Here is a 60,948-nt window from a genome sequence, read left to right as displayed (position 1 = left end):
ATAATACAGCTACATGACATAGACAGGGGGCGGGAAAAAAAACTGAAGAAAAACCCCCTGCGGGATAGAGATTAAAACACAGAATGCGCACAGGCTACAAAAAACCTCCCTGCAAACGAGCCCGAATAGAGCAGAAGAGGAGGCGGCACATAAAAACAGTGGATGTGACAAACTCAACGCGGATCCGTGTGATACGTACAAATGGATGCAGCGGCGCAGCCGCCGTACGTGAGCGCACGCGGGATAAGTCGGCGGTGTAAAAACGGCGCGCGCACTAAATCAGGCAATAACGACGGCAAACCGTGTGGAAAATGGACGCACAGAGAGTGCAGCAAGACATCGCGGCACGTCCCTTTCCCTCCTCCCCTTGTGTCCGCATGACAAAATCCCGCAGTAAATATTTTGAGGATAATTGAACTGATTGTTATTTTTCAAGTTTCTTGTGTCTTGGATGTGAACGCAAGCGGCGTGTCGTGTCTGCGCGCCGCTCCGAGCGACTCCCGGGCCAAATTGGCGGGATACGTTTCACAATGTGGCGAGTCATAAGGCGCTAATACGCAACGCGACCGACAAATATAAAGATTCGTGAGTGATTTGGCGCGTTAATTTGGTTTGTTTTACTGCCCCCCCCCCAAAAAAAAAGTGAATCACGGAATCAGTCTTTTCTCACTAAAGTCTATAAAGGAGGGGCGAAGAACGTGCTAAATATTAATACAGACCGCAAAAGGAGGGAGCGGAGGAGTGAAGAGGGGGTGGGGGGGGTGTTTTCTGTATTCTTGCGGCCACTTTGTTGTACATTGAACGTACAGATTATTGAGGACTTCTGTGAGAAAAATAAAGATAAGTTCCGGGTCAGTGCTTCACTATTGATCTTATTCACTCCATCCCTCGTCGGGCCGGTTATTCAGCAGCACCCCGCTGTGGGTGCGCACTACATTTCAGCCATGTAAAGCCCACAAAAAAGTCGGTGTAGGAAAAGCCTCTGTGTGCATCTCGAAAACGTTTCTAAATCTAATCACAAACGAACCGTAATTAGACAAGTAATTACCGGCGTAATTAACAGCCTCTTTCTGCGCGCCGCGCTTTGATACGGCCGGCCAGGCTCTGCGCTTTTATGGCGCACAGGCAGCGGCAACTGCAGCGGATAAAGTCTTTATTATTATTGCTGGAAACCCATCTGGTAATAGCCTTGGCCGAGACCTCCTCCCCCCTAATCAAGGTTTTAATTAAAGACGGTTGAGGGCCATGGAGAACATGAAGGCCAGTAATTAAGACTAACATTGGACCCTAACAGATGCAACCCTCCTCCTGCGTCGGTGGGGGGAAAAAAAGAAAAGAAAAGGAGCTGCATGGAACAAGACGCGCACGCCCGTCCGTACACAGATGTAACATTCAGGAGGCCTTAGGAAAAGGCTTCCATTCTGATAATGCCATGGTTTGCGTCGTCTGGCACTAGGACACAAACATTTAGCTGCACTTTAAGTAATTTCAGATGAGACGTACGTTTGCGTTTGGTCGTATTTATCATAATTTGTCTTGTTTTCTGGTCTCTTTTTTTTGGCAGATTAGTTTAAGGAAAGTGCCTGAACACTCTCTTTAAACTACAAGCATCAACCCAACTGATTTACATTTCTCACAATATTCTCGACTTTTACTTTTCAACATAACTCCTGAATGTCAGAATGTGTTGGGATTTGAAACCATCAAAGCAGATTGCCATCAACAACTTTCACTCTATTTTAATTGACAGAGTAATGGACACCACTGGGCAGAGCCTGTGCTTTTAAATGGGTACTTTCTTTCATCCCTGGGTCTTTACCATCGTTTATGTTTACATTTCATGTCATCTATTTTGTAACATGCGTCGCTGCCTTCTTTGCTACATCAACTATGTAAAAGATCTCAATCTCAAAGGGTCATTTTCTAGTTAACAAAGAGGGTGGTGGTGGTGGTGGAGGGGGTTGAAAATTCTATGAGATACAGAAAAGAAATATCCTGGTGATGTCATCACACATATTCAATATTTAAAATCAATGAAAAAGCAAAAAAAAAAAAAAACAACACACATGTTTGGGGTTCGGCTTAAATCTCAAAATGCTGCACAGTTTTAAACTAAAAAAAGTTATTTATTAGATGTATTTGTGAATCTATTTCATTGTCTTGCATATTAGCACTGATTCAATGGCCTAAATAAGCTGCTTTAGCCACTCGATGTATGCAAGTTGCACGGCGAAAGTTAAGACTAGTCCCTCCTCAGATGGCCAAGCAGATGGGCAGACGTTTGGCCAAAATCCCCCGCAAAGTTCCCCTGCCCAGCCACCACTGGAACGGGCCGAGGCTGAAGTTGAACTTTGGCCCCTCAACCTGGTCCCGTCCCCCTGAACGAATGACAGAGCGCCGAGCGGGTCCAGATTTAGAGCGGGGAGTGAATCTGATGAAACACTGCAGCCGGGCGCCCGCTCATTAGAAACACCAGGAGAAACTGGTCTTTAAGCGTGTGTGATGAAGACGCATGTGCTTGCTGAGTGGGGTCGTGCTTTCAATTAAGCAGTCATTACGGGCTGAACATTAAGAGCAGTGGAATGACTCTCAAATCGCAACTCACTCAATGAAACACAGACTTTGTGCCTTGTATTAGAAAAAAAAAAAAAAAAAAAAAAAGCAACAACATATTCTCATCAGACTGGAGATAAATGGCCTGGGCGCTGCAGCAGCTCTCAGCACAGCATCGCTACCTGTGGAGCTTTTCTGCCCCCTAGCGTCGAACTTCAGACTCACAAACCTCTTAGCGGGGATTCTGGATTTTTTTTTATGCTTGTATTAACTTTTACTACACTTTAAAATAAATAAATAAATAAATAAATAAAGGGGTGGGGGTAAAACTTGCTTGCATTAAGAAATGCACTTTCTTGAACATGTACAGCTGCTTGAACTGCCACTTTAAGAGCCCTGCAGAATCTAAAGCGCAAAATAATGACGTGGATTTCAAGATGTTTACGTTTGTCGTTTGTGGAGGTGTAGTAGACACTATATGATCAATGCAGTCCTTTTCCAGTTTTTAATGGATTTCTATCTATTATTATCTCTCAATTGATTTTAGCATTAGAAATGTGTGGAGAGAAAGAGGTGTGACAACAAAGGTGGCTAATTTGGTGCAATATCAGGTTTTACTCCATGATACATTGGTCTGTTAAATAAAAACATTTTCCTAATGGCTGCAGACACATATCGATGTTCTTTTGTCACTGTCACACATTGTGCAGTGATGCAGCTAATGCATGCATGTAGTTCTCTGGCATGTCAATAGCAATGACCTCTGAAATCACTGTGTTTATGTTGGCAGACCTAGTCCATCCATCTAATTATCAAGGATCTTAGACCCCATCTGGCTTTGGTATCTAATAAAATAAAAAAAGATATTTGCATGTATAAAATTTAGATACTCAATGTTTTGGGGATGAAGAAAAATACCTATTTTTCTATTATGAGATTGATGTTTAATTTTTTTTTTAACCAGGTTATTAATGTAATCTTTTGTTTTTGCATTTATCAAACTTGTCATGATCCATGGAAATACAACATTTTAAAGCACAATTTGACTGCACGCACTGCTAAAGTTAATCAGATACATACTAAAGAGAAAAGCATTGTTTAGCAAAGTCTATCAAGCTACAAAGCTGCTGGCAGAATCCCTGACATATTAGAAAACGTATAGAGCGACCTCGGCTCCTGCAGCCAGACTCTGACTACCATTACATTAGCGGTTACAGGAGAGCGGCTCGCTAAAACTTTCTGCCCGGGGTCCACAAGTGGGATGCACGCAATTATCTCTAATATTCCGGTAATGTTAAAAGAATGAGATTTAATTTTCCATTTGGGTGCATGGACAGAAATGTCGAACGTATTGGATTGAGACCGTTGTTTTAATCATTATGGGAGCACGGTGACGGCTGATGAAGAAGAATTATGGTTTTGCTGGCCATGCATAATTCAGACAAATAATGAGAGGGGCCTGGGACTCAGCGTCTTTTTTTTTTTTTTAAAGTTTCATCCTTTGGAATATGTGTTACTATGCACTGAACGTCGTAATGGAAGTCTAAAATGAATAATCAGATAGAAATTAAACTGGAGCAGGAGAAACAGCTCTTGAATAAACAGCTGTGGCATTGAGACACTGCTGCAGGATTTTGTCTCAGGATGGGAGAGCGGGTCCCTCTGAGGATTCCCCGCTCTCCTTCTGTCTCCGTCTCCCTCTCTTTCTCTCGGTGTATGCAAGGAGGGAGGCTGGCATTTACTTGACAATTTTTGCCTTTAAGTGCAGGCTTTAAGTGCAGTGTTTTTATCTACACCTAAGATAGCCACGGACCAGGACAATTTAACAGGCAATTTAACTGACCGTGTGTTAGTGAAGCTGTCTGAGTTCCACTCTCTGCCAGAGTGCCATGGCATGATGGATGTAGGCAGTCTGGGCTAGGAGAAATCACACACAGCACGCACGCACGCACGCACGCGCACACACACACACACACACACACACACACACACACACACACACACACACACACACACACACACACACACACACACACACACACACACGCACACACACACACACACGCACGCACGCGCACGCACGCACGCACGGTCCTACTGAACACGCAGACACACCGTCCTGCCATATTTTCCCCAATACAAACACATATGGGCCAATCCACAGCCAACCCCCTTCCATTAAGTCAACATCTTGTGCTGGCGGTTGGAACAGTGCGGGGCTGGAGTCAGGTCGTCCAAATCCGTCAGTAAGAGGAGGCAGAGGCGTTTGTCATCCTCCTCTCTGGGCACCATCCTCCTGGAAGCGGGAGTGGGGGGACAGAGGGTGGTGGGGCTGCGGAGCATCTGGCTGCGGTCGCTCCAGCTGCAGGGAGAGACGGGGACGGGAGCCGCGCGGCAGCCCAGGGGAGGCACACTGTCGTGCAGCCAAAGCAGCGCCGCCACCGCCGCCACCGCCGCCACCGCCGCCACCGCCGCCGGATCTGCGGGATGGAGGTTCAGGGAGAGCGAGTCAGGGGAAGAATCCGCAGCCACTGGCGAGCAGCGGGAAGCAGCGCTGACAATGAGCTTCTGGGTCTCTGTCGCAGGGTTTGGGGTACTTGGACCTGCTTCTTTCGTGATGCAAGCATCTAAAAACAAAGGGTCTAATGACCGTGGAGACAAACATGTCTGTGACTCACAACTTTGAAGGGTTAGTTCACCCCGAAGTGAACCCAGTTGACACTCGAGGTAGCTGCAGTTAAAAAAAATAAAATAAAAAAAACATCCTGATGCCGGTGCCAAAAATGGCCATGTGCATTAGTCTTAAAAAAAAAAATCAAAAATCAAAAGACAAGATAGAAAACATAAGCATGTTGTAATACTGCGACTGTGTGATGTCATCTTAAGAGTCTGGGAGGCATTGCTGTTCAATTGGACTTGAAACACTGGCGCTAATACCATGTTTTCAGCCAACATATCCACTGTAGCTGCAGTCATGTGAGGATGCAACACAGAGAGTTCCTCCTGTTTTTAAGCAGTTCTCAGACTCTTTTGCGTTCCTATACTAATTGATGTCCAGGAGCAAGTTAACATGGGCAGCTGTGGTTTCTGAGTCAAAGTGGGCGACAGGATCTTCCAGCCAGTCGGACGATACCACAGTAAGAGAGATGTTAAGTTTCTCCTTGTTAACCAATTAGCGAGAATTGTTTCAGGCCACGCAACCGCATAAAATAGGTGAAAACACAATTTTGAGGAAAGCATCCCTTTGAGATATTTCTGGGTGAATTAGTGCCTTTCAGCTGCCCGAACAACAAAGGCTTCGTTTTTGCACTTGTGGGGCGGTTTTCTGGGAAAAAAAAATAAAAAAAAATAGAGAGCCACAGTGCGGAGAAGGTGTTCAGAAAGTATCGTAATCACAACTGACTGGGACGATGCACCCGAGGGAAATGTCTCCCAAACCATGACCCATAAATCACAGGCCAGAGTCACGCAGCCAAGGCCTGGAGACAGTCTTTAGCATCGTCAGCACACAAACGCTGCCTAGCCAGTGGCACGCATTTAGCACCAGACTCCGCTGGCCTCCGAGCGCACTCTGTCACAGATCTATGGATGATTCAAAGCCTGGGGACGCCGTTTAGTATTAGCACTTAATGTCCCACTGTGTTTCAGGGTTTATTCTGCGGCGACGGGAGTTACGCTGATTGAAGGGAGGAGATTAATTCTGATGCTTTGAGGGAAGCAGTTAGGAGCAGCGTTGTTCTCTTATTGTGAAATATGACCTTTATGCGGGGGGGGGGGGGGGGTCTTGAGGGGGGAGCAGTGGAGCCCCCTGCGCCCCCCTCTTCCTCAATCTGTGATATCCTCTGGGATTAATTAACCTCATTCTCTCATTAGGCCTCTGGGATTTGCATCTCTTAGCTTGGGAGTCGCTGGAGAGCACGCATCGCACTATTGCCTTCAATCTCTAGCAGGTATACGTGCGATTCCCGCTCAAGACGTGCCACCTTCTCAATAACACAGTGACGGAGCTTTCGGCGCAACGCTGAATCCTCCAAAGTGCATCCGACATCTCCAACACTTGGCTTTACGTGCCTTAAAACGCAGTATGGAAAAACGCACGGGAGCGTTTGGAAAAAGAAAAGAAGGAAAAACGAAGTCACACAAACTGCGACGGCGCAAAATGGTCAAGGTTGGGGCGGAGGGGCGAACGAAATTAGCGGCGCACATCACAGGCATTTGTCTGATGTCGCTAATGATGTTCCAAGGGTCCTGCCGCGCGCCATTGTTGCCATCGCCTATAGATACGAGTCTGCGCGATGCGATAAATGTCACCGTCCCAAAAGAGAGAGGAGAAATTTGCCTTTCTTTGCCCGTCCCCCTCATCCCCCCGAAAAAGCTGGACCATTAATGTCAATCATGTGGACGGACGGCTGCAGAGGGCCAGAGGGTGCCAGCTCACACAACAAACACTGGTCCCCACAGTCTCATGATGACGCTCCCCAGACGGTCTGCTACAGTGGCTCGGCTAATCCTCTTTTCATGGTCTTCATTACGACCTGTCAGGACATAAATTGACGGTAAATTGCCATGTTTATTAACACAACACTAAAAGAGCGTCCTGAACCGCCCTGCCCTCTGAATGCAAATGTTAACGTTTAAGGGTGACCAATGGGATCAATTAAGACGCGGCATTAAATTGCGGCTGGGCCGAAACAAATGCCCCCATCTAACGGCCACACACACACACACACACAGACACACAGATAGAAATATGTGCTCACACACACACACACACACACACACACACACACACACACACACACACACACACGGGGCCTTACATTCACAATTCCACCTTAATATGGCTCCTCAAACATTATGTCCTCTGTTGATGACCTCTTTTGAAGACCTATTCAGACAGACACTTGCTCGCCACATATTTGCAGCCTGAGTAACGACAGGAAAGGCCATGCATTACAGAGCGCCGCATCCCGAGTTTGTAGTCCGAGACTCGCCGCGGCCTTTGCCATATAACACAGTAATTACTAGATCAAATCTGTTCAAATTGAGGCGGCACTGTTCTGTGATCCCTCCTATACTAATCAGCATGCTGAGGTATGGTTGCGGGACTATAAATTGCTGACTTAATTAAAACCAGGACCTCTCTGTCATCTAATTACATGGAGAAAGGTTATTGCTTCAATGCAATTTTCCAAATTTGATTCCCTCACAGTTATTAAAGGCCCCGGCGTCGTTTATTGTTTCCGATTTTTCAATATGGAAATGGCCTCGGTGACAGACGTAATGACTCGGGGAAAACGCTTCATCTCGATAGTGGCCTGGCACGGCCATTTGTCTAAGATAAGTGGAGCGGACAGGGCCGCCAAAATGTCATGGGAGGCATCCCATGATTGCCTCCACTTTACAGTTGTCATTAAACAGAGCAAAGGTTTCTTTTCTCCTGTGTGGCAGCAATGAAAAGTTTATTAATCTGCGCAGAATAGTAGGGGCGTTGAGTTATTATAACTATGAAAATTCACAAGGGAGAGGGAGATTGTGTGGGGTAATTGTGTGACGAGATATATTCCAAAGTATTGTTAATTAAAAATCACTATTCTATTTCGGCTGCTCTTCTCACCTCAAAATCTGACAAAAACATGGTTGTGCAAAAGGTGACAACAATGAAGGGAACAAAAGCAGGAAGTGGAATCCAGCCAGCTGGTTTTACCAGGAGCAGCAGTAAACAAGACAGGAAGGAACAAACCTGTCCATGCTGCCAAAGATCAAATTGAACAAACTATAAGATTTGGTAATATTTCTTTAAAAGGTTGTTGATTTATTATATTTACAATGAAAGAAGTATATTTCATCTACTTTGGCAATTTTCCCAAATTAATTAGATGCTTTATTCATTTGCAACTTAAAAAAGAAAAAAAAGAAAGAAAGAGAAAATTCATATTTAGAAGTATGGTTAAGCCTTGTCACTATTTAAATTTATACTTTTATGTTTATCTTAACGTGTCATGCCAAACTGAACTATGTTTGTTGCGCTCAAAGGGGACAAAAAAAAAAATATTGGTCAACCAACAAAAACAGTTGTTGTGCGACTCTGAATGTGGAGCAGAAAGAGGCCACAGCAGAACTGTACATCCTGGACGCTAATGCTTCGTGTCTCCCACCATAGGGTTTTCTTAATTACATTAGCCAAATGCCTTCTGCAGTGTGTGTAATCTCATGGTTAACTGAACAGCCCTGTAGCTGCCCCCCTCTCCTCCCCCTTCTATTCCCCAGTGAGATACTCATGCAGATAGCCACTCCGCTTCTTCCATGTTATTTGGATGGATTTCTTTTTTTCTTTTCTTTTAGGCTTTCTAAACTTGGTGAGATTAACTCCTAATTTTCTGAACAACATATAAAATATAAGAAACTAAATTCAAAATAAAAAAAACATGAAACAATATTTAGTCACTAAATATAATAAGACACTGTTTTATTATAAGTATGGCTTAAGTTTAAGAATCTATAAAAAACCTGGAACGTTGAGATATACAAATATGCATATATACATACATATATAGATATGTACAAACGTATGTACGTAAAATACATATGTATGCATATCTACACATACATATACATATATTTGCATATATGTATGTATATATTCTTATATACATACATACAAACATACATATATATATACATATATAAGATTAAGTGTTATTTGTGTTAAATATAAATGAGGATTTATTAAACTGCCTTTTACAATAGAGGTTTATAGTCGGTTATATTAAGAGGATTTCAGAAATGAGTTCCACTGGAGGAAAAAAAAACATTTTTATGTCTCCATATCTGCACAACACACTGATTCAAATTGACCAGGCAGGACTAATTTAAATAAATTAACTATTCATTAATTGAATAAAGAGGCTAGTTAGCCCCAGGGCCCCTTTATAATCATAAGCTGGGGTGTACTATTTATGCAAAACAGCAAAGTGCCATGTGTTGGCTTATTATGTTACTGATGAATGGCAAAGTACATGTTTCTCCTGCCCACAAAGGAGAATTAGGCATGGCAGTGTCAGCAAGTTGTTTCCAGGGTACAGAGTCTGCTCATCCACATTACGGCATGTTGAGATGCGCCTGAGTAATATGACTCTTCTAGTCTTCTTCATGGAGGAATTATCACAGAGGCACTACCCGAGCAAACTCTTTTCTGTCCATCTCAGAACCGTATGCTACAAGGCCACAGTTAACGAGCCAAGGCCACCTCCACCACAACACACTCGTTCTCTATCAAAACCCTCAGACGCACAGAAGCACAGCAGAGAACTTTGCCCCCTACACAGTGCGATCCCAACACTACTGCTCTATTTATTAAGTACAATTAGAAAACATTTTACAGCTCTGGAAATGTTTAAATATGGGGACACCACGAGACTAAACACTACCAGAGGAGTTAACAGTCTGCAGAGCCTGAGAGCAAAAAGTGAAGGCTGCAACATCAGCTGATCAGTTGGACAATTCAGCTATTGACATTCGTCATAATGTTACTGTGTAACATTTCTAAATGCCAAATAACACTGCAAACTGCATGCACTAGGCTGCGTGGGTCTGGCTAATATTCCCAACTGAATGGGAAAGTTTATGTGCACTGTTATGAATGCTGTTTGACTCAATTTATTCATTGATTCTAGTGTTTTTGTTGCTCTGACTTACCTGTAACTGACGTATCTCTGAGTCTTCCACGTTGTTATGAAAATCCTTGACCTCCTCCGGAAACACCTCCTAAAAATGAGACACAAGAATCAGAATCAGAATCAAAATTATTGTCATTCTACTGATAGGACAAAAATTGGAGTGCTAATCCTTTTGGTGCATTAAAAAGCCTCACAATGTGCAAAATAGTAGCATTGTTAAAGATTGAAAAGACACAGTTGAACAAAAGGGGGGAGGCGGCTATTGAAAATAGTAAGTATGTGTGTATGTTACACCCCCCCCCCCAAAAAAAACCCTACACGGTGCAAAGAAAGAAACACAGTATTTTCACATTCACATAATGAAGGTGTATTAAGAAACAACACTGGAAAACGTTTAGCCTATTGCGCAGCTCTATATAATGCTTTATTATTCCAAATCGAATTGGTTACATTGTCAACATAGTCACGGAATGCGAAGGCCTTTGTCGTTGATGATCGTAGCAGTGGGTTTACGTGGCCCAACAATTAAAATAGTGGTGAAGCTGTTTGAACTGTGACCTGGCAAAGGTCATTATCTCCCTTCAACTCCTGATGTAAGTCAGTCAAATATGATTGAGGTGGTTGTTTATCGTGAGTTGTGGTCAGTACAAAACACTGAACAGACGTTTGAAACTTGCTACAACCAGCCACATATACATACCTGTAACCTTGCTTTTTTGTTTTTTTACACACGGGCCGTGTGACACGGCTACTGTGTTGAGCCATAGCCTGTTGGCGTGAGAGTGAGAAAATAAGACGGCAACAGGACATCAAACAGCTGCGACAACAAGCCTCTCCTTGACAAATCCGGCTATTTAAACTCTTCAAACCGTGGACGAGTTTAGCGCGTCAGCTTGCAACGTGGCGCCCCTGCCGCTCTCATGTTACAGATATCTCAGGGGGCCAATCACAAGAGGGTTTGAATGCGGAAGAGGCGGGTCTTCAACTGAGCGGGCGCTGTGATTGGCTGTGCGTTGGGCGGCAGAAAATCCCGGTTTGGTTGCATCCCACTGTCGGAAAAGGAAGAAGTGGGCAGGCGAAAAACTGTGACTTCAGGCACTTGGGTCAGTGACTTGAGATTTTTGTTCTGTCAGCGGGTCAGTGTGAGAAGATTCGGCAGGTGATTAATCCGGTTCGGGACCGTTGAAGCGATAGAAACAAGACAGAAGCGGTGGAAGTGTCTTCAGTGCTGCTTTGCTCTCTTTTGTGGGCCCATTTAGTGAGGCAAGAGACTACACGGTACGGTCACCCAGAGAGGAAAAGTGATGGACGTGTCGGGCTTGGTGTGCGCCGTGCTCTTGTGCACCGTCATGGTGCAGAGCAAGCCGACGATAAAGAAAGACAGAGTCCTCTACCAGGACCCCGAGATAACCAGACAAGCCTACGACGACGACAATAAAAGCTTCCAGTACGACCATGAGGCCTTCCTGGGCAAAGAGGAGGCCAAAACATTCGACCAGCTCACCCCGGAGGAGAGCAAAGAGCGCCTCAGGTAAGGAAGGGCATCGCCCGCGGCACGGACGATTGACCGAGGATGCCGATAGTGTCATGCGTGTGTCGGGGTACGGGTGTGGCGATGCCGCCGGTCGTCTCAACCAGTCTGAACGCAGCAAATCCCGCACATCCACTCGCGTTGCGTTGCGTTGCGTTGCGTTGCTTTTACTTAGCGTGCTGCGTTCACGGCCATTAAAGTTTAAACGACGCAAACACGAGTGCCTGAGAAGAAGGATGTGCACGCTAGCAGATGTACGCCAGGGGGATTAAGATGTGCATTATCATTGGCACCGCTCGCACAGCACAGCACTGCACGATGATAGCCCTCGTCACAGGAGGGCTTCATTTTAAATCGTCATTAAGTGAGCCTGCGTTGTTGCTGATACGCCTTTTCCAAAAGATGACGTCTCCGTGTGTAGTCACTCTGAGGCGCACCTTCACCGCTCAAAGTGACATGTTGGCACCGAGCATTACACGTTGGCTTGAAGTGGGAGGGACCCCCGTAACATCACAACGTGGCAGAAGGGCTCTAAGAATACACCGCAGCCACGCTTGAATTTTTTTTTTCTTCTCTCCCTCACTCTTCCTCGTACATGAATGGCTTCTGCCTGCCCCTCCTCCTGCCGCGCCACCCCCTTTAATAGTAAAGAGTGATGCGACTGAGTTCTTTCACGTTCTTTCTCAGGTGTGTGTGTCTCGGTAGACGTCCTTGTCCTCCAAAGGGACCTTGAAAATTATGTCAAGAGAAGTTTTGACTTTTGTTGACGACTTTTGACAATATTCGTCTCCAGTCTGTCGATCGCTGAAACTCCTTCCTTTGCTTGTTATAGGGTTGTTTAATTTCTCAAGATTTTTTTTTTTTAATCTATAGTCTTGAAGGTTAAGTTAAGGCTGGACTGGTTATTGGTATGTGGAAGATGTTTCCCCTCTCATCCGAAAGGCTTCTTCAGTTCTTACGGACGAGTGGCATCCTCAAGAGTCCAATAACCAGCATTAACTTAATCTTCAAGACTACAATGGACAACTGAGAACCTTCGCAGACTTCTTGATTCATAGCAACCAAACATTGTTTTAGGCAAATGTATACATCGTATACCAAACAACACGATTAAACACATTAATATCAACTTTTGAGGCCCATTGTTTCACCTCAATCAAAGATTGCCATGTTGACACCTTGAAGTCTTGGGGTTAGAGGTCAAGGTTTTTCATTTCAGCATCTGCCAGTGCTTCCAATGCTAAGGCCTACCAGAGCTTTAGCATTTCAAGTGGACCTTTATAACACTGATCCCTGTTTTGTGTCTTTCCTCACAGTAAAATAGTGGACCGGATAGACAGCGATGCCGATGGCCTCATTAGCACAGCGGAGCTGAAAGCCTGGATCAAACGTGTCCAGAAACGCTACACTTACGAGAACGTTGCAAAGGTTTGGGCCGATTATGACCTGGACAAAGACAACAAGATTACGTGGGAGGAGTACAAGCAAGCTACGTATGGATACTACCTCTGTACGTTGTTGTTTTCTCCCAGGTGTTCCCACGAGCATTTGATTACAGTGTCACCTCTGAGTAGAATGGCTTAATGTCTGTTAAATTCCTTCTCGCCAGCCAACCCAGAGGAGTTTGAGGAAGCCACGGACCAGTTCAACTTTAAGAAGATGCTTCCTCGGGATGAGAGGCGATTCAAAAGGGCTGATCTGAATAGAGACCTGGCAGCAGACCGAGAGGAGTTCACCTCCTTCCTCCACCCGGAGGAGTTTGAACACATGAAGGACATTGTGGTTGAGGTAAGCGAAGACATTTAGGACCTCGTAGTTGGACCCATTTGTTGCCTCTGCAATACTTTTCCGAAGCTACAGCATTAAGATTTGAGTTGAGGGTGTGTTTTAAAGAAATACCATTACATTACATGAGATGGTCTGAGCTTCTATTGCGTGGCTCTGCCCTGATGAGTTACTTAGGTAATGTGCCACATTTGGATAAGCCCATAATTAAATTTTAACTGGGCCAGGAAATGATTGAGTTTCTATATTTTTTGGAACAGGTCCAGTGGGATTGGACCAACAGTTCCATTTAGGACTCAATCTTTAAATATAAATTTGGCTTTATGGAACAGTTGCGTGGCAAATGTTCGCAGCGATGCACTATGCCTCTCTGTTCATAAAAGTTGTACCACCCATTTGACAGAATTAATTATTCATCCCTCATTTTTATGATGTCAACGAATGTTACCAAAGAACTGTTCAGCCGGGGGCGTTTTCACTGATTGTGACGAGTCTGAAACAAGCTAATGAGAGACCTGTTTCTTTGTGTGTGTGTGTTTCTCCACAGCTATGAAATAATTGTTTAATTATTTTGTCGCGAGGAAACATAGCAGAAATGGGCCTTTTGCAAGGACTGCAGATTAGCTGGGAAAATTTGGAATTCAGGAATGAATTTTCAGTTTTCTTTTGGTGATAACTACCTTCTTAGTACAAAATCCAAATGTGGACTCCTCCAGAACTAGAATCAGATTAACATGGTGTTATATGAATTAGTTAACTGCGCATTCTTTAGTTGTTTGTTTGTTTTTCTTTAAAGATGTGCTAATATGCAATTCTGGACAGCCCTTTGTGATGTCACAATGCTAAGTGATACTTCTTTCTCGTCAGTGACAACACACCCAGCTGCGTGTGCTACTAACCATACTTGCAGCAGCAAAGTATCTGAATTTTTAGCTGGAGGCTTTAAACAGAGTGTTAAAGGTGCTAGTTTCTGATTCTGGGGAAGTTTTAGAAAATAAACCACTTAATTCCCTGATCAAAAATAAAGATCTGAAAATAGGGACAGTGAAGGACCTCAAACATATCAATGACAAGCTCTTGCATGTTGTATAAATGCTACTTGGAGTCTTGTTGCTATATCTTCTTAAAGCTGACTGACCGCAGTAGTTCCATTTCTATGAATCATTCAGAGGTGATGAGCTGTGTGCATGTCTTCTGCCCTGCTGCATTACAATTGCCCTACATGTATGGGTGCGTGTGTGCGCGATGAACTAATGACAGGCGCACACGGCAGGACTTTAAGTAACCATTTAGTCGCATTCACACGCTGTCGAGTCCATGCTGTCGGAGGGAAAGCCGTCCGCTGCCAAGGTGGAAGCGACTGTTTGGACACGTTGATCGCCAGGGTGCGCAAGGAGTTTGAGTGAGGAGGCTTTGACTCGTCGGCATCAGACCCTGACATCGAAGCGTCAGCGTGCCAGCCCAGCTGGGAAGTGACACTCGTCCTGCCTGGGGCGACACGCTCCTGCTTTACTGCGCGGAGTGAAAGAGTCCCCTGTAGTCGACACCTTGTTCCCTCCTTCCACTGACATCGTTAACTCTTTCTGGATGCAGGAAACCCTGGAGGACATTGACAAGAACGGTGACGGGCACGTGGATGCTGATGAGTATATTGGTGAGTTGAGGTGATTTTTAGGAATAAGTGCACCAATTAAAGAGATGCGGCACAAGTAAACACACAAGAGGTTGAGGGGACATGAACTCAATCGAATTTAAGACAAACACGTGAGACATAATCGCTTTTTCATAAAGTTGAAATAACTTAAAAGTACCACTTCAATGTTTTTTTTTTTGTTTTTTTCTAGGACTGTCAAACAATTGATTTTTTTTAATCGTTATTAATTGGAGAATCTTCATAGTTAACTGCAATTAATCGCTGTTTGAATTGCATGTGTAAAAGTATTTCTTACCAGAAATCGGCCAGAGTGGCCAACTACGGGTTCCTAAAAGGGACAAATGCATACAAAGCACTTCACACACTAGCACTTCACCAGCGGCACTTAGCGGCGCTTCTGCTTCAGGTGTGAATTCGGCCTTACGTTTGAAATGCAATTACGGATTGTATGTAATTAATCACGATTAATGTGTTAACACTGACAGCTCTAGTTTTTTCACTGGGAATGTCATACTTATATAAATGTCAACGTTGTAAACTTGTAAGTTCTGCATCCACAAGGATATTTTGTGTTAAACTTGTTTTTCTCTGGAGAAATAGGCCATGTTTTATTCCAGTTTAGTCAAGGATCCTCAGTTCATCCATCAGGAAATTATTTTCCTCAAAAATTCATTTCAACACCCCTTCTCCAATCCACAATTTTTTATCCAGCTGACATGTTTGCACACGAGGACGGCGGTCCAGAGCCAGACTGGATCAAGACCGAGAGGGAGCAGTTTGCCGACTTCAGAGACCTGAACAAAGACGGAAAGATGGACTTGGATGAAATCCGCCACTGGATCATGCCGCAAGACTATGACCACGCCCAGGCCGAGGCCAGACACCTGGTGTATGAGTCGGACCAGGACAAGGTACGTCCATCCGGAACCGTCTTCTCTTTGACACCTCCGCCTTTGTGCGTTTTACATCCAAAGCAGTATTTTTTTTATTGATTGATTCTAAACATCCCTTTTCCCCTCTGTAGGATCAATTGTTGACCAGACAGGAGATCCTGGACAACTGGAACATGTTTGTGGGAAGCCAGGCCACCAACTACGGAGAAGACCTCACCAGGAACCACGATGAGCTCTGAGCTCCTCACGCAACAGCGACGCGCGTGTGTGTGTGTTTCTGAGTGAGAGGAGGGTCGTGAAACAGCTCCCACCCTCCCGCACCGCTGCGTCAACCGCTCCGGCCTCTGGACGGATGTCAGCGCTTTTGAACTGTGAAGCACCGCTGAAGACGGGAGAAGGAACGAGGATCTGTCCTGCCACTCTCAGAGAGCGACCATCTCAATTTTGTTTGTTTGTTTGTTTGTTTGTTTTTTCCTCCCACGGTTTCTGTTTCTGACATTCAGGAGCAGAGCCGGACGCGGCGAAACACCTGCTTTGCCATCAACAGTGCCTTTCCAGCCAGCGAGGACGATCTTCAGTAGGGAACCTGTCAACGAGAGACAAGCTTTACCTGACACCGCTCAGATATCGCCACAGCTTTTGGAGGCGTCAATGTGAAACACAGTGAGGAACACTATATAGGTTTTATTTATTTATCAGATGTCTGCTGAACTTCAAGAGGATTGCAGCGTTAAATAAAAGATTTTCAAAAACAGGGCACGAAATGTGTTTCTGTGTTTACGCATTACCCTGCCAAGTTTTTTTCATGTGTCTTTTTTTTATTATTTTTTTGGTCCAGTGCTTTATTTCCCTGAAGTTTCATGCCATGTTTTTTGCACGTCTTTGGATTAGAGTGTAGCCTGTGAATTTCTTTTTTTTTTTTTTTCACGCTTAGTTTACAATGTATTTATTTTCCATCCCTAAGACTTACAGTTTCTTTCTTCAGGGTTTGTTTGTTGATTTGCTGATTGATGCTTGTCTGGTCTTTGGCTGTTACGGAGAAATAGAGGCAGGTGATGAAATATGATGAGATCTCAGATGACCCTTTGCTTCCAAATGCATTAGTCCAAGTTCTTTATTAATATCTTCACTTGGCTTGCATTGCATGGTTCTTTTTTCTCTTTTTTTTGTTCTTGGTGACAGTCTAGTTCAGATGCATGAAACTATGCAACTGTTGAAATCCTATGAAATTTTAAATTAATTTCTTTTTAAGTTGAGCCCATTTTTCTGTTTTTCTTTGGTTATGCTCTGTTTTCTTAAACCTCATTTGCATTAACTTTCAAATGTACAAGTGCATCAATATATGTAATCAAATAAAATAATAATGTTTAAGAAGTTGTAAAGTAATTTCATTGACTTGAACAGAGTGTTTTCAGCCTCCTGCAAAAAAAGCTATATTTTAGCTTCCTGCTTAAATGGATGCTCTGATGGCTCATCAACACACTCGAGGTGACCTCACGAGGCAGAATGTGTACCGTTTGTAGGGACAAAATATGAATTGTCAGTGGTCTTTCTGACTTCACAATACACTGATTTCCACAACTGTGGTTTAGCACAATTTTCTTAAATGAGATGAGAAGCAAAACAATCCCCTCTGGTAGATTACAGGCTGTATTTTTTTTTTTTGCTTCTTTTACCTTTTTTTTCCGACGCTGTGTCTCAGGTATCCTGGCCTGTGTCAGGAACTTGGGTCTACATTAGATACTGTCTCATCAGACGACAGGAACAGGCTAGCGCCATTAACACTTCTCATGACTAATGACGGCCCGCGTACGCGGGCAGTGGAGATGGAGCCGAGCTGACTTGCCGTCGCTGCTGGCTGTAGCAGCAAAACTCTCGGATGTAACTGAGAAAGCGCCTCCGCCACCCAGCCTGTCCTCTCTGCCTGCTCATGTGGAACATATGGATATATGTGTGCCAGTTAGCGAGACAAGTCAAGCGGGACCAATGCGATAAAGCTCATTAGGAACAAGGGACAGGGCGATGTATGTGTGGACTGTGCAGCACTGTAATGACGGAGGACCTTCATCAGATCCCACAAAGAGGCCAAAATGTCTGGAGAGCTGTTGGGTGTCCGGAGGGGTCACTTCTATATTCATGACTTTTCATCTCCCAGGTTTTGGATGAGGTGCGGCATCGCGTCAACTGAGATGGTTTTCTAAAAGATTCTGGGAAATGGGTCACCAATTTCTGGCACAGGTCCCCTCGCTCTGTGCCATCCAAGAATACAAATTTCCTTTCAGATGAATTCCTCCTCGGCCAGGCCAACAAGCTGCAGGTCTGAGGGGGGATTCGGGTCAGAGGTGTCGCCCGTAGTCACTTTTTAACTTTGTTGATCGTCCCCGCTGTTTGTGTTTGCATCCACTGGCCGATCGCACGGCCACTGTCACGCTGAGATCTGCATGCCTGCCGAGACTTGCGTGCGCATGGCGGGAGTGCGCGCCGCCGCAGCAACACGGGAGACACCGGAGACGTCGTTGAGTGCGACATCATTTAGTTCTTTGTCAGTTACTAAACATTTACAACACTGTCACGCAATATTTCGTCGCTTGCGTCTCATTCAACTCAGAGGCACTTCGCGGTGACCTGAGCGATGACATATCTGAGGGCGACTTGAGTTTTCAATTAGGCAAAGATGACTTTGATGTTTCAAATATGATCTGTCATAAAGCAAAGCATATGCTGTCACATTGCTGTGAGTGCATTTGTTCAATTTGAAATGTCCTTGCTGAGTGTTTATGGTGCAATTGAATGCTCAAGTTGGTCTGGAGTAGGCATCAAACTTTCTGTGTCCCGTCAGAGATGCACAGATACCAGCCAGACTGAGCTTTTCACCATAATGTCTCACAAAATGACAGTAAAGGGTGCATGCATTTCTCAGCAACAGTGACTTTGACCTGTTATTTCTCTTACTGTTCACTTTATCACAGGGGCAATTCTAGTATCAGAGCTTTAGGGGTACTGAGCACCCAATGAGCCTCACCCCAACCACCACCTACGGAACAGTCTACTCACCATTTTTTCTTACAAAAGAAGCAAAACAAACAAACAACTATATTATTATCTTATTTTGAATGTGCACTCTGACACCTGGCATTCTGACAATGTAAACGTGAAAAACTTTCGTTGAGCTACTCCCTGGATCCACAGTTGATAGCTGCGCACTTCTACCTGCCTGTGCGCAGGTTGAACTCGCCGATTGGCTGCTTCAGTGCAGGTGCGAGGTGTGAGGACGAGAGGAGGATTGGACCATTTGCGAGGGGCGGGTGTTTTCGTTTTAATTATATGAATATATTATATTTGAACTACAGTTCAAGTTGACTCTTTCTTGGACATTATTTGAGCTTGTCAAAGACGAATTGGACAACAATAACTTTTCAACAAAACTTTTAGGGATGCTAAGTTTGATTTTGGGCTTGTTTCGGCAGGGTCCAAATCGCTGTTACACCCATGCACACCTTTTTACTGCCGAATTATTATTTGTCATTTTTCTGATAATTTTATTATTGGTCAACCCTAATCAGCCAAATTGATGTAATTGCTAATTATTATGCAGACTTTATTTTTCGATTTGTGATTTGATATTTTTTATATGGGTCATTCCTAATGTTATGTCTGTGTTGCACTGCTACACTTCCGTTTTTTCCCAAATGCGTTCTTTACATATTCAAATGAACACGACCAGGTGTCGTGCTAGTGTGTTGTCCAGACAAGAACTGTGCCAAAAGTGATGGTTATCCTAAGTTGCGTTTATTGTTAAAGTTTATGAATACAAGGGAACGTTTGCTATGTTGGAGACAGAATTGAGTCGAGTTTGACCGTACAAAGATTACAAAGACCGGACTCGCTGTGGTGTGCAGCAATCGAGGTAACTTGTTAGCAAGATCACTGGCACTCAATTACGTTTTGTTTCACATTTATTTTGATATTCTTTATACGTATTTTATTCTGCAAATATGTATTTTACATTATGTGATTTTGTACATGTTTACAGTTCAATGAAGAACCTTGTTATCTGTATTTTAAGGGGGGCAAACATCCTGGTTGGTATTTTCTGCACGTCTTCCGGGACAGAGAAAATTTGATACATAACACAGACCGACTTCATTATTTTATTATCTGCCTGTGGTGCTTGCGTGCTCCCGAGAGGTGCATGCAAATCTTGGCTTGACCCCGCCCAGTTGGCTCGTCGGGGTCAGTCTTGCATCAAGCATTCGACTAACTGGGAGGCTGAAAAAAACAACAAACACTAATGTACTTCCTGCAAATAGCATATGAGGGTTGTCATGTGTCATGGCGCATCTGCGTGTGTGCACCGACCAGCGCGTGGTGGAGGTGGACGAGTGTAAAAGTGGCTCGCGCAGAGATGCAAAACGACCAAATTTGCGTTTGCCCGAACGCGGACTGTATCTGTGCTTCCTCCTGCCTCGCGGTCATGTTTAGCGGCCGGGCTCCCCTGTTTGTGATAGGTTCCTAATCATTCACACTGGGGGGAGTGTGCGCGCGGTAATGGCTTCAGACAGGCCTCATATGAGTGTCTGCGTGGATCAAGCGCTCTCCGCTGATCGTAATGAGCCCTCTGGGTGAGAGCCGGGTGGAGACAGTGGGAGGGGTGGGGGAGGAAGAGGAGGAGGGCCGGAAAAGCTAAAGCGGCGGCCGAAGAGCAGCGGAACGTCTCACGCTAAAGCAAGTCTCGCCCCCTGACAAACCTCTTTCTGTGTGGCGCCCCGCTCTGCACAGCTCACTTTGCTTCCCAATTAAACCGCACGCTTTTAGCTGCGTCTCACCTCCCCTTCTCGTCGGTCTGACTCGCATCATCGGGATTTGCCCTATTTTATTTTTTTTTCTTTCTTCCCTCGTCAGACTTCCTCATCTGCGTCTTTTATCTCCGGCGTTTGTTCCTGCGACCTCGGGGATCCGTAGCCCAGGGTGTTCTTCATAATGATCTTCTTGGGGACATCTGACCCATCCTGCACCAAGCCTTTCATAACAGCCTCTCTGGCCATTATATAATAATAGCATGCACGCTAGCAGCCACCCCCCCTCCCCCTTCACCCCACCTCTGCACAATTTCTGTTCATTATTAAAGTGTGTCTACAACACATCTAATAAATGTTTTGCTTTGGCTTTACGTGACAACTGGACGACAGGCCTTTTCCTTCTATTCATCTTTAAAAATATAGCGGGATTGAAAACAACGGCTGCTCGGCCCTATTTCTTCATATCATGCGACATTAATAAAAATGTTGTCATTTGAATTCTTTTTTTTTTTTAAAACAGAGTACAATGGTTGCCATCCACCTATCAATTTGTCTTTGTCTTAAGCTGCACTCTGAGGCAGCCTTGGGGTGAAGGTGGGATGAATTGTTTGTCAATGCTGCCAGGTCAGCAAATAGACAAACCTTCATCACACCCGTCGACAATTTACACTTGCCACTTAGCGTAACGTGTGTGTTTTTTTGGACTTTGAGAAGGAACTGGAGTACGTGGAGAGAACCCTTGCATGCAGACACCAGGGACATGAGAACTCCACACAGAAAGGCCCCAGTGACAGTGTTAAACCACTGCACCACCTTGTCGCCCCTACGCTAGTCAAATTTTGATGCCCAAAACTTTCCTATTCAGGGCACTTTAGGCTCCTTAACTACGCATGGTGCAGCCCACTGAGTCGCTGCTGCAGATCAACAGCACGTTTACATCGTTCCAATGCAGAAAGAAACGCTTTTAAAAGATTGCAAGTTTTATCATCCAGCGCTTTGATATCTTAATCTTATCTTAATAAATATCAAGGAATCATTTGTGACTTTTGGCTCTGTGGTGGATGAGACGCAATGTTTCTCTCAGTGAGTGTGTGCACTTGTGACCTGGTTCTCACCTGCTTTTCTAACACCCCTCTCCACTCCCCCCCGCTGATCCACAGACTGCCCGCTCTCTGTGTTCACACACAGGTTGTGTGATCCTGTGTGCGTGTGTCATGTGAATGTAGGCTAGCGCAGCGCCCCGCACGCCTCTACTTCTGGACAATGAGGCTTGAAGGAATCCATCAATCTTTAATGTTGTCTCAGGGAGAGTGCTTCACCCGCCTGGCCGCCCGCCTGCCTGCGTGGCGCTCTACTCCCTCTAGTGGCGCCGGTGCTCTATGGTGGAACCCACTGCTCTTATGCTCATGTATCATTATGAGTTTTTATGTGCTCATCAGCACGGTGTAGATAGGGACTCGTCCATTAATGACTGTGCAATTAGAGAGGAGGCTTTGAAGAGCGATACGTTTCAATTTAGGAACCATAAACCAAGTGAGTTGCTAACTAATTGCAAGTGCCTCAGGAGTAATGGGGGCCCTTTGAACTGAGGTCAGAATGACTCAAACTCAGTTTCAGGCGGCTTTTATGTTGCGGCTTTGGTCGCCCACTCACTCTCGCAGACCGTCGCATATCTTACATGAAATGTGAAACTTTTCAAATTTTAATTAAAACACGGGCAGAGTGGAGTTGATTTGGAGTTCACGGCACCGAGGGTGGAGAGACCGCTATCCCAGCGAGACTGATATCTTTGGACAAAACGGCTCTCTCGCTCCATTTGTCAACATGTTTCCTTCTCTCTGCCTCCTTTTCCGCCCGCGTCCCGGCATCTGGATACCTCTGGGATGGAGCCGGGGAGAGCGGCGAGAGGAGGCCTTGTTTCATCCCTCCCGTCTCTCCCACCGTTCCCCAGGGGGCCGTTGGGTTGGTTTGTGATCTCGCGTCTCACATGATAGAGACACGTCTAATCCTGTTAGGCATTAATATCTTACAGTGGACCTGAGGAGACAGCAGGAGGGAGAACAGAGGAGGAGATGAAAGACGGGATGTTTGAGGGACGAGGGGAATAGTTAAAAAGCAGAACCCTACTTACTGGCCCATATATTGGTTATGAGTATGCATGCGTATGTGTGGGAGGAGGTTTGTGGGGGGTTCGTGCGTGTGTGTGTGTGTGTGCGCACACCCCCATGGGATCTGTCCGGCTGCTGCCTGCAGATCAGACAGACTCCTCTCAAGGTGTTTTCCCCTCGCTGTCTTTCTCTGTCGGCTCCATCTCTGCTCCCTGAGTGAGAAAGTTCACCCTCTAGGCCCCATCTGAGCTCCAGGCCCCCCAAGGCCTCTGCATTCCCAAAGCTCCTACGCGCCGGAGCCCCCTCAGGCTCCCTGCTTTACCACAGGGAATACAGCCCCCAAGAACCCCCAGGCCCCTCAGACTGTGGAGCAGCAACAGCAGCAGCTCCACGCAAAAAAAAAAAAAAAAAAAAAAAAAACGGGAGCTAGCCCGAGGGGGAGGGGGGGGGCGGCGCTGTTGTCTGGGAATACAACTCGCAGCATGCTTCACTTCACACGGAACGGTCCCTGACAGCGCCTCCTGTCGGCGCAGCATTGTGTTAGCACACGGGGCCCCTCGCGCAACCCCTGATAAGTTTCCTCTCAGGGGCCTTGACCTTGTTAACAATCCCTCGGGGCTCATCGAGGCCTCCGTGTGCTACATGTGCATTGACCTTTCCTGCCCCCGGAGCTTGAATGAAGTCTTTCTGTCCCGCAGCAGGAGCTCTGCAGCGGCGTCGGACGCACCTGTGTCTATAAGGGGATGCAGATATCGGGGAAAAACAAAACTAAAAAACAAAACCGTTCTTACTTCTTAAAAAAATAAGTAGCAATCAGCTGGAGGAAATGAAGGTAAAGATGTAAAACATCAAACTAATGCGCCGCGCACGTCTATAAATATGGACGCAGCCTACGAAAGCTAGCAGGCCTGCTGCCCTACAGATGTCTCGGGCTGTGCGCTACCAGGTGTACGTCACCTGAGATTACGCGCGCTGACACCATTCTAAGGCTTCCAGCCAGCAGTGCAGCTGAGGGGGGCATCTGGTGCATGCGTGTTCAAGCGCGAGTGTGTGAGTGCTTGTGTGTGCGTGCAGGCAGGCAGGCAGGCAGGCAGCTTTTGCACTTCTTCTTTCCCCGACAGGAACCTTCGAATCAATCAAGGAGTCAAGTGGACCTCCGTGAGGCCGAGCTCGGCTGAGGACGGCCTCCTCGAGCTCCGTCTGCGCACGCAGGCCTGCGCGCTCGGGAGTGAACCGGCGTGAACTAAAAATCAGCTTCCCCCCCCCCGTGATCTGCCTTCTCCTCCGGGGCCCCCCTGCAGAGGGAGAACAAAGCGGGGGAACCTCGTCTTCATCAACCTGGGCCGGATTAAAAAGCATATAGAGGAAGACCGGACATCAGAGAGAGAGAGAGAGAGAGAGAGAGAGAGAGAGAGAGAGAGAGAGAGACGACCTCGCAACCATTAAACGGACTGGAAAACAACCTGGATCCCCACGTCAGGTCCCGTGACCCTGAATCGGCAGCGAGGAGGCATTTTAATCTTAAACCCGCTGCCGCAGACGTGGGATGCAGACGAGCAGATGCACGTACCTACTCTGCTGTAAGCTTCTTGGGCGAGTGTGAGGCAACAGCTTCAGCGGCTGCCACCCTGCGGGCCTCCACGTGCCGATGTGCGACCGGCAGTTCAATTCGCCGTGTCTGTATGTGCGTGTTAAACAACGCTCGCATATATTTTTCTCTCCCCCCCCCTCCCCCTCCCCCCAGGTATGTTGACATCATTAGCCCAGGGAGCGATGCAGCAGCCTTCTCCCCTCGCATCCGCTCATGTGTTTTTTTAACATACCTGCCGCAGCTGAATCATCAGCCCTTATAGAGTCGCACACAAGCTGCGACACGACTCCGTCCACAGCATGTATAATGGATGGCGCACTTCCTGTTTCTCACTTTCATTGATTTTTCAACCTTTTTGTAACACACTTATTGGGTCCACTTGTGTACCACATGAGGCCCTACACTTAAGTGGATGTATGAGACATAGACCGAGACAAGACAGGGGGGTGTGATCCAGAGCCCAGCATCCACGTGCCGGACAGGAAAAGCCAACACTGCCATCATGTGGAAGGAGAATGTAAGAGCCTTGTCCAACTTGCGAGGCGGCGATTTAAAGGGGGATTACAGAGAGCGCTCGCTTTTGAGCGCGTGCCATAAAGGGAGCGTTCACTCAAAATCTGATGCTTGTGACGATCTAAGGGAAATGATTGTAGGAAGAAAGGAAAACTATTGTGTCCATCGTGTCTCCAAGCCACTTGCCTAGTGTACGGAAGATGCAGCAGTCTGATTTGTCTACAGTGGGGGAAATACGAAAAAAAAAAAAAAAAAAAAAAACGTGTTGACGTGTTGCTGCAGATTGTGAGTGCCCAATGAATATAGTTCTTGTCTTGGAGGATAGAATTTGGCTAAAAACATGGTGTTTACCGAGTCCATTTAATGGCAAAGGGGGATGGCGTGTCATTGAGACACGCAAGTAGCATGGAGACAGAAAACCAGCCAACGTTTTGATACTGAATTAAAGGAAAAGGAAGGTTCAATTTTCGATAAGGCCAGTTTCACAATCTTCTTGACACTCTGTGGGCGACATCGCTGTAACAAAATTAGTGCACCGTTTTTTTGTTTTGTTTTTTGTTTTGTTTTTTTAATGAAATACAAGGAACCAGCCTTTTTTACGTTTGTTGGACTTCTTGACCATAAAAGGCTTTCACTAGCAGGAACCCTTCCACTCCATGAAAAAGACAAATGGTCACATGGATTAGCAAATTAGGAAACCGGAGCCTCAGTGCACATCGGTGTGTGGAGTGGGAGGGTTAAATTTCACTTTTGAGCAAACTATCCCTTTAAAAGGATGGGGAGGGGTGGGGGGGGTGGGGGGGCACAGCTGACACTGAGGTATGTGTCTTCTCTAATGAGATTTACCGAGCGCCAGATGTTCCCAGTTATGAAGATGTGTGTCGGAGATTGAGGAGGGGGAGACCTGCACCCTGTCAGATTCCTCACCCTCACCCTCACCCCCAGCCCCGGCCTGCACCCTCACCGACACAGACTCATAGGTGGCCTCCGAACCCGACAACACCAGCAACTCCTTCACTTTCACTCTCACACACTCGGACAGCGCACGGTGTGATCCAATATTTTATAAACTTAACACAAAACGTACAAAATGCAAAGAGAAAGAGTGATGATGAAAAGAAAAAAAAAAAAAGCTCCACATATATACAAAGCAGTTTGTTAAAATACATTAAGACATTCTGTGTGTTCAACCAAATGGACCAACAAAAAGCCGCAACAAAAGTCCATTTCCTAAAATCCAGTCTTGACATTGTCCCAGCATTCTTTTCTTTGTTTTTTTTTAAACAACAATGACCCCTCGAAAAAAAGCCAGTGCAAGTGTGATGTATATCTAAAACGTGTACCAACATTTTCCTGATCTCGCTTATAAAATCCTTATTTTGGCTCAGAATTACGCCTCTTTCATTTCTAACGACACACATCCAGGACAAGTTGCGTCTCAGAGCTCTTGAACAGCATCAGAGTTTCTGGAAAAATCACCTGCGTTCACCGCTGACCCAGGCCCTACCATCTCCCCCAACTTCCTCCTCCACCTCTACCTCCTCCACCCTCTTCCTGGCATTGCTCAGATGACGGGCTGCAGCTTGGTCTGGTTCCTCATGTGCATGCTGTGGTGGCGCATCAGCTCGTCAGAGCGGGCAAACTTCTTCTGACAGTTGGACCAGCGGCAGGTGAAGGGTTTCTCACCTGACGAGAAGCGGGTCGCGCAAGGAAGAAGCACAGGAAATCGCTGCTTTAGAGCAGAGTCACCTCAAGGAGTAAAAGCCTAGTTGTTGTTGATCATAAACTCAACTGAGGCTTTTCCAAAATTCTAAAAGAGACATACAAATATGGATGAATGATGAGGAGGTAGAAAAATAAAGGTATACGCACTTGTTTTACCTGTATGAATCCGCGTGTGGGTCTTCAGATGGTCTGACCGTGAAAACTTCCTCTGGCACGTCTCACACTGAAAGGGCTTCACTCCTACGCAGTGACACACACACACACACACACACACACACACACACAGTTGTCTTGGTGACAGAGACAGATGTGGGTTACGTGTTTATGCATGTGTGTATCTAAGATAACATGATCCAAATGTTCATCATGCTTGCATGTTTTTACTGAGGAGAGATTAATTAAATATGACTTGTTTCTGTTTTGTTGCATGTTAGAACTTCTCATCCTAATTCCCACTTTCGTCTGGAGGCTTGTTTGTTATATTTAGCTGTCGTTGAAGCGATTGTCATGAGATTCATTTGATGACAGAAGACAGTAGAGATGAAATTTGTGGGGACAACACACAGTTTTTCCCAAATGAAGACAGAACCTTGCTGCAGTCTAGTGGGACAGTTCACACCTGTGTGTCTGCGCTGGTGCCTCTTCAACTGGTCCGAGCGAGAGAATCCCCGGCCACAGTCCGGGAAGTTGCACAGGTAGGGCTTCTCTCCTACAAAGTGAATGAGATTTTAAAAATCTGGAGGAGTTTGATTCTGTTTGCTGGTCAAAAGTTGGTGTAAGTGTCAGGATGTAGCTCAGAGACACAAATGGCCGACGATAGAATCAAAAAAGATGGAATGATGGAAGATGGAGAAGAAGAGAGTGTGGCACGGAGCGTGTGTCCTCTCACCTGTGTGCTTACGGCCGTGCATCTGCAGATGGGACAGCTTAAAGTACCTCTTGCTGCAGCCGGGATGAGCACATACAAACGGACGCTTCTCGCTGGCCTCTGACGTCTTAGCAGGTGGCGGAGCGATGCCAGGAACCCGGCGCACATCCTTGCAGGAGAAGCGCAAGAGGACACGCGGGTTTAGTGTTTAGATGTAGAATACAGATGTATTTATTTCAAGGACTTTATTGTCTCCGACCGACCTGGATTCCTCTGAAGACACTGTGTATCTGGTACTGAGCACTGACCAGCATTGGTGGAGGCGGGACCGGAGGGTCACTGTCATAGCTGTTGGCATGTCCGCTACTGGGCAAAGAGAGAAAATTTCAAATAAGATAAATTACTTTTTGATTTGGTTAGATGGGAAAACTATTTCCACAAAGTTCCGTATTTCAAAATGGTCTGATTTCAAGTATCTAATGGTTTAAATGCTGCAGGTGTGGTTAACATTTTCTGATGTCTTACTTGATTGCACATCTTTCTTCTCCCAGCTGTGATATCAGGCTAAAATCATTTAACCTTAAGCAGAGTCATGTTGTTAGTAAATGAAAACATAGCAATTGATCATTTTTACCTTCTTTGTATGAAAACATACATAAAGTTGTTTTTTTAATCCATATATTTTTATATATTTCAAGCAAATAGATTCCTTTATTTGTTCCGCAATGAGCCTTCAGTTAATAGAATTTTCTCTCTTGAAAGTGAAAGTGATGCTCGGACGCCACTTTGTGGAAAAACTCAGAGAGACGCTCGGGAAGTGAGCGCTGACGGCGCACAAACACACCCGCGCATACGGAACATATGAATGTGCTGCTCTCCGCTTCCTGATTTCGCTCGACGGCGAGCCATCTGGCAAAATCCTCCTCCGCTGCATCATCACACAAAGGTCAAGGCCCGAGAAGACAGCACATTCTCAGGGCGGAGATTTAAAAAGAAGAAGCAGGAGAAGGAAAAGAAGAAGCTCACCCCTTGACAGAAGATGCCAGCGTGTTCATTTGGTTCCACGTTACACAATCCAGCTGGGACGTCATTTGGTACAGGTTGTCACTGGGTCAAACACACAGCAGGGCCGTTAGCACGTGTCAGTCCGTTCCATTTGTGCAACAAAAGTGCTAAAAAGCATTTCCGCGAGTTCATGGCAGGCGAGAGGACGAAGCGCCGAACGCTGCGCTTTGTCCAGGCTCTTATTATGAAATTCTTAAACATACACAAGGTTCACTCTAACGTGGAGCCTTCCTGTCACCCCCACCCCCCACAACCCCCCTCAGATAAAGACGATGTTTCATTCACAGGCTCTGGCAGGGCCTCACTAACACATCCTGTCCACCCACCGCACTCCTTACTGGCTTCATTAAAAAACACGGGCTCTGGGCCAGGCTTTACCTTGGCAGATCACATTGTACACACACACACACACACACACACACACACACACACACACACACACACACACACACACATACACTCTGCGGGGGTGAGCCCCTCCGTGCCTAGCACACCACGGACCGGAGCGTGACATCATCCTGTCCTCAGTATCATTAAAGACGGGAACCGGTTTCAGGGGAATTCTGGGCAACATTCCTTCAGAAGTCCTTGAGGAGAAGGATGGCGATGGCTCCGTAATCAGCCCTCAGCAATGTAAAACAGTGGAAACACTCACTGGTATCTGAAACACATCCCCAACGTGCACGGGTGCGTGTGTGCGTGCGTGTTTGAGGGTTCGCAGCCCATGCCATGAGCTGCAACAAAGGCAGGAGTCTTGTCTCCGCTTATCAGCTGCTGTTCCTGTATTTGGGCTGCACGTTCCTTTTTTCCAACAACATTTCAGGGCAACATTCTAAGAATTTGATCCTAGTCCACCCTTTGGGATATTTAGCATCTGTGTATGTGTGTGTGTGTTGAGGGGAGTTGGGGGGTGTTATGGTACAAGCTGGGAAAGTCAGGGCTTGAAATGAACAGATTCCCAGCCTGAGCTTTAGAGCCCCTGCATTATGAGTTTCACTCTCACCGCACCACGACTCTCTCCTCGTTTGTCATCGCGGCGGACCTGAGACACACCGGCAGAGGATCGCTGGCTGTTTGTGTTGGCCTGCCGAGCACCCAGCGGGCAGCGCCTAACCTCAGGACAAATTAGGATCCCGAGCCCAGACGGTGCAGAGGCGAGCTTGCGGGCTCGCAGCGAAGGATCAGCGAGAGTTCACACTCCTTAAATATCATCAGCGGGCGACGGGTGTGAGCTGCGTGTGCTGTCAGCGAAGAGAGGCTGACGAGGCAGGGACGAGAGTGTGCAAGGAGGGCCGGCCCTACCTGTTGTAGTTCCTCAGCAGCAGAGACTGGCTGCTCGGACACGATTCGGAGGGATTGTGGCAACCAAACATGGGTGGAGGAGGTGGTGGAGGAGGAGGAGCTGGATACTGCTGGTCAACTAAACACAGAACAATAGTAAGAAAAGTTGACGTAAAGGCCGTAGAGCAGAAAAAGAGGAAAAAGTCTTCACTGGCAGAACATGACTGTGTTTCAGCGTCGAGCCTTCTTCACTCCCTAAAATGGCTCTGGAGTTGCAAAGTTTGATTTGTCCAGTTAACAAGCAGCCAGTAAAACAAATAAAGGGACATTTGAATAACACAGCCAGGAAATAATGCACAGAGTTTTTTTTGTGAGAAAATATCATAATTTAACAGGGCTGATCTCACTGTTACGAGACTGAAAAAAATGTCAAACAATCTTTGTTAAATCGAAAATTATTAGTAGGCATGCAATAGTACTAACAAAACCTTATATGAAAATTTATTTTGTTTGTCCTTCCAAGACCTCTAACACCAAAACCACTTTCAGCTTTCTTATTAAACTGTGTTTGTCCGCAGACAGTTTTTTTTTATTGTTTTTATTCCTCTTTTCCCATCAGTCTCTCATACCGCTGCTTCCTCCAGTTGTCATGTCTTTACACAATTCATTAACCAAACGACGTGTTTGTGTAGGCCGGGCTTCTTGCTTGTGTCGGAGGACAGATAATGTCATGTCTGTCGTGATAGGAAAAACGATGTCTAACTGTGCTGCGACACGACGGCGGACTGACCCAGACTGCGAGGCAATTAGAAGGAAAGAGAAAGACGAACTCGGGGAGGTGGACATCTACCTAGGTTGTTTGTCGGCGACAGCGCGTCCTCGTGTTTGAAGGGCAGGCTGGAGAACTGAGGGGTGTGGTGAGACGCCGTGTGACCATAACTGGGGTTGTTCTCGAAACCAACGGCTCCATAACCTGGAGGGAGAAAAGGAAATGAAAGATCAAACGGCTGTCTGTCACTTTGCGTCGTTAACGTTCCTGTTGTCGGAGGACAATTTTGCATCCGTAAGCTGCTGTTTTCTTTAAAAGTCGTTTTCCCTCCTTATTTATCTTTGACCTCGTGTCTGCGGTTGCAGAAGTTCTGAAAACTTTGTCTGCAAAACCGATCACAACACAGTAAAGTCAAGTGAAAAATCACAGGCCGTGCGCGCTGGCTCTGCTTGCAGCATTTGCTCTACGCGCTGACTGAGGCCCAAGAGGGATAAAGGGGAAAAAAAAGTTTTTCTTTGGAAAAAAATTGCTTCATCAATCCTTCAACTTAAATCCCGGTGGCACATCAAACCCATTTGTTCTGTTGCTCATTTCTTCATTGCAAACTCTAGACAGCTCACAGTCACGTATGCCAAAGAAAACATATAAAAAAATTTCACCTCTGAGTAACAAACCCCCAAACACCACAGCTCTGTTTAAAAGAAAATAAAATAGAAACACTTCTCTGGAAGGTCGAGTCAGAGTGAACAAGTCCAAACCAAAACAGCCCCTGTGTTCTGTTTAGAACTGATTTACCAAAATCAAAGAGAAAAAAACAATCCAGTATAAATCCTCAAATTTACAAAGAAAAAAACTGCACGTCATCATTGTTTGTTTTAGTGATTGTTTTCAGGAGAAAACTTCCATAAAGTGTTCCTGCCTCCGTGTTTTTTCCATAAACTTCCCTGCTGTTTGACTGCTCAAGACAGCAATTGTGGCCTACAGACTCATTTTTTAAGACAATATTACACTGGCGTTAGGGACTTTTCAAAAATCTAACCTGTCACGGACATCTGTATTGTGTTTGAGAGCTACTGGTCGGCAGGCCACAATGAGAAGGCGCTAAAGCCAGAAATCCCTCCAGCCTTTGAACAGAATTGAGTCCAGCCATTTAAGTATCTCAGAGACACAACAATGTTGTCAGTCTGACACTGGTGCTGTGAATTTGTGATTTTTTTTCTTGGTATTATTGGTCCTTTATTTATTTTTTTGTGGTATTTCAGGTCATGATATGAAGGGAAACAAATAAAATTTTTAAACAAAAAAAGTCACCATCCTATTAAAAAATATGGAAATGCAAAGATCATTCTTGTAATGAATTATTGTGTTTTCTTTATGTCAAAGAATGAAATCAGATTTTGTTATTTTGATTATAAAATGAAAACCTGTATGACAAAACAGACAACAAAATATTTTTCACAGATTTTCTTCCCAGATTATTGTTGCACAAACACATTTTTTCATATCAAAATTCTATAAATTATTGAAAATCATCAGAAGTTTGTGTTGTGACACTGTAAAAAAGACAAAAAGGGACAAAATGAAACGTGTAGAAAACAACAGCTTCGACGTGCTTTTGTTTGGAAAGGCAACAAGGAAATAAAGATGGTTGTACCCAAGTGGACCAACAACTTTCAATTCAACCGCTGACAATCAAACAGCCGCTTCTCCTCCTTGTGCGTCGGTGCCAGATCTCTGCCGGAGCTTTACCAGAGAGCTGTCAAGCCCTGTTCCTGACATGGGACACACTGACCCAAAACAACACGTAACATCCCCCGGCGGCGCTGTCAACAGTCCCTAAACGTGCAATCGCATCGCAGAGCAGAAGGTGATGAAAGCCACTAGCCTGCTCTCTCAAATTGGAATATTTGAATAGCGGAAGTAAGCAGCGTGAGTACGTGTGCGGTCCCGCGGTCCCGAGGTCCCGAGGTCGCTTACTGTGGTTCCTGGGTGCAGGAGGACTGTCCATACAGCCGGGCAGGTACGTTGCGCCGGGATACATCCTGGGCTGACCCGCCGCAGACTCTCCCAGAGCTCCAACCCGACACGGGCCCGGGCCTGTGAACTGGCCTGAGAAGTGCAACGTGAAGGCTCCCAGTCCGCAGTGGGGGTCCTCGGTCGGGTCGGTGCCACCCCAGCCTGGTTCCTGCTTGATGAGGGAGTGGTGGGAAGGCAGGGAGCTGTAGGGAGAGCCAGGATGGAACTGGGTCCACTGGCCTCCCCCGAGAGACATGCCGCAGCCACCGGCGGCCCCTGGGATGGACGGCAGGGGAGGTGCCGGAGCCAAGAGGGTCAGGTCTCGGACGTCCGAGCCCATCGAGACAGCGGCGCACGGCTCGGTCAACATTGGTGAAGGCAGGTTGACACACTGAGAAGAACAGGAGAAGGTATTCCAGGAGGAGATTTTCAAAAGTCACGACCAGAGGTCTGATTAGGCCCAACGATTACAAACATCAGAGGTGGCGAAACGGTGAAGGAGCCATCTTTTCCAATGATGTCTGAAGTGGGCTGGGAGTCTCTGAGGGCAAAAGTTCCTTCCCCCTGCGTCTCTACAACTTCTGACTTTCCCTCCTCTCCTGATGGCTCAAATAGTTTGCAACTCGTCGGGCAGGGGGAGGAGCAAGGAGAGGATGACTCCCCTGCTGCTTTGGCCTGGCCTGCACAAGCTCGGAGTGGATTCTGACTAATGCCACGCTTGCATATGGAGATGTCACTCCCCATTCCTTGGTTCAGTCTCGCCTATTTTGAGTCAGTAAAATGAAATTAAAAAAAGAAGAACAAAGAGAAGGAAGAAGATAAGAAATGTCTCCGCAATACTTTACTTAATTCAGTGTGCCACTATTTTCTAAGAAGAAGAAGCCTTTCCCAGGTTAGTGGCACCACCCACAGCCAGGTGTCTGTGTCACTCCCCGACGCCACCTCATGGTCACCTTGTGCCTGTCGCTTTTCAAGCGATGAGGAATCAGCAACAAAGCATCGATTTGAAATGGACGTCAAGCCAAACATTTCATGGGAGGCTGTAAACACAGAGCTTTACATGTTGAAGATCCATTGAGTATAATTGAATCACTTCATTATGACCCCCAATGACTCCAGCAGGAAAAAAGGAGATCAAAAACAAGGCAATAAATGGAAACTTTAGAATAACCTCACTACATCACAGCGTCACTGACTGGAGGACAGAGTCTTGCATTCTGGTTAAGTGTGATGCAAAGTTCAACATGACAGGTGGTGAGTAAACAAGGGCGCAGCACACCGCAGTGGCATTTCGAAGTCCTGACAGATTCAAAACTGCAGAGAGAGAAAGAGAGATAACAAGAGCCTTGATGCACTGTAAGAATGATGAAATCAGCGAGTAAATAGCTGAAGCTGCTCTTCTGCTCTCTGCTGTCATTGCACAATGTCACTGACACATCTTCCAGTGACCTCTTGATTCCACTCAGCTCCAAGTGCAGGACGATGCATCGCTGCAGACGCTCTTTTTTCGGCGCATTTTAAAATGTGGACGTCTCGTCTCGTTGCATTTGAATGCTGGAGAGTTGAGAAGTATTTGTCAAAGCAAACTGTCAGTTCAATCTATTTGCCACTAAGTCTAAGATGTCTAGTTACCTAATTTTTGATTAATTAATTTATTTATTTTACAAAAGAGGGACATGTGTGACAATATTGTTATGCATAATGTTTTAATGATGTCCGGGACTGTAGCCATAACCTTGCAAAAATACCTGTAAACGCAAGATGTGTTCCAAATTGGACATTTAGTAATAAATACAATATGTTCACTCTGAGAAGTTTGAAAAAAAAAATTCTATAAAATAAATTATTTTTACTGTCAACAAATGTCATCTGTTAATTGGATTGTTATTTTAGCCCCTGGGATCGAGTCAGATGCATTTTTCTCCTGCAGGCCCTTGTAATAGTTTTACACCTTTTTTGTTAGCCTGAGCTAAAATAAATAACTTTTCCTCTTCGAGTTGTGACATCATCTTTAGTGTCTTTGTCATCTGTTTATGATTCAAGAAGATGAAGAAGAAGAAGTTAAAATAATCAGTCATCACTTCCAATAAGCGCAAAACAGCAGCGAGCTATCTGGGGAAACAATGTCAAGATTAATGCAGCGCACAATTACCACACACGATGTATCAAAGTGGACTGCCTTCCCAGAACTGCGCCATTTGGTGCAGTATTTGTCTGTCAAAGTCAAATCTTTACCCTGAGAAATTCTGCAACAAGGGAAAGGCAACAACAACAATACATTATTATTATTATTATTATTATTATTATTATTATTATTATTATTATTATTATTATTATATTTTATCATTATTATAATTATTATTACAAATCCCTCCACTGTTGTCCGCCCACTACAAACACACACAGGGAAGAATAATATTCTACGTGTACAAAAGGTTGGAGCACAGTTTAAAGCAGGATCCCCTGCCAGAGGAATCGGGGGAGAGGGAACATGCCTCTGAGGCGAGGCAGCCCCTGGCTGCTCCTGCCCCAGTGGACTCTTTAACAGGGATTCATCAGAGGTGACGGAGCCGGGAGAAAACAAGCCTTTCAGCCCCCTATGATGGATGAGAGTGCCGAATACAGCCGTTCTTTCAGATCGGAAATCGGGTAAAACCCTGGGTTTAAAACAACATGGCTGCGCACAGGAAGGGAAATGGTCAGCACTGCTGACCCGCGTCCACAAATACAGCAGTTTGAGTCGAGAAAGAGTCCGTATCAGCCTCAGAGGAGTTTGAGGGGCTGCTCACAAAGTTCATCTCCGGAGGGGGGGGGGGGGGATGAGTTGATCTAAGTGTCTTTTTGTAGAAGACGGAATGAGATATATTTTGTTGAAAAAAACGTATTAGCGTAAGATGTAACCACACAAACTGAAGAGCAACAGGTGTCGCGTGGATGTGCTGACAGTGGCAGCAAAAAGTCCTTCACTTTCAGACACTGATAAGGAGCACAGCAGCAGTGTGCGCTGCCTTTCCATCGGCCCACTGTTTCTACTGGTCAAAACAAAAAAACAATGTCCTCCGGACTCCCCCTGCTACTTTCTTGCCAAACAGTTCAGAGATGTTTGTGACATTGTGTGACCGCTGAAACCCCCGATTTGCGATGTGAAGGAAAAGCCAAGGAGAGCAGGGACGTTCTTTCACGGTCCTGTGATTTGGCAAACCTTCCATTTTTCTTCAATTGTCCCTTTTGAGAATCTCTGAGCTCATTTTATTTCAAAGCGCTTCATATCGGTGCAGAGATAACAAGGAGAGGATGGAGTGCTGTGGGAGAGCTGGCATTTCCATGGTTCATGATTCAGACAGAACACCAGTCCAGTGAACCTTCACAAAACCCTCCACCTTGCTCTCTCTCTCTCTCTCTCTCTCTCTCTCTCTCGCTCTCTCTCGCTCTCTCTCTCTCTCTATCTTATCTCTCTCTCACCCTGCTTCAACACATCAAAAACAAGAAAAAAAAACAGCCTAAATGAAGAAATCATGTTGACATAGTAAACATTTACTGCATGTAAGATGTTAGAAGAAACAATTTCCAATCTTAAAAATCGTTTTTTTGTTTTTACCACAAATAATGCTCAACAAAATGGGAATTTGTCTGTCCTGTTTACTTTCTGCAGCAAATCTTTGTAGGTTTAGAAAAAAAGTTAACAAAAAAAAAAGTTGGTTTTTTGACTTTTTTTTATTACTAAAATACTATGTGTATACACATGGTCACTCCGCTGTGTACAATCCAAAAAAAACAAGAAGTAGACTTATGCAATGGATGATTAATCTTGCTGGATAAACATTAAAAAGTAATACTAAACTAAGTAAACCAAGTTAACAAAAGCAATACTTTACATCATTCTTAAAAGGTTGGGGATATTCGACTTCAGGGTGAAATTTATAGGAAAAAAAGTCAGTGTATCAGTAACTTGTCATGTGAGCTTTTAGTTTGGCATTGTCTTGTTCTCATGACGGTAATATGTGAACAGTATAATTAAGAGTACAGTTTGAATTCAAGCCTGTCAATAAACCAGAGCACTTAGTGGTCGATTCGTGGATTGCACACTTTTTCTGGCAATCACCTTGTCAGAGAACAACGTGTTACGCAATAAGACGTGAAACTTTGAACAGCTGGACATGTGTATGCAAAGGTTCACAGGAGGTCAAAATAAGTTCACCTGTAAAATTGAGAGTGCATTGTAGGGACATTCTCGTGCCTAAGCTGAACATCGCTCACCTTTGAGGTGAGGAAGGAAAGGAAGATTCAGAAGTCTCCAACATACAGGGTGTCCCAAAAAAATTTGACATCATTTCGCAGGCCAATAATTTTGGCAATTCTTGTTGAAATAACCTCAAATTTTCACAGAATGCATGGAAACAGATCGATATTTTATATTTAATGTGTTTTTTTTGCTCTGTTTTCAGGTTGAGCCACGCCGTTCACTCCCAAACAGAAGTCATTTTGCGTCTCGGAATGTGCTCGCACACAGTCACCCAGTTGTGACACAGCATACCCAGTTGAGGTGTGCCGTGTCAGAGGCGGCGCACATGTTAAACACTTGTGAAATTGATCCCGTAATAAACTTCTGATGTTCAATTCCTAAACTGTTTAATTTCATTGAGCTAGACGAGTAGTTTTCAAGATAGCTTTTAAAATGATGTCAAATGTTTTGGGACACACCTTATATTTTTGACGGCAACTATTTGTCAGACAGTGTTTTGATAAGAAAAATATATATATATATGTTATCCGTTCATTAAAGCCAGAGTAAATGTTTTCCTTAAAAAAACAAAAACCCTGCACAGATTATCTACAAAAATGTTAATAAAGGACATCATGTTCACCACTGAATTATGTCACACAAAAATGTACTTTTCAACGTGAAAAAAGTGAAAAGCAAGTCGACGAACTGCTTCATTGGTTGGTGTGGAGCCTTAACAGGTAGAAACAGAAAACAACTGAAGTTGCAACTTTGGCAATTAGCATCGTCCTCAGAGTCGTCTCAGCTGCCTATGACTCATCCAAGCAAGTGTGTGTGTGTGTGTGTGTGTGTGTGTGTGTGTGTGTGTGTGTGTGTGTGTGTGTGTGTGTCAGCATCAAGGCCAGACTTTATCAGCTCCTGACGGTAAACCACGCTCAGTTCAGTTCCATGCCGTCACACCCAAACCAGCTGCTACCGAGCTGCGAGCAGTCATCAGAAAACATCTCAAATATCCCCAACAGTCACTGCGTGTTGTCATACCCTCAGGCCGCATTTTCTTAGGCCGGACCCTTTTTTTTTTAACTGAATAACTGAGAAGGATGTGCACACTGATGGGAAAAAAAGTGAGAAAAGGAAAAAAAATCCCCATGACACCATGACACTTTACTTCATTTGAGGGAAATGAACTTTCTCAATCGTGGGGGGGTGGGGTGGCGGAGGGCAACAAACCATTTTGGCTTTGTTTTGAAATTCAGTCGGCTGTTTGCATAACAAAAATGAGCTTGACAGTCTTGCACTTCAGCCTGATTTTTCAGTTTTCAGATTAAACACGGGGAGGAAAAATGCCTCAGACGAGACACGGAGTAGCTGTTTTTAAGGAGGGAAATCGCATTTCTCTGGTGTCAGAGCGATTGTTTTCATCAGGGCAACTTTTAATGGCTCTCTGTTCTCTGTCTTCAGCGACGTATTTATCAGCCCCGCCCCCGCAGGCGTCCGAAACGGATCTGTGTGTGTGCGGAGGCTCGCACCGGCTCAGAGCTCCCCTAATGAGTATGTCTGAGGTCTGGCATGTGAAGTAAAAAAAAAGCCAAATATTGTGCAACGGCAAAATTCGGTTCCTTTTTGTGGCCGAGCCACTTCAACGTCTATCGCTCCTCCGGCCTGTGAGACCGTTTAATATAAACACACAGCGATGACAAGGGAGCACTCCATCATTAACGGAGGCCCACAGGGGCGACAGCAGCGACTTCATCTCTCCAGGCAGAAGCGTCAGGCTTCTTTGGAAGACTGTACCCCCCCCCCACCCTCCTCTTCTGCTGCCATTAGTTTGAAACAGAGCGCAGGCATTCCACACAGCGGGGATTAACACTGTCAGATAGCTCAGGACCATAAATGTAAGCTGGCTTTTGATTGATTGCTGCGCTCTTTGTTGTGATATGAAGGTGGTCATGAGGTGATATGGCGAGATAGAGTGGCATTTCACATTCTGGCCCTCGCTCTCTCTCTCTCTCTCACTCTTTGTGAGTTCCACAGTGCAAGTTTGTTTGTTTTTGCGCCGATGGAGATAAATTTAATTTGAGAGTAAAGGTTCAGACTTGTTGTGGGTGGGTTAGTAAACAGCTTGGTCCCATTTTTGTTCAGTCTGTTCTGTCTTTTGTGTCCCGTCCTGTTATTTTTTGACATTCTTGTCGGTTAGATCCTGTTTGTTTGTTTTGCTAGGTTCTGTTCAGTTTGTCTCATCAAGTCTGTTTATTTATTTATGTTTATATCTAAGATTCCATTAATCCATAACTCATGCCTAGGTACGTCATTCACTTCCTGATTTATTTGTCTGTCACGGGTTAAAGTCTATCAAGTTTCATGTCATGTTTGTGTTTAGTGTCTCATGCCGCCCAGTCTTCACTTGCTCTTTTATTTTGTATTTACCTTCATCCTCATTTCTTATTCCTCCCACCTGCGTCCCGTTGTCAACTCAACCCCTAATTGGCCTCACCTGTGTTCGCCTACATTAACGTCTAATTCCCTTTGTCTGGTGTGAGGTTGCTGCAAATGTGTGAAGATAATGAATTAAAAAATATATAATACATGTAATGAAATAATTGATTGTAATCTTTTTGGTTTGGAGTCATCTTGTGTGCATCCCTGTTTAAGTTTCAAGTTTTGAACAAATGGCTTCTAAATTGCACCATTGCTGTGTAACCTGCACTTGAGTCCTTCCAGTTACTCAAGCGTCACAAATACGTATGCAATTAATTGCTTGTATTAAAGTTGCATCTGATCCAAGATAGGGAGCCTGTATGTTTTTGTGTATCTTATCTTGGATTTAGTTATAGTTACTTGTTGTTTTTATTTTAGGTGAAATAAGTAAAAAATGAACAGTGGCTACAGCCACAGGCAACTGAAGGAGATCAGTGGAACAAAAGCTCTCTCTCAGTTCAAATCAGGAGAATGTCTTTAACCTTTTCACTTTTGTCAAAATTGACATTTTGTTTTTTTTAAGTATCTGTGTTTGTCAAACGAAGCAACCAGAGATTTTCTTATTACAAGTTTCTTCTGAATGATTGTTTTGTTATTTTTGTCAGTAACAGTTAATTTATTTGTTTTAAAGGTCTATGCCTCTGGTGCAAGAGGGGGGAAATGGGTCAGTTCATGTGAAGCAGTGAGTTATTAATAATAAGTCACGTATCAGCAAAGCAATTCTCATTTATTTTTCTGTTCTGCGGCTTTGTTCTTATCAGGATGTGGCTTCTATCGATACGTTTTTAATTTGCTCACTGGTCCAAATCTAAATATATTTGAAATTAGCGTTGAACTCAAAAATGTCACTTAACTGCTGTATAATAGTCCCGCATGCACGTTAATCAAGGCACACGCGTTGGCGCTGTGGACGTTCTCCACCGCTGTGGACAATGAAAACCTAATTAAAACATAGATATTGTGCACGCATCTCTGGAATTCACCCTCCGTGTAATAGCATAGTTTGGTTTGTTTATTTGTATCTTGTCCTAGTGTGTGCGTATGCGGCGAGGGAGGGTCAGCTTATAAGTAATTAACAAGCAATTGGCTCCACCTAGGGAAGCGGGGAAGTTACTCATGCGGTGCGCACTGACAAGGTCACTGGCTGATAGATGAGCCCGAGCGAGGGGATTTTTCAGAGAAGGCGGACAGAACTGTGGGAACCAGACAATTAGAGAGTGGGAGCCGCGTGGCCATGTTGGACGATGACCACGAGGCTGGCGTTCTTGGCCGGCTGACGGGGAGAAAGCAAACACCTGGGCTCAGGAAACTCTTAACGCTCAGTCGTTTATCTGCCTGCCAGGCTGCCCGCCAACAGTTTAGGATGAGCATGTGCTATTTGCAGTAAGACAAGCATGGATTAGCTCACCGCAGATATGCAAGTTTATACAAATGTTGACAGCCGACACAAAAAAAAGGCGTGTGCTGCGGTTTGCATTTACGGAGAATCTTATTGAAATCGTGCTACGGCATGTGACGTCTCTGTTTGGGGGAGCAAGGCGAGCAAGAGTTGGTACAAAGCAGATGCACAGCGCTGAGAAGTGAAGACAGACTGAATTTAACATGAATTTAGAGGTCGCTCCGCTGAGGTAAAGTGACTCACGTATTGCCATTTGCAATATCTGCAACAATGTCACAACACAGAGGAAGCAGACTTTAGAAGAAACACTGTCTGACTTCTAAACACACGCACGCACGCACACACACACACACACACACACACAAAGACATCATCAAAGGTCCCGACAGCATGGCCAAAGTCTGCATGCCAGCTTAATTAAACACTTCAGCTCGACTTTATTATCGGGACAGAGTTGTAGTTCTCTTCTAGATTTTCATTTTCATTGCAGTCTCTGCAAAAATTATCCTTGCATGAATATACTGCAATGAACTGGCGACTTGTCCAGGGTGTCACCCTGCCTTCGCCCTACGACAGCTGGGATAGGCTCCAGCAGACCCCCGCAACCCTGAGTGCAGGCGGAAGCGGGTATAGAAAATGGATGGATGGATGGATGGATGATATAAGACTGTTGTACATCAGGGCAGGCAGAGTCCTTTTAATATAAACAAGAACAAGCACTTGCACGCACCTGGTGCTTCAAAGCCGCCCCAACTCGTATTGTGGACTTGAAATACACCAGGAACTTGACAACAGCTGTTAATCAGATAAACCCTGAGGTTTACTGGAGGACACTTGCAGGGGATCGGCTATAAATTCCTTGCTGTGACAGCATCCAAAAGCAGAAGAAAGTGAGGGTGGGATTTGGTACCAGGCACTCGTCGACTCGGAAGAGTGATGCGTCATTCAAGCACTCTGCGGGAAGACTCCGGCAGTCAGTTCCCTTGAGCGTGGGCTATTTTAGGGAATCAGTGCTGATGAAATTGAAGTGGGTTAGTTCCCCAGCACTTCAAGGAATTATGACAGCGCTTCTCCAAAATCCCAGAGACATGCAAATATTTTGTGACTGATGGTTGTGAAGCTATAGAAACCACACAAGTGTCGCCACCCTTGGCTGCAGCTGGCCCAACACCTCACATATTTGAAACCTGGCTACATGGTTTTTGGCTGACCTCCCTCTACACTTGCCCTCTTCACCTCACTCACTTCAATCACCAAATGACCTGCCACAGTCACTATACGCAGGGTCGCTGCTTGGTGCTGGGCCGGACAAGTGCACCCACAGGTCAGGAAGGGTTTGGAGGAAGATTGCTGCCCTCTAACAGTTTCTGGCTTGGAGAGCTGTGGGTCAGAGCTGTCATGGTGGTCCACGCAGATGGACTGGCCTTCCATCAGATAACCTCTCCCAGGGATCAGTTCCATCTCTGTAATGTTTGCCTAAGTCATCCAGGGTTAATCCCCCAGATGGGAAATTGATTTGCTGCTTAGAAAGAATGAAATAGGGGGACACTAAAGTGGAGTTAAGGCTAAAAAGAATTTTGAAAAATGATTTGATGTTGGTGTGTGACCACTGACAAAGGAGTATGCAAAGACGTTTTGCCAAGAGAAGCCGTTTGAATCTTTTAAAGTAAAAATAAAACAAAGTGTACAGTGGTCTACGTGCCAAGATTTATAAAATTAGAATTAACCTTAATGTACAATTTTGTCCCGTGACTCTAAACTCAGGAAGAAGCGGGTATTGATAATGGATGAATGCATGGACAATTTCATAAAAGCTAGCCATGAATGTGACTTTGGTGTATCTTTGTTCTCTGCGTACAGTAATTAGGAAGGCTAATTATGAAAAAGGAATAAGATAAAATTACAGACAGAAGTCAATAATGAAAACATTAAACTACAATTAGAACAAAAGTCTATGTTCAACAATAGCACAAGTGTGGCAGTAGAACATGCACTGTTAACCAGTATTTTTGTGCTTTCGTGTGCAAAATGTCAAATAATATGCTTTGGATATCTAGGTGCAGGCTAAAAATGTTAATAAAAAAAACATTTAAAAAAAAAAAAAAAAAACATGCATCAATCTCGCGTTTCCAATTTACCAGCTGAACAATGTTAAGTTGACTGTGACGTGAGTCTTTCTTCTACTCTCTATGCAAATATGTTTTCGTTTGGCCAAACACAGAACTGCGGGGCTAATCAAAGGCGCTCACGTGCGAAGAAGCCTCTCGAAGAAGCGGGACAAAACATTTGGGTCACTGTGCCTTTAAAAATCCGCCCCGGAAGTGTTTCACCGGCACCATCGCGTTTTCCTTTTCCGCTTAGGTCCCCGCGGTGGTGAGCGTGCATTCTACCATCTGTGCTCGACAAAGTCAACAAGTATGAGTGTTCCGGCGTTCATCGATATTACGGAGGAAGACCAGGTACGAATTTTGTCCATGAAATCGTGGTATTTTGATCCCGTACAAGGTATTAGTCGATATATAAGAAACAGTGTCAGCAAAGTACAATAACACGGCACGCTAGCTAGCAAAGATGGTATCCGCTCTGGATTGCTGCTGCTTGCTGCCTGGCACCGATTTTTTTTTCTTTCTATTGTTTTAGTGTGCGACAAAATGTCGCATCATAGCCATACTAATAGTCTTTGCATTGAGATAACTCGTATGTTAATCACGTAAGACCGTATATTTATGTTAAGCGCGATGTGTCGATGGCGGACTGCCTTAGTCTTTAATATAACCGTATCAGCTAACATGCTAACTGCTAAAATACTACAACAGACATTTTCATATCCCAGTTAAGTCATAATGCAAAAAGTTGACTGCAAAGGTACTGCTTACAAAAAGAGGTTTTACACGTCACCATATTAACTCTTGATATTCAGTGTGTCGCTGTAGCTTGCGGCTCTCCTCGGTTCTACGTTCACTAATGCAATAATACGTGTCTCTCTGTGAAACACAACAGGCCTTGGAGCTCAGAGCTTACATCAAGGGCAAAGGAGCTGATATTTCAGAAGAAAACTCTGAGGGTGGACTTCATATGGATCTGGCTCAGATCATTGAGGCGTGTGATGTCTGCCTCAAGGATGATGACAAAGGTAGTCGATTATATACACAACTCTGCATCCCGTTATGATCCTTGAATGATGAAATGGGCGGTATTAAGCAGATATTGACTAGAATTGTTGTGTCATAGCAGTAGCTGCATGAAATGAATTTACAGACCATTATGTGCTTGGATCAAAGCATATTGTGATGTCTGTCAGGAATTGATGTTGACTTCACGTTGTGCTGCAAGTAATTGTTTTTCTATGTTTGTAGAGGTGGAGAGTGCAATGAACAGCATTGTGTCCCTGCTGTTGATTCTGGAGACGGAGAAGCAAGAATCTCTCATTGAGAGTCTGTGTGAGAAGCTGGTCAAGTCTAGAGAAGGAGAGAGACCCTCCCTTAGAATGCAGCTGTGAGTCTACCACCATCCCGAATCTCCTCCTAACCAAAAAGTGAAATGACTGCACCCGCACAACAAAAGTCCATTCAAATGTTTATTCAAAGGCACAGTCCACGCAAAAGGCTCGTCGTTCCAACGTCTCAACCCCAGTTTCTGCGTGGTCTGCGTTTTTGCCAAACCCTTTCACACAATGGCCTCTTCCTGGGCCTCATTAACGACCTCTGTGTTAATCTTCTCGCCATCAAATTCCTCCTCCTCGTCAGAAATGCTGTCTAGCCTTGTTGAGAGTGGCTGGGTATTCAAGTGTGCTTGCATTAGATCTGGCTGTTTTTGCCAACATTGTGCTACAATCTGCTGTTTGTACCTGTTATGCTACAATTTTATTTTTAAGGACCAGTCTTTTGTTTTGTGAGTTTTGTCTGAATTCCCTTCAGCTCTCATGTATTCTTTTTATTTCCCATGGAAAGTTTCCTCTGTTCAATCCCTGGATTTTGCACTTCGAATGAAAACGTGTTGTTCAAACTTAGTTAGTTAGATGTTGATCAAAGTTGAGAATTAGAAGTTTAACACAAAAAACATATATTAAATTGGGTAAAGGTGGAAAGCTGTACTTTCGCAATGCTAAAGATGTGCATTTAAAAAAAATGCTTAAAATATGGGAATTTACCATGTAACTCTTGATTGTGTTTTAATTTTTCAGTCTGAGTAATCTGTTCCATGGCATGGATGAGAACACACCAGTGAGATACACTGTCTTCTGTGGTCTCATCAAAGTGGCGGGAACTTGTAACGCCATTTCCTTCATTCCCACTGATCTGGATCAGGTAAATCAACTCACCAATAATGGCTTAAACACCTTCTGTGTTTGCATAGTACTTGGTGGATAGTAATTTTGTTGCCTCGTCTCTTGATAAATCGCAGTGTTTTTTTTCTTTCTTTTTTTTCCTGCTAACTAGGTGCGCAAATGGATCGTTGACTGGAACTTAAACACAGAGAAGAAGCACACACTACTGAGGCTGGTGTACGAGGCCTTGGTTGACTGCAAGAAGGGGTAACATTACCAGAGGTTCACCTTTGGACAATCTTTTCCTTTTACCTTTTTTCTTTTTGAACAGTCACCCATGTTCATTTGATACAACATTACAAATGTTTTAATTGTGTTTTCTGACTTCGCAGTGAGCCTGCAGCAAAAGTGATGGTAGAGCTGCTGGGAAGTTACACAGAAGACAACGCCTCACAAGCTCGGGTTGATGCTCACAGGTAAACGCGGAGCGCTTGCTTAGTATTCGTTGCAATTTGACGTACGACAAAGGTTTTCATGCAGCACTTCCTCAAACACCTTCTCTCTGTTAAGATGCATCGTCCGCGCTCTGAAGGACCCCAGCACTTTCCTGATGGACCACCTGCTCATTCTGAAACCGGTTCGCTTCCTGGAGGGAGAGCTCATCCACGACGTGAGTACAACAGTTTCTTTAGTAGTGCTCTCGTCATCTAAACTCTGATGGGAATTCGATTCTTTTTTTGTTTTGTCAATTTAGGATGAATTGTATGCATTTGATCAATAATGATAGTTATGTATTCAAAATACAGCAAAGTTCTATCTTCCTGCATCTTTATCAGCCTTTAGTTACAGCTTTCAATTTACTGCTCTCAGGTTGCGGGAGTATTGGAATTTTTCATTTCGTACCATTTGCTGACAGACATATAAGAATAAATAGAATAAACCTTCCACGTCATTTAATTGTCAGATGTGATCATGTTTCTCCACTGGTCCTGCTCTTTACCATAGTTGTGATGATTTCTCTGAAGTTAAGTTTTACAATTTACACACGTGCATAAATTGGGGGACCAAGAGGTGATATTTGAGACTTTTGGAGGGCAGTTTGCCATTTTAGAGCAATTAAATAAAAAAATTCCCTCGAGTGGAAGGTTGAGTGAGACAGTTTATGACAGCTGAAAAGGCCTCTACAATATTTGACAGAAGTGTGGGGTGGCTCTTGACAGCAACAGGGATGTTTTTTCATTACCAGCCCAGCAAGTTTAATTCATGGAGAAGGTTTTATTTAAAGGGCGTGCACCCTTGGTTTTATATGAAGGAGTGTTTATGAGTCAACAGGCTGCCGTTGGAAGGCTTTCCTTGCCCTGCACAAATCAAAGATACTTTTGCTCTCAGCAGATTTCGTGTGCATTCCTTCATCTGTCTGTTACTGAACAGGATATGTGCGTGCGTGTGTCTGAATGTCAACAAATGTGATACTGACATTGCTCTCTCGCTCTCTCTCATATCTGCCTCATTTTTTTATTTTATTTAGCTGCTAACCATCTTTGTGAGCGCAAAGCTGTCAGCATACGTCAAGTTTTACCAGAACAACAAAGACTTCATTGATTCTCTTGGTAAGTTTCTCTGCCCGGTGATGTCAACTCACCAACATTTTTTTCTTTCTTCAAGTTTTAACACAGCGTATATACAAGGAGATAACAAGGGATGGGATGAACTGAAACCTGAAACCCAAATGCTGACATAACGCAAGTCAATTTTAATGTGCGTGCCACCACAGCGTCCACGTCCCGTCACTTAAGCTTTCGCGTAATTGCCTGCATGTAGGATGGCCTCTCAAAACAGACAACATGGAGTGTTGTTTGTGTTGCTGAGCAGAATTCCCTGACTTCATGCTCCTAAATGGAAAGTCAACTACTACAGGGAAACTCCCTGATTATAGTGGGGTGGGAGGGCAGCCGAGTGTGACAGTTGTCTGTGCTTAATGACCCCTGCATGTCGCCTCTGCAGGCCTCTCTCACGAGCAAAACATGGCCAAGATGCGTCTGCTGACGTTCATGGGCATGGCAGTGGAGTACAAGGAGATCTCCTTCGATACTATGGAGCAGGAGCTGCAGATTGGAGCGGAGGACGTCGAGGCCTTTGTCATTGACGGTACAAACATTCAGAATTTTTTTTTGTTTTTGTGTGTGTGTGTGTAATTGTTGGTTATGATGCTCAGTAGGGCTGAACGATAAATCGCATTTGCGATCATATCGCAATAGGACAAAACAAGATTTTCTAACCGCAAAGACTGCAATTTGGTTGACGCAAGTTCAGGTCACGTGACTTGCGAGCAGCGCAAAGCAGGTAGTGAGGGGAGTCGATGCTGCGACGAGCTGGGCGGACGAAGCGACATGCAAGGAAAAGGTTTTCCTGGTTGCCACCAACTGGTGGCCGTAGTTTAGCAAAACAGTGTCGGGAGAGATTCAATAAAATAAAAAATACTAAGTCTTCAAAGTATTACAGGTCTCCTCACTGGAAATGACACACACGCACTTCATTAGAGCACTTGCAGAGCTTTTTATTTTTTAATTGCTGGTCACAGGACTAGTTTAAAGGTGCCATATTACACCATTTGTTCATTTTTCAAGCGAGCAAAAACTAATCCTCCGAAAAACGCTTTACATCTCACGATCTTAATTATAATGCATATAATTTTTTGTTTGTTTGTGGAAAAATACATGAGAGAAAGATTTTTTTTTTTTTTAAATAATTGCAAATTAAATCGCAATATTGAGGGGGAAAAAAAATCGCAATTAGATTATTTTCCATAATCGTTCAGCCCTAATGCTCAGTATACCACCTGTAAAAGACCAGAGTGCCGTCTTGTAATTCTTTTTTCTGGCGTCTTTTTCCAGCTGTTCGTACCAAGATGGTCTACTGCAAAATTGACCAGACGCAAAGAAAAGTTGTCGTGAGGTAAGCATTCTGACCATACTGTTATGCAGCTTTGCTCAAGAATTTGTTCTTTGTTAAAATCTCATTTTGCAAAATGACTGTAAACTTATTTTTTTGTGGTCTGTCGATCAAGTTTCAGTTTTTACAACAAAAATGTGGTTGCCGTATTAAGCACTACTTTTACATTATACATTAAGGGCCGTGGTCTGTATTTCCATATTGTCAGTCTAACATTTCTGTGTTCTCCACTCTGCCACAGCCACAGCACGCACCGCACCTTTGGCAAGCAGCAGTGGCAGCAGCTGCACGACAGCCTCACCTCCTGGAAGGCCAACCTCACAGCCGTCAAGGGCAGCCTGCAAGCCCTCTCACCCTCTGCATAATTCCACCTTAACCAGGCTGTCTACATTTCCCGACCTCTTGCTCATTTCTGCTCTCTAAATCTCCAAACTGAAATAATCAGGTTTTATATTTAACCAATTAAATAATAATGCCCAAACTTGAGTTGATTTTTGTCATTATTTGTGTAGTGATCAAATGTGAAAAATGTCTTGTTTCACATCACAGATTTCCGGGTTTACAACGTTTAGGAATGAACAAGCAATTGATGGATTAATATTTTAAGCACTAATACTTGTGCTTTCTTTCCACACAATAAATTATTCTGAGCCTTAAGTGAAGGCTTACGCTTCAGCAGCTTTAAACATCTGGTTTCACTTAAAGGGAAGCATGCTAGTAGTTTTTCAGATGAGTTGTAGGCTGGGTTGGGGGCGGGGGAAGAGCTCTCAGGGTCAGAATCACTTTTCTGGGAACAGCACAGAGGTGACCACAGCATCGTGAACTTCAGATGAACCGTCTGATGTCAGAGCTGTGCAACTGTAGCATCCACACGAGGTGGGGCTGATTCACCGTCGCTCCAAACTGTGAGACCAGCAGCTGTGGCAATTGTGTACTAGTTGCAGTAAGCATGAGCCACTGTCTTTCAGTGTGTTCTCGCTGAAGTGTCATCCTTCTGCTATCATACCAGAGGTCTGCAGAGGCTCACGACTCACTTTGGTCCAGCTGTCCCCAGTGGGCAGCATCTCCAACTCTTTATCAGTGGGCGTAAATCACAGCACACATTCTCAGGAACTTAACCTCACTGCAGCTATCCACAAGGTGAAGTGTGAAACAGATACTATGTAATGTGACTAAGGATTAGCTCAACATCGAGGCTTTGCGCCTGATTGCTATCAGTATTTTTTTTCATATCTGGAACTTAGTGACAGTATCTCTCTTCTTGTCTGCTTTATCTCAGTTGTTATGTTCTGTGGCTTCACAGATGTGAGATGTCACAAAAGTAGAAGATGCATGCTGTGGTTTGCTTATCAGACCCAAATTGTATGAACAGCCAAGCTTGCCAGGCAAGAAATATCCTTTATACACCATATAATAGAGTGTAAAATGAATGATTTATTTCTGAGTTACGCATTTTGATTAAACCAAATTGTGGTTAGTATTTCCCAAGTTAAACTTTATTTAAAACTACTATTTGATCCATTTCAATAGCTGTAAAAGCTGCAGTAATGCTGAGAACTACTCTCTAAACCATTTGTCATGACACTGACCAGTTATGGAATAAACACTTCATTAACATTCTGCACATAGTAATTTATTATCATGTAAAATATATTTTAAAATAAAAGCGTTCTTATTTTTTTTCACTAACCAGCATTTATACCTTTTGCTTCTCCGAAAGAGTAACTCTATACAAAGGTAGGACAATACTCTTTATATGTAAGTAACAAGGATTTCAGAGCGTCTTATCCATCCCCCTTTCTTTCTTAATATACAAAATTCCAGGAGGAAAGTGTAAGAGTCTGACACTATCCAGAGACAGGGGCCAAGAGAGAGGCTCTCACTGTCCTTCAATTAGCACCATCCAGTAGTCAGCTAGATAATGTTCAATTGTGTCCTATCTCTGCTTCACATAAACTTTGGCCATGAGCCCCGGAGGCTTGGAGACAGATGTGTGGATTTACATGGAGAAACATAAACACCGTTCTCGTGGATGGTTTGCCTGTCAGAAGTGGAGTCTTTATCTTCACTGTGTTTATTTTCTGCTGCTTGTCATCTCTCTAAAACGGCTACAGTTACCGCTGTTTGTGACGGAAAGAACAAATCACTTGTATGAGATCACGCATGCCTCACTTCAGTCGAAATTACTTGTGAGCCAACTTGTGACCAGCACTTGAGAAACTAAGCAGTCTGCGAAAATGAAGCTTGGTGTTTTTAAATGGGTGCTGCCGATGCAGTGATTAAAAACTGAAAATACTGTGTTGTAGTGAGAAATGCGACACACCATATGGGAATGATAATGAAAAGTTGTCAACACTGATAGGAAATTGGGTTTGGGGAGGACTTCAGATGCTAAACAATAACTTTTGTTGATTTAAATGCTTATTAAAAGGTGATGCATCATCAATAAGCTACATCACTCTTTAATAAGTAAATAGAATGCCTTTATTTATCCAACACTGGGGGGATTTGCAAAATTACAGCAGCCTATGCAGTGAAAAGAGATGATTAAAAAAATAGATGAATAAGAAAGAAACAAAGTAAACATATATTTTATTTACATAACTAAATAAGTGTTAGAATCGTGGTGTGGTTTAGCAGTTGAGAAAGTGATGCTTTTTGTTCTTTGTTGCTAGTTTGTATTTTCTTTCCCCCTGGCTTGGGAATAAAAGATAACCATATCGTTGACCCTGAACATTAACTTTAATGTGTTCATGGGAATAGTTTTTGTCTTTGAACAAACCCCCCCCAAAAAATAAATAAATAAATAAATGAATGAATAAACAAATAAATAAATAAATAAATAAATGTCCAGGAACCGCAAGTTTACTTTAGCAGCTAGGTCTGAAATATCTGGGCGCGGATCTACTGTTGTGGATTCTGAGTCAGAGTCAGCTGCTGGTGTGAGTCAAGTTTCGAGCGCTTTCATTTTCCAAAGTTCAGGCTGCCATCTAGCGTTCATATTTGGTAACTGTCTTTGCATGTATATTATCCAGGTGAACGAGATCGATTGGTTTAGTCTACCTACGCAGGTAGCCCGGCAGTAAAGACAACACCTTTCTACCTGCCCGGAACTCGCGTTTGGTTGTTCGGGGAACTTTCACGAAAACTTTTCGCCGGTACTTTACAAACAGACTTTTAAGGGAACTGAGAGGAGAAATAAAAGCAACCATTTGTGAGCGTCGCTGGGAGTTGTCTGACCCGCCGGGGCTGTCTTTGGACGCGTACTTTCGAAAGGCTTCGGTTGTTCGTTCAACTCTGTTCCTCATTTTCTAACCTTTCACCCGATGGGATGGAGAAAACAGGCGACCTATCTTAAGTAAGTTGCCCTGAAAGTCATCGTTCAAAAGAAGCCGGCTGAGTTCCGGTGGCAGCTGTTGGCCTCTGTATGCCCCACCCGCGAGTGCTCAGGTGCACGCCTGACCGACCATGTTGTTCCATGTTTTGGTTCTCCTTCACCTGCTGCCGAGCGGACATTCGGCTTGTGTCAGGAGCTTACTGAACACCCATGAGGAACCCGGCGAACAAGAAGGTAGCGCGTCCTGGGGGAAATGAACGTCCGTGTGACGTTTTGACCACCCGCTTTACCGCCACAGTGTACGTAAACATCAGCATCCGGATCTTTTTTTTTCTTTTTTCCCCCCCTGCCCTTTGTAGTGTTCGTGGAGGAGGGGGACGCCAACTCGTTCCTGAGTCGCCGCCTGCTGAAAAACCATTTCGACTTTGAGATGCTCGTTAAAGGGAATCTGGAGAGGGAGTGTTACGAAGAGGTCTGCAACTATGAGGAGGCGAGGGAGGTCTTTGAAAACATCCCTCAAACAGTTGAGTGATGATTCCGTCTTCTGGTCTCATTGACGTGAAAAAAGGGGTTAAATACGATCTGACCACGTACGTTCTCTATTGTGTTTTGTTTTTATTTTTTAGGATGCATTTTGGAAGACGTACAAAATGGGTAGGTAAATGGACCAACTTTTACATCTACAAAACTGATAGAAGAAACGTGTCAGTTGATAGCATATTAAGTATTTATGTCTCCAAAGCTTTTGAAGACCTGTTTCGCCACATTTCGACATGCATGTAATTTTGAAACGAAAACTTTGTCTTTACGCCGACGCATAGCTCAAATTTCACTTTAGTCGGTTGCATATTACCTCTGCAAACCTGTTTGGTATAGGCCTGTGAATCTTGAACGCAAGACATTTTACCGTGTAAATATTAAATTTACCTCCTTGTCCCAAAAATAAGCCCCCGAACAAATGTCCCTGTCCATGGTTGTGGTATGTGTTCTATATGTTCAATCCAGTTGCTTACAGCAATTGTTCATTTTCCACAGAAAATAACAAACCTAGCCGGGTTGATGTGACCGCTCTCTTGGTGGGGCTTATTGCGGGGGGAGTTGTCATCATTATTGTCGGCCTCCTGGTCTGGTACTACTGTCAGAACAAACGGAAGGACAATGTAAGCCGGGGAAAGTGAGTAACAGAGCCTTTTCTGTAAGAAGAACATTTCTGGTGTGTATATTTTCAGATTTTGTTATTGGCCAGAAGCTGTGTAGATGTGGCTAAGGTGTTAAAATGACCATTTTTCAATAGCTATTATTTGTGTTTTTTAAGGCCACAACCAGTAAGGTGCAATTTATTTCCTAAGAGTATAAAATCTAGAAAGACATGTTTGGAGATTACAAAACTTTCTAGCTGTAAAAACACATTGAATATTTGTAATTTAAGTGATAAAAATCCCCAAACAGAGATGTTTGCAAACCTGAAGTCACAGAAACTTCACTTTGGTTACTTTCTTCTTATCTGACCAAAATGATAGCACTCAAATGTTTTTTTTCTTAAACATTATATAATACACAGCAACCTTAAGTAGATAACACATGAATGGCAGTGCATTTATCTCTATCATAGCTCCTTTCGTGCACGGCGGAGGAGGAGGAGCAATGCCTCTCTGATTATGCGACGACTTGAGGAGGTGTCCTCACAGCCTGTGCCACCACCTGGGTCCCCACCCAATGATCCTCTGGGGCCACCATCCTATGAGCAGGCAATTGCCAGATCTGGACAGCATGACGCCCCCCCTCCTCCTTACCCCGGGTATGCTCCAGTGTGTCTCTGTTAGCAGTTATGCCAAAACTAATTTTCAATCCAGAGTGAAGTCATGGGATCATGGTGCACACTTTTGAGACCTCTCTCTCTCTCTCTCTCTCTCTGTCTCTCTCTGTCTCTCTCTCTTTCTCTCGCTCTCTCTCTTCTTTTTTTTTTAGCTCAAGACATGGGAGCGTTCAGCGATAGTATCTACACGCCCACATCTTTGGGCCACCTGTAAACATTAAAGACAGAATTGGCAGCTGTTGTTTACACTTGGCCACTCTGCTTTGCATTACTGAAAATGCTCTAATTGTCACAAGATGTAAACATTGACCTGTGTCTCAAGTGTGTTTCTCTGAATAAGCTATTTTTTCTTCTATAGCATCTTAATATTTCTGATTCCCTTTTTCTTTCCCACAAGATGATTGAGTTTTTTTTTGTTTTTTTTTGAGTAATTTGCTTTTGCTAAGTATGATTAATAGGGAGTATCCATTATTGAAGAAGTGAAATAGCCTCTACCTGTTGGATCCATTTTGCTGCTATTTGCCAGAATGACAATGAAGAATCATATGCTATCCGTCTGGAGCCCTGTCGATATTCTTCATGTAAAGGGAAATGCTGAGTGTGTGAGATAAAGATTTTGTTTCTTGACAAGTATTAATTATTCGAAAGGATCAGACTGTTCTCTCTTCGGACGGCTGATTAACACATGTTAAAGAAAATGGTATCTCATTCATAATGTCAATTATTGTTTTATTGTTGAGATTTTCTTGGTTTTTCGAATGTAATGTTTTTAGGATTATTACATTTTATCAATCCAAAGAATACCTACTTGAAAAAAGTATTTTATTTATAAATCTTATTTGTTTTAATAAAATTGAGTGATAATGATTTTTATGTTTTGTGTTTTGTAAGTGTTGGATGGGTGGGAATGCTTGATCATCATATTTCAGTTGCTTAATAATTATGAAGATAAGCTGGCCTTGTCAGAGTTTCTTTCACGTGAAAATTGTATTCATGAAGGTAAATAAAGGTGTAGAAAGTAAATACAAAAACAAGGTGAAATGCTATGTTTTGCCATGTGAACCATTAAATAAAATTGTGATAGTACGTATTTAATAATGTTGTTGTTACGTAGGGCATTCCAACAAAAAGGAACGTAAATTATTAATTAAAAAAAATAAAAAAAATAAAAAAAAATTTCCATTTTTCTTACTAAGAAAAAGGATCCGCACATTCTAATAAGTTGAGTTTAGTCTTGAGCCAGTCGACCTTAAAAATGGTCGACAGAAACGTGCAGGTGGAGGGAATGCTGAAAGTTTCTGGTGGAAGGAAGGAAGGAAAACTACAAAACTTCCAGCCCAGTTTGCAGTGCATCCTGGGAAATAAACTAACATGGGTACGTGAAACCATGCAGAGTCGGCACGGCTCTGCGTGACGGAAGATAACAAAAAAATAAAATTACAAATAACAAAAGTACCCACGGGGGGGAAAGTCTCTGGATTTATCCGGGATATAGCACGGCTTCGCGGCTGCTGTGCCGACTTTGTTGCTGTGACGGGACCGCCTGCCTGAGTCGGAGGGTCGGACCCCTGGCTGCTATGATGTGTGCCCGCTGCTCTACGAAGCTCCGTCGGGGAAGCGAATCCTTCACCGGATGATGGACGGGAACTATCCGACCTCCAGCTTTGCGGACGCGCTGGCTCCACCAGCACAGACCGTAGCTTCGTGGGCCTATGACCGCAGCGCTGCTAGTGTCAAGCCGAGGTAAAAAGATGAAGGAGTGGGCACCTTCTTGAGGAAATTTCGGTGATGGAGGCCCCGGATTTTGTCTCCGAGCAAAGTCCTCTGGTTCTTGTTTGACGTGTGCGATACGTAAAAGAATTAGGAAATACCCCAGAAATCACCCGCAGTTGTTGGGTCTTTAACTTGCCGCTGGTTCTATGGTGGCTTGTTGCCTTGCTAACTTTCGCTAGCACTTCGTATACTCACTGTTGCCTCGCTAGGCTAAGTGCAAACTACCAACAGTTGTCGTTTCCAGCAGTTTGAACACCCTTGTAGCCGAAACTGCCGTTTTTATCGCCACGTCTTCTCGTTCCACAGGTGCTCGCCGAACTCAAAACAAAGCTGTGCAACTAACTTCACTTTAGCCACCGATGCTAGTCCTGTCAGTCGTGTTGGTTCCAAAAAAAAGTGCTCTTGGTGCTGTTAACCTATCGACGGCTCGTCGAAGCACGCTCGAGTGCACATTGAGTGATCTAACGTGAGAGTTTAAGAAACACGCAAAGGCGGTAATGCTGCCCGAAGAACCTGCCAGTGTTTTAAAAACTACTTTGCCAGCCGATGAAATAGGAAAACAACAGAGTTTCGTTCGGCTGCTTATCTAGCAGATCGTTGTTGCGGGCGGTTGAACGTTTAAAATCTTGCCTGCGAACGTAAAGGTCTTATATTTTGCAAACTTCACTTTGTTTAACCGAAGAGTTCGACTCCACTCTCTCATTGAACTTCTTATGATGACGAGTCATTTTGTTCTTTCGCTTATTTCAGAGAGTCAGTACTGATGAAAACGTGCCCCCTGTGATGTCACAAGGGGTACACACAAACCTGTCAAGTTGGTGACAACATCCTTAGGCAGTCTTTGGGCCTTCTTCCACCTGTGGCACAGACACTTTGCTGCTTTGTTTTCATTCCCATCCAACCATGTGGATGATCCAGCGGACTGTGGCTGTCAAATGTACAGAAATAACAATAGCCAAAATAAAAACAATACAGTTGGATTTGCAAGGAAACAAACAAACCGTGGTCTACTATATGGCTACTACATGTATCTAAAGAAAACGTATTATGCTTTAAATTACAGGTTTGTCCAAAAGTCCAAATTAGAAGAATTTTTTCTAAGAAATTTGAAAAAACAATAACACATAACCCATTGGAAACATACTACCATGCAGTCCTGATATCTGGTCTGACCTACTTAAATAACTGTAATCAATTAAATCTTACAAAGCAATGGGATGTTTACTAATCGACGTTAGATTTCTCACCATCTCTGATTTGCAAGATTGGCTTTTAGGTCAGCAAAATGGATCTTTAACATGTGCCTGTTTGACTTGAGCCAGATCTTTTGACCAATTGGTTTAACCAATTAAAACACAGATCGTACTATTTTGCACTGTGTAGGGGTGAATGTGTTTTCAATATTTGCATCTAGTGCATTTTCCAGTTTTCCAGCAGGGTTTTCTGGTTGAGAGCAAAGTATATTGGAGAAATGACTTGTGTTTGCGTGTCAGTCTGTTTAAGGGAAGCAGAAAATGGGGCGGATGACTCCTCAACTCTGTTCTTCCACAGATGTTTATTTTCTGGCTCAAAGGGAGCACATTTGATTAGGCTTGCTGCATCTGATTACCTCTGTGTTTTTCTTTTGTTTTGTACATATTCTCTCTGAGAGAATCAAGTCACGTCTCAGATATTGAAAATGTTTTCCATCATCCAGTTTTGGGTGATACTGTCATGGGACCTCTCAAAAATGAAAAGGATTCTTTTGTATATAGTATATAGAGAGAGAGATTTTATTTCCACAATAACTAACCAACCATTCAAAAGATGGGAAATGTTTATTAATTCAAAAGTATTCTAATTCTGACGAAGTGAAGTGACACCAAGCTCTAGGCCACTTGCATTCATTAATGTGATCCATGTGTAAATATGTTATTTTAATAACGCGCAAACATGTTCCTTGTATTTGGACATTTACAAATGTATTATCCTCTGCAAACATTCCCATGTTGTCTCTTTCCATCCTGTTTTCCATGTTATATTTTTTTGTTTCAGAAACCAGTTACAGCAAGGCCACTTGCAACCTTTTTTAAATACTAATACAGATTGTTGATCATTTTTACTACTTCACTAGCTTGGGTTAATGGATTATCGCAAGTCTAAACTGAGACTGATGACGCTGATGAAACTGTCTGAACATAGTTTGTGGGTTCCATGTAATAGAGGAAAACTTGAACCAGATGAATTATATCTTGTTTAAGTTTGTTAGACCATCACCGTCCTGTCCAGTTTGTGTGGATGGATCGTTTGCAAGTTATCGGGCAGTTCTATTGGAAAACAGAGTTGCTTAATTGTGTCATTTTGGTGCGCGACTGGCTGCTGGTTGTTGATGATGAGCTCACTCTCACTGTCATGTTTGTTGCAGTTATGGTGCTGCACACCTTGATTCAGAGCTCATCCAGAGACAAAGCTACACAACCACCCAGCAGCTTCCCACGTACACTACATCTCAGCTTGCCTCAGCTGCAGGTGAGCTTATATCATTATCAATGCATCCACACTTCTGTATATTAACATTATCACATTCTTGGTTCTATTCATAATGTACGTTGTTGGTGACCTTTTTTGTCACTTTTTCCTTTTCTCTGTGGTTTTGTCAATCTCGGCCTGTCAGCGGCACTTGAGTCGAGCAGTAGTACCTCCGAGAACTCAATCATGAGCTTCCTCTCAGCCATGGAGTCTAGAAGCCTTCAGGCTGGCCCTGTTAGTGCCCCACTACTTCCCCCCTTCAGACCTCCATCGTGGCCTGCAGGTACGACCGCATCCACTCACTGTCACTTTTCTCTACTTGATCAGCTCAAAGAGGTGCCTTCATTTTTCCACGTCTTCTTACACTCTGTGCACCGCAGGTACTAATTCCTCCAGCACGGAGCTGTACGTGACCGGTGCCCTGTCATCAACGGCCACCTTCCCCTCTCCGTCAACTCTGTCTTCCTACCAGCACACCGGTGCCTACCCTTCCAGGAGTTATGCCACCAACCCGTCCTTGGCTCTCCCGGACCCCGCCTTCAGCACTTCAACCAACGGCCTGTTCTCCCACCACGATCCCCTGCTCCACATCAAGCCAAGCCAAGCCGTGCTTCCCACCGCGCTAGCCTTCAACCACCTTGCCGCCCCGACTCTGGGCGCAGCTCTGCCTGTACAGTCTTCCACTTACCGCTCGGCCCAGGAGTCGGCTCCCCACCTCCTGCAGCCCCAGTTCAGCCTTCTGCCACCCACCTCCACCCTGCCTGCCGCTCACGGCGCCACGCAACCTTACGGTGCCACGGTCTTTTCAGGCTCCATCGAAAGAGCTCTCCAGCGAGAATGTAGTGTGATCAAACACCACCAGAGGCCTTCCGCGAGCATCGCCGCCTCGGAGCAGTTGCCGAGTTCAGAGCAACCCTTGCACGGATACTTCAGCTCCGGCGGTGAGGTGGATGTGTCCTACCACCAGGACCCATCCCGTCAAGCCACAGCGTCCTGCGGCTCTTCCGCAGGGGCCGCCGGTTCCTCCCAAGGGGCCTGTCATGCTCCGCAACCCAAAACAGACTCGGCGGCTCAAGGTTGCCCCCCTTCTTCGTTGCCGGATGCGAAAGCATGTCCGGCCGAGCTCGCTCCCCTGCCTGCGGCGGCCGAAGAGGGCCACAGCCGATCTCCGGAGCGTTACCCTTCAGCGGGAGCGAAGCAGAATTCAGTGATTGCCAATCAGCAGCCGGCCCAGCTGTCCAGCCTCATGACCAGTAGCATCTCTCAAAGTTACATTACGCCGTGCACCCAGTCGGTGACCTCCCGTGCCACTACGGATAGGCTGCCCCCCCTCTACAAGGCGATGCCCGGCCTCTCCAGCCAGCCTGACAACGTGGCGGCGGTAACGCAGACTCTTTACTCCTCAAGCGCGGGACTGAGCCACGAGCAGGAGCTCCAGTACAGAGCTCAGGTGCAGGGCTTGTGTCAGGGGACTCTCTCAGAAACGTATACCGTATCCCACCCTCAGGGTCCTTCGAATGTGTCTTTTACATCTCAGTCAGAGGGGCCGGCTTCGGTGTCGCAGCACCACAGCTACACGGCGGTCGGGCAGCCTCTCAGCCAGTCCCTCGGCTCTTCCTACCCGACCACGTGCGTGCACAGTCAGCCCACAGCACAGAATTACGCACCGACGCAGGCCTCGGTCGGAGGCAAACCCCACGACGCGCTGTCCCAGCTGCAGACTCAGCAGCACAAGTACGTCTTGTCCGCGCCGCTGCCCACCTACACGTCGGCCACGCAGGCCTTGCAGAACAACGTGAAGCCGTACGGCAAACAGAAACTCGAAGAGCTCCCTCTGCAGGAGATGGACGCTCAGAAGCACGTCTCGGCCGCCGACGGCAACAGCATGTCGGCTCACAACAACGTCATTTTCGTCGTCTCCAAAGCGGACGAGCAGCACAAAGCTCCGAGCGTCATCCGCAGCAATTCCCGCTCCGACGAGCCCTTCATGGGACTGGCTCACGAAAACGCGCAACAGTTCAAGGGCGATAGGATGGTTCCCATCGGCCAGCAGCCCTTCCACCTGGGCAGCACCAACGGTCAGGACGCCGCCGCCGCCGACATGGCCAACTCCAATACTTCAGCGCCGCTCAGCCCCGAGCTCCCTCTCCAGCTCAAATCCACGGAGCCGCATCAACACGACCACCAGAGTCACGGTCAGCCACGCAGCCAGGCCTCGTCAGTCAACACCCAGTTCATCACCGTGCCGAGTGCTCAGGTTCTTCTGGACCACAATCAGATGATTCTGGTCCAGCAGCCCCTCGTTCATCCGGGTCAAAACACGTCAAAGGTGGCGTCGGCGCAAGGGATCCAACCGGTCCAGGACTTGGGCTCCGTTCACGTCCAGTATCTCACCATGGACAGAGAACTGCTGGGTCCCGGCGTCGGCGTCACCCAGAACCAGCAGGGGACAATAGTTTCCCAACAGAACTCGGTGTGTCCCGATTCGTCCAAGCATCATATTTACAGCCAGTCGGCGAATCAGCAGCCAGAAAATGCAAAGAACCACTTTTCTCTCAACTCCATTTGCTTCCCGGACTCCATGCTGCTGGCAGACGACAGGAGCATTCTGTCCAACGTCGACGACATCCTGGCCGCCACCGTGGCCGCTTGCGGCGTCACCCCGCAGGATTTCGCGAAAGCCGCGTCCACGGCTGAGGCCGAGATGGCGATAATGGCGAGCCCGGTCGATTCCAAAGCGCACTTCCAGACGGTGGACATCAGGCACATGTCGCCCAGTTTCTCACCAGCACAGCACCCGATCATGAGCAACACCAACTCCCACTCCATGACACTAAATGGAGTCCATATGGCTGCAGACTGTCGGGGTCAGTCCGTTCACCACCACAGCAACAACGGCTCGGAGCTGGAGACGCACGGCAACGGGGGAGGAAGCCCCGAGGACGAGTACCGCCTGGCCGGGCGAGCGGCCTACGACCCGTCGCATCTCCAGAGCAGAATCAAAGGGAACGCAAAGTGCGTCAAGACCGAGGACGGCCTCGCCGAATGCCAAGGCGGCAACGACGACTTCCCCAAAAAGAAGGCGCGCACCAAACCCCAGACGAAAGGCCCCGAGGAGGACGGTCGGCAGGCCAAGGCGGCCAAGCGCTGCGGCGCGGCTAAGCGGCAGAACGCCAAGGGCGGCGACGCCAGCTCGCCCACCCCGCCGCCGAGCTCGTACGACGGCTGCCCCCAGCAGGAGAGGATCAGGCAGAAGATCCGAGAGGTGGAGGAGAAGCAGCCGGAAGTGAAAACCGGCTTCATCGGCTCCTTCCTGGACTTCATCAAGTCCGGCCCCAAACAGCAGTACTCGCCGAGTCCCACCAG

The 60,948-nt window shown here is 45.0% G+C and overlaps 5 protein-coding genes across 13 annotated transcripts in view; 4 read left to right on the top strand and 1 right to left on the bottom strand.

Annotated features, from left to right (window-relative positions):
• Positions 1-11,255: 11,255 nt before the first annotated feature.
• Positions 11,256-17,466, top strand: rcn1 (reticulocalbin 1, EF-hand calcium binding domain). The gene is made up of 7 exons (XM_076023800.1): positions 11,256-11,391; positions 11,492-11,763; positions 13,080-13,273; positions 13,373-13,551; positions 15,142-15,202; positions 15,914-16,113; positions 16,227-17,466. Exons 2-7 carry the CDS (start codon positions 11,537-11,539, stop codon positions 16,332-16,334), a joined length of 969 nt encoding a protein of 322 aa, XP_075879915.1. The 5' UTR covers positions 11,256-11,391; positions 11,492-11,536; the 3' UTR covers positions 16,335-17,466.
• Positions 17,467-26,150: 8,684 nt separating this feature from the next.
• On the bottom strand, positions 26,151-33,425 carry wt1b (WT1 transcription factor b). Of its 7 annotated transcripts, none has more exons than XM_076023750.1 (10): positions 32,792-33,425; positions 30,896-31,018; positions 30,067-30,184; positions 28,726-28,806; positions 28,225-28,278; positions 27,963-28,065; positions 27,721-27,868; positions 27,451-27,540; positions 26,988-27,071; positions 26,151-26,792 (listed from the first exon to the last, which is right to left on the bottom strand). In XM_076023750.1, the coding sequence occupies exons 1-10, from the start codon at positions 33,198-33,200 to the stop codon at positions 26,671-26,673; spliced, it is 1,332 nt and encodes a 443-aa protein (XP_075879865.1). In that variant the 5' UTR covers positions 33,201-33,425; the 3' UTR covers positions 26,151-26,670. The 7 variants fall into 7 exon arrangements, with proteins under 7 accessions (XP_075879865.1, XP_075879849.1, XP_075879857.1 ...); XM_076023734.1 differs by having other exon boundaries at positions 26,979-27,071; positions 32,792-33,424; XM_076023742.1 differs by having other exon boundaries at positions 26,979-27,071; positions 27,963-28,062; positions 32,792-33,424.
• A 9,804-nt stretch (positions 33,426-43,229) lies between these two features.
• eif3m (eukaryotic translation initiation factor 3, subunit M) lies at positions 43,230-48,634 on the top strand. Its single transcript, XM_076023722.1, has 11 exons — positions 43,230-43,388; positions 43,930-44,062; positions 44,286-44,424; positions 45,113-45,236; positions 45,369-45,463; positions 45,589-45,672; positions 45,767-45,866; positions 46,725-46,806; positions 47,201-47,344; positions 48,091-48,151; positions 48,390-48,634. The coding sequence occupies exons 1-11, from the start codon at positions 43,347-43,349 to the stop codon at positions 48,511-48,513; spliced, it is 1,128 nt and encodes a 375-aa protein (XP_075879837.1). The 5' UTR covers positions 43,230-43,346; the 3' UTR covers positions 48,514-48,634.
• A 2,564-nt stretch (positions 48,635-51,198) lies between these two features.
• prrg4 (proline rich Gla (G-carboxyglutamic acid) 4 (transmembrane)) lies at positions 51,199-54,443 on the top strand. Of its 2 annotated transcripts, XM_076023689.1 has the most exons (6): positions 51,199-51,719; positions 51,845-52,008; positions 52,112-52,139; positions 52,521-52,659; positions 53,098-53,283; positions 53,454-54,443. In XM_076023689.1, the coding sequence occupies exons 1-6, from the start codon at positions 51,617-51,619 to the stop codon at positions 53,479-53,481; spliced, it is 648 nt and encodes a 215-aa protein (XP_075879804.1). In that variant the 5' UTR covers positions 51,199-51,616; the 3' UTR covers positions 53,482-54,443. The 2 variants fall into 2 exon arrangements, with proteins under 2 accessions (XP_075879804.1, XP_075879812.1); XM_076023697.1 differs by lacking the exon at positions 52,112-52,139 and having other exon boundaries at positions 51,845-52,013; positions 52,501-52,659.
• A 184-nt stretch (positions 54,444-54,627) lies between these two features.
• The window catches only part of qser1 (glutamine and serine rich 1), an 11,251-nt gene continuing 4,930 nt past the window's right edge, over positions 54,628-60,948 (top strand). For both annotated transcript variants that reach the window (XM_076023585.1, XM_076023581.1), the window contains exons 1-4: positions 54,628-55,044; positions 57,479-57,582; positions 57,728-57,865; positions 57,963-60,948. The exon at positions 57,963-60,948 is cut by the window's right edge and continues 308 nt beyond it. In XM_076023585.1, the coding sequence (XP_075879700.1) occupies positions 54,935-55,044; positions 57,479-57,582; positions 57,728-57,865; positions 57,963-60,948 (3,338 nt within the window). In that variant the 5' untranslated portion in view covers positions 54,628-54,934. The remainder of the gene's footprint in view (positions 55,045-57,478; positions 57,583-57,727; positions 57,866-57,962) is intronic.

This window comes from Nelusetta ayraudi, unplaced genomic scaffold (genome assembly GCF_046127955.1).
Source record: "Nelusetta ayraudi isolate G7.1 ecotype Tasmania unplaced genomic scaffold, CSIRO-AGI_Nayr_v1 ptg000002l, whole genome shotgun sequence".
Lineage (NCBI taxonomy): Eukaryota > Metazoa > Chordata > Actinopteri > Tetraodontiformes > Monacanthidae > Nelusetta > Nelusetta ayraudi.
The sequence above is the reverse complement of the archived record's forward strand: the minus strand, read 5'-3'. Positions and strand labels throughout refer to the sequence as shown.

Excerpts from the sequence above, each read along its gene's own strand:
- rcn1 (XM_076023800.1), top strand. The coding sequence starts at position 11,537 with ATGGACGTGTCGGGCTTGGTGTGCGCCGTGCTCTTGTGCACCGTCATG. Across the intron at positions 11,764-13,079 it reads GAGAGCAAAGAGCGCCTCAG|TAAAATAGTGGACCGGATAG; the intron begins GTAAGGAAGGGC and ends CTTTCCTCACAG. Across the intron at positions 15,203-15,913 it reads GGATGCTGATGAGTATATTG|CTGACATGTTTGCACACGAG; the intron begins GTGAGTTGAGGT and ends TTTTTTATCCAG.
- wt1b (XM_076023734.1), bottom strand. The coding sequence starts at position 33,200 with ATGTTGACCGAGCCGTGCGCCGCTGTCTCGATGGGCTCGGACGTCCGA. Across the intron at positions 27,072-27,450 it reads GCACCAGCGCAGACACACAG|GAGTGAAGCCCTTTCAGTGT; the intron begins GTGTGAACTGTC and ends GTCACTGCGTAG. Across the intron at positions 26,793-26,978 it reads GATTCATACAGGTAAAACAA|GTGAGAAACCCTTCACCTGC; the intron begins GTGCGTATACCT and ends GCTTCTCGTCAG.
- eif3m (XM_076023722.1), top strand. The coding sequence starts at position 43,347 with ATGAGTGTTCCGGCGTTCATCGATATTACGGAGGAAGACCAG. Across the intron at positions 45,673-45,766 it reads GCTCGGGTTGATGCTCACAG|ATGCATCGTCCGCGCTCTGA; the intron begins GTAAACGCGGAG and ends CTCTCTGTTAAG. Across the intron at positions 48,152-48,389 it reads CAAAGAAAAGTTGTCGTGAG|CCACAGCACGCACCGCACCT; the intron begins GTAAGCATTCTG and ends ACTCTGCCACAG.
- prrg4 (XM_076023689.1), top strand. The coding sequence starts at position 51,617 with ATGTTGTTCCATGTTTTGGTTCTCCTTCACCTGCTGCCGAGCGGACAT. Across the intron at positions 52,009-52,111 it reads TTGAAAACATCCCTCAAACA|GATGCATTTTGGAAGACGTA; the intron begins GTTGAGTGATGA and ends TTTATTTTTTAG. Across the intron at positions 52,660-53,097 it reads GACAATGTAAGCCGGGGAAA|CTCCTTTCGTGCACGGCGGA; the intron begins GTGAGTAACAGA and ends TCTCTATCATAG.